Here is a 72,089-nt window from a genome sequence, read left to right on the forward strand (position 1 = left end):
CTGTTTTAATAAGTTTTGTGGAAAAGATCACACAACTTTGTTAATAATGTAATCTATTTCCTATACGATTTGTATACTCAGGAATTTTATTTGTAACTTTGGTAAACTTACTTCCTACTTCAACTTAAGCTCATTACTTAGTTTTAGTCCTCAGAGGAAAATAAAAACAGCTGGGTTGCTTATAGAATAGTTTTCTTTATTGTTAAAAACAGCCATGAGGATCTCTCTCTGCAGCTGTCATTTTTATGATATTAACACAAACTCTTTTAGCATTTCTTCACTGATTTTATTTTTCAGGTTAAAAAAATTTTTAATTCTCGAAATGATTTGTATATCACACATCCCTCCAGCTACTGAGCCCCATGTGACCACCTATTAGGAGGAACTGATTTAGAAGCAAAGGCCTAGAAAAAAGCTTTGCCTCCCTTAAAGAAATGGCATGTTTTTTCCTCACGGATAATGAAACTGTTTCCCATCAAGCACATCAGAAACTAATCTATGATGGATCAAGATGTAAAACAAATATATATACACGTATGTATGCATATACACACATATATGTACAAGTATACATGTTTATATACACGTATCTATTACATGAATATATGCATACATGTATTTATAGAATCATATATACTCATATATACATTTAATATACACGTATATATGTTTACATGCACATGTATATAACATGTTATGTATACACATACATATACATGAATATATGTATATTTATACATTCATATATATTCATACATACATTCAATCTATATGTATACATGAATACATATGTTTATATATACTCGTATATATGCATGAAAATATCTATCTCCAATGGAATATTATGCAGCCATCAAAAAGAATGAACTCTTGCCATCTGCAACAATGTGGATGGAACTAGAGGGTATTATGCTAAGCAAAATGGGTCAATCAGAGAAAGGCAATTATCATATGATATCACTGATATGTGGAATTTAAGAAAGAAAACCAGATGATCACAGGGGAAGAGAGGAAAAAATAAAACAAGATGAAATCAGAGAGGCAGACAAACCATAAGAGAATATCATAGGAAACAAACTGAGGGCTGCTGGAGGGGAGGGGGGTGGGGGAATGGGCTAACTGGGGGATGGGCAGTAAGGAGGGCATGTGATGCAATGAGCACTAGGTATTATTTAAGACTAATGAATCAGTAAACTCTACCTCTGAAACTAATAATACACTATATGTTAACTGAATTTAAATTAAAAAATGTATATATAAAAAAGAAATTAATCTATGGCTCAATCATGCCGACTCTGACCTCTTCCCCATCCTCTCCCTTTCTACTCTATCTTCCCTCAAGTCCTGATGTCTTATTTTCTTTCTTTTTATGATACAATTTTAATGAACCCCTAAAAGTACTTCAAAGCCTTATTGGAATGAAGGAAAATATATATTAGGTTGAAATCTAGGTTTGGTAAGATCACCTGAACAGATACTAACAAGGAGGGGGGGACCCACACTGGAGCACCCTATTTTACACAGGGACGAACTACTTCTGTGCATTAACCCACCCTTCTAAATGAACACATTAGTCAAAGCAGAAACTGGGCAAGAGAAACCACTGCTGGTACTGTAAAAAAAAAAAAAAAAAAAAAAAAAAATTGGTAAAACCCAGTCCCAAGAGTGAACCTTCACGTAGAAAGGCCAGTATACACTGAGCCAGTGGTTTCCAAATGTGTACATTTTAGGCAGGGAGTCTTTTCTCTAAAAGAAAATGTAAGCAGAAGCCCAATCTGTGACAAGTAAGTGTGGGGTTCCTTTGGATGAAGTGCTGCCATCACATCCAAGAGGCCGCCCCCCCCCAACAGTATGCCCAAGGAACCCCCAGGGCTCAGGGAACAGAGTTTGAGAACCACTGCTGTACTGCAGAGAAATGGAACCATAACAGCAAAAGAGGAGGTTAACTGAAAATGTCCTTACAAGTTAAAAGAGCTAAATACCTGAAAGGCACAACCATAGCAGAACTAGCTTTGGAAAAAAGAAATGAACTGTTTCCTCAAAATTACCTTAATCCTTACTTCTCTCTCAGCAGCTCTCTTCTGTCTGTCTGCCTCTTTCCTCTTACACCTCTCCTCTTCTCTCTTTTTTCTCTTTTCTTCTTCCCGTAAACGCTTCTTCTCCAGCTCCCTTCTCCTTCGTTCTTCTCGCTTCTCTTCTCGAATCCTCTAGAGATGTGGAAAAGCATGTGTATAAATTATCTCTGTGGACATGGCAGGGACAGGAAGGATACTCATCAGGTAAAGGTGGACCTACCTGCTTCTCTAATTTTCTATTTCTAATATATTCCAAAAGAGGTGTGGTTCTTCTAGCTGAAACACAAAAATTGTAATGTAGTATTGAACTTTAAAATAAGATTTCTTTTCTTCATCTTAAATACTTGTTTCCAAATTAATCTTTAGTCAGTCTGGCTATTTCGGAAGAGCATGCGACTCTTGATCTCGAGGTGGTAAATTCGAGCCCCATGTCGGGTGTAGAGACTACTTAAAAATATAATCTTATAAACCAATAAATAAAATTTAGATGAGCATACATTGTATTGGGGGGAGTTCCTATTCCATCACTATAAAGTCAAGTAATTTGGAGGCACTAACAACTCTACAAGTAGTAGGCAATGAATTCCTGATTCTCAAGGGAGTCTTCATATTACTTACAAAGATGCTATAAAAGCAAAAAAGAAGAATGAGTACAACGCATTAGACTTCCCAAACATTAGGAGCATCTTCCCATTTTTGCAGATATTTTAAAACATTACATAACATGGTTACAGATTCACTTTGATTCAACACATATTCTGGAAATTTCTTCCTTTTCTGCTTTCCAGACAATGATGTTAAACAATGTAGATTCTTATAATCTCTTGTATACACTCCACAAACCAAAATAACCAGACGTAAAAGTTTAGACAGTGACCCACAGGGTACTTCATCTAAGCAACCCTAACCACCCAGGAATGAATCTCTCTGTAAACTCAAACTCAGTCCTCCACTTTCAGGCCCCTGACGTGTCTGATCTGCCCTGGAATTTGGTGCCCAAATACCAAATATGGCAGGCCTCAAGGCAGTTTCTCGGGGAGAGTGGTTTTGAGAAATATGTATTCTCCATGGCAGTGGCTCACAGTGGAGGTGGGAAGGTGGAAGATGGTGTGGGTCTACTCCACAGCTCTTTTAAGACCTTAGATTAAATGAGGGAAGGAAGAATCCCTGGATGCGCTTGAAGACTGGCCATGACATTTCCCGAATTCTGAGGGAAACTGCCTCCACGTCTGCCGCGGCAGGTGTCTCTGGGGGGGCCGGCACCTCGTCACCCCCGCTCTCAGTCCCCTCCTCCAGCAGGGTCGGGGGAGCCGAGGGCTCCTCTTCCACGAGCTCCTGGGGAGGTGGCCCAGCTGGAGGGCTCTCCGTGTCCTGTGGACCCTCCCCCTGGGAGGGGAGCACCTCAGGGACCAGCGTGGGGGCAGCCTCGGCCCCCGGCCCCTGGCCCCTGGCTCCTCCACCTCCAGCAGCAGCCCGGGCTCCCCTTCGGGCTCAGGCTGCGCCTTCGGGGACTGGGCGGGGGGCAGTCCTGGGCAGGGATTCTTAACTTGGAATTAAGGACTCCTAAACACCTTGACATAATGTGTCAAATGGCTTCTGCCAGGAAAGCTCTGCCCCAGATTTAGGGCTGTGTAAATGTCCACATTTCATCACAAGTGCAGAGGCCAAGAAGAGCCCATTACCTCCCTGGATGTCTCCTATGCTAATCACGAACTCTGGCTCAGGATGAGCACAGCTTATGCCCTCTGGAACAGGCAGGTGCCTCAAATTAGGGAGGACTCTTGCTCTGCACCATGGGAGTTTTGGACTTGTCGACAAAGAGCAGGAACAAGACCTCCCTGGGTGACTGGAGGAGCTGACAAGACACCACCCACCTACTCCCTTTACCAACGAACTACCTGCCTTGTTAACCCAAAGGATGAATATGACAAGGGTAAACGAGACCCTGTATTAGAAAGTGCTTTACAAACCATAAAAGTGTATCATTTGTTAAACAGAAGGTGCATGGCCATGTAATACACACTAATTTAACCAACAACCTGTTACCACACTGTCACAATGACCTGGGAGGACACAAGGATGCTAAGTCTCGGGGCCGGAAGCTGAGCCCAGGTCTGTCTGCTCTACAGAACCTGCAGCTTCAGAGGGAACTAGTATTTCCATTTATTAAATTAATAAAAGGAAATTATGGAATTTCCATTATGGAAATTAGTATTTCCAACGCTCATTGCTCTGACTAGATCACAGACTCCAGTAAAGGCCAAAATCTAAGAAAAGCGCAATTTGCCTTGAATTGCTGGGTTAAGATCCAAACTTTGATGGGCAAACGGGATCACAGAAGCAAAGCTCCACAGCCTCATTCTGGGCCACTCACTGTGAATAACACTTACTTATCCCATAAAGCACTACAATGAACTTACTGTGCACCAGGCACTGGGAAAGGGGCCGGGGATGGGAGAGGATATCCTTCCAGTGTGGGGGGTGTCTGGCCACCAAGGACTATCTCGAAACTGCCCACAAGTGGAAGCCCCTGGTCCTTTGCTGTGGTTATCCTGTACAAGAGAATTTACAGCAAGGCGTGGGGGGGTGGGGGGGAGTACTATAATTTCTAAGCTGCTTTTTTTTTTTCAGTTCTTCTTAAATTTAACGTGTTCTACAGTGATATCTTGATTCACTTCCAGGAATGTTTCTTCCCTCCCCAGTCTGCCCCTGTCAGTAATGGTGCCTCCACGCACTGATCTGTTCAAGTCAAACTCCTGGAGGCCTGAATTCTTTCTGTTTCCTTTCATCCCACACCTAATCTGCCAGAGCATATGCAGACTCTGCCGGCTAGTGTAAGAAGCCCTCCCTGGACTGGAGCAAATCCTCCCCACTCCCCAAAGCCTGGTGTTTCCTCAGGGCATCCACAATCCATTCTGTATGGAGCAATGTGCACGGAGTGATGGGGGAAAACTAATCAGGCTACATCACTCCCTTAGCAGTCTCAGCTATCTCTCAAACTCCAAATCTCTTCCCCACCTGCCTCTCCAGCCACTCTGCCCCCTGCCCACCACATACCAACCACACAGGAATATATCCTGTTCCTACAGGCCCGCAGCTCAGCTTCCAGCTCTGTCTCTAGTCCCTTCTTCTTCCATGTCTCAGCAAGGCTTCTCTCAGAGGGCCTTTCCCTCCCAGGACTGTTTCATCACACTGTGGCACTGATCACACGGACATGCCCTAGCTTAAAGCCTGATTACTGCTGCAGGTGTTTACTTCAGTTTTCCCCATGAGCAGGGCAGATACCCGACAGCACAGGCCTCGTGTGTCCTGTTCATGCTCACTCTGCACACCTAGGCTGAGTCAGTATCCACTCAACATGTGCTGACCAAAAATGATCACATGCATGCTAAGCAAATCTTTATAAATATTAACTTTAGTGATTAAAACATCCTTTGCACTACACACACAGTAAACCAGCTGCTACAAAATATAAAACTCCATTCTCCACTTCTCACTTGGGAGCATCATAACTGTGAACAAAATCAATGTAACCAAAACCTCTGGAGCTCTCCCTTAGTGGACTGGACAGATGCTCAGAAATATTTTTCCAGGTTGCCATAGTTTTTTTTACAACCAGAAAACACTCCACATCCCTGCTAAGCCTGTCACAAGTGTGAATTTTTAAATAATCCTGAAAAAGAAATAAATATATATCTCAGTCAAGTAAAGAGAAGAAATGAGCAAACAGACCAATAAGTTCTCTAGTCTTTGCCTCTATGTCTCCCAGGAGAGTTTCAGGATTGGCATTGGGTTTCTCTTCCTCCACACAGTAAGTTTCCAAAAACTTCTTATATTCTGGATCTGTAAATTAAAAAAGAAAAAAAGAAAAGAAACATGTTCCTTCCCACATACGGGAGAGGAATTATATTTGATCAGTGTATTTACTCTGGTGGTTTCATAATGCAGCCTTTGTGAAGGGACTCACCGTCTTCAATGCTTCCAGTTTTGGCATCTTTTTTCTTTATTTTCTTTTTGGCTATCTTCTGGAATGGGGCAAACTCTACCACCGCAGGATATTCTAGGCCTTTAACAGAAAACAAACTGCAAAAACCATTCTAAAATTCCACTATATTCATTTTGGAAAATAATGATTTAGCTTTCTTTTTTTTTTAGGGGGAGATGGGGAGGCAGAGGGAGAGAGAATTTTAAGCAGGCTCCATACCCAGCAGAGCCCAACATGGGGCTCAATCCCATGACCCTGAGACCAGAGCCAAAATCAAGAGTTGGATGCTTAACTGACCGAGTCACCCAGGTGCCCCGTGATCTAGTTTTCTTAAAGATTGACCATAACAACATTACTGTTTAAACTATTATTTTCAAGTACCTGCAAACTTAGCATGTCAAACTCCAGATACGAACAAAGGACGAGTACTTACTTATTAAAGAAAATGATTTCTCACGTTGCAGTAGTGGTTACATAACTGAATGCATTCAGAATTCATCAAGCTGCATACCCTAAAATGTCAATAAATCCTTCTCTCCACTTCTGAAGAGTTTATCATAGAGTTTATCATAGAATTCCTTTAACTAGGTTCCTTATTTAACTAGGTTCCACATTTTTTTTTAAATTTTAAAAGGTTAATTCAAATGATCAATCTGTTATATGAGTTCAAGGGAATTACTATGCTTAGAAGAGATACTTGGCTAAAAGAGGGGCCTCAGAGGGGACGGGCAATACTCAGACAAGGTTTGCTTCAAACAGAAAAGTTCAGAACAAAAGCCAAGAGAAACTGATTTGGTTATTACGTGAGGGTGCGTGGAAGTGGGGTCCAGGAACATAACAAGAAATGTTCACTATTTACTTAACTGATGGAACACTTCCATGTTGGTACTGAATCCTTTATCCTTGTCAGGAATGGTCAGGGGACCATGATATTGCAACTCTTATTTATCAGGAAAATAATTTTGTGTTAGCCTTAACTATTCAGAATAAAGTCAAGGACCAGGAAGAGAGCAGGGCTTTGGACAGACAGGAACGATGTCTGATTCCCTGCTGCACCCACACGACTGGCACATAGATATTTACTAAGTAGGAGTTGACATACTTCCTGACTTTAAAACTTCTTACAAAGCTATGGTAATCAAAACAGTATGGTACTGGCATAAAAGAAGAAACAGATCGATGGATTAGAACAGAGAGCCCAGAAATAAACCCTCATATACGTGATCAAATGGTTTTCCATGGGGGTGCCAAGACTATGCAATAGGGAAAGGACAGTCTTCTTTAACGAATACTGCTGGAGGGCACCTGGGTGGCTCAGTCAGATAAGTGTCTGCCTTCTGCTCAGGTCATGGTCCCAGAGTCTAGGGATAGAACCCTGTGTCAGGCTCCCTGCTCACTACGGAGTCTGCTTATCCCTCTGCCCTTCATATTGCTCATGCTCTCTCTCTCTCTCTTGCTTGCACGCGCACGTGCTCTCTCTCTCTCTCTAATAAATAGAATCTTAAAAAAAAAAAAAAACTGCTCAAGAAACTGGATATCCACATGCAAAAGAATGAAGCTGGACTCTTACCAGATACCACAGACAAAAGTTGACTCAAAATGGGTCAAACACCTAAACATGAGACCTAAAACTATAAAACTCTTGGAAGAAAACATGGAGGAAAAGCTTGACATTGAATTTGGCAATGATTTCTTAGATGTGACATCAAAAGTGCAGGCAACTAAAGTAAAAACAGAAAAACTGGACCACATCACATTAAAACCATCTGAGTGTCACAGAATACAATCAACAGAATATAAAGGCTACCTATGGAATGGGGAAAAAATCATACATCTGATGAGGGGTTAAGATCTATAATACACACCAAAAAAAATCTACAACTTCACAAGAAACAAATAACTCAATTTAAACATGGGCTTTCCTCCAAAGACATACAAATGACCAAAAAGCACACAAAGACACTCAAAACCACTAAGAATTAGGGAAACATAAGTCAAAATCACAGTGACATACTATCTCATACCTATTATGAGGCCTGCTATCAAAGAAACAGAAAACGGCAACAGGTGGGAGGATGTGGAGAAACTGGAGGCCTCATGTCCAGATGGTGACGATACAAAACGAAGGAGCCTCTAAGGAAAACAGTATGGCAGTTCCTCAAAACATTAAAAACTTACTTACTATATGATCTAACCAATCCACTATGGTTATACCCAAAAAACCTGAAAGCAGAGTCTCAAAGAGATACTTGTACACCATGTTCACAGCAGCACTATTCATAAGAGCAAAGAGCTGGAAGCAACCAACGTGTCCACTGACAGATAAACAAAATGTGGCATATACCCACAGTAAAGTATTATTCAGCCTTAAAAAGGAAATTCTGAGACATGCTACAGCATGGGTGAACATAGAAGGCACCATGTGATGTGAAATAAGCCAGTCACAAGAGAAATGCTATTTGATTCCACTTATATGAGGTATGTAGACTAGTAAATTCATTAAAAAAAAAAAAAAAAAAAAGAGGGGCGCCTGGGTGGCTCAGTGGTTTAAGCCTCTGCCTTCAGCTCGGGTCATGGTCTCAGGGTCCTGGGATCGAGCACCGCATCGGGCTCTCTGCTCAGCAGGAGCCTGCTTCCCCCTCTCTCTGTCTGCCTCTCTGCCTAGCTCTGATTTCTCTCTGTCAAATAAATAAAAAAAAATCTTAAAAAAAAAAAAAAAAAAAAAAGAGGGGCGCCTGGGTGGCTCAGTAGGTTAAGCCTCTGCCTTCGGCTCGGGTCATGGTCTCGGGGTCCTGGGATCGAGCCCCGCATGGGTCTCTCTGCTTGGCGGGGAGCCTGCTTTCCCCTCTCTCTCTCTGCCTGCCTCTCTGCCTACTTGTGAACTCTGCCTGTCAAATAAATAAATAAATAAATAATAAAATCTTTAAAAAAAAAAAAAAAAGAAGAAGGAAAGAAAGGAGAATGCCAAGGGCTAGGGGTCGGGGGCGAGGTGGGGAATTATTTAAAGAGTCCAGAGTTTTAGTTTTGTAAGATGAAGAGAGTTCTGGAGATGGGCTGCACAACAGTGTGAATGTACTTAACACTACTGAACTGTGAGGAACGCCTGGGTGGCTCAGTCAGTTGAGCACATAGAGCATCTGACTCTTGGTTTGGGCTCAGGTCATGATCTCAGGGTCGTGGGATTGAGGCACTGGCCTCTGCGCTCGGGCTCAGAGTCTGTTTGTCTCTTTCCCTCCGCTTCTGCTTCTCCCTTCACACGTGTGTGCTCTCTCTCAAATAAATGAAATCTTAAAAAAAAAAAAACTAAGATGATAAATTTATGTTATATTTACCATAACTTTTTGAAAAGTAAAGGAAAAAGGCACTTGAATAAAGAAGGATTCAACACAAACATTGAATAGTTCAAGATTACATCTGCTTCTCCTCACAGGAAAGACTCTCTTGGCCTCAGCCTAGTCACTCTTCAAGGATATTTTGTTAGCTCTCAGTGAAGAAGAAAACACTTATCACCAGTGGAGAAGGATGGAGTGGGAGGAGTTTGGTTGGTGAGGCAAATACAGAGAATATGCTCTTACAGGTGTAGAGGCTTGGTCACAGTGGACACAACAGGTGACAGTCTGACGGGAAGGAAGACAAAGGCAAGATCCAAGAAGCAGAGAACCAGAACCATTTAGAGTAGAGGTAAATATCCCTGTCTCAGCAGGCAATGCTGTTCAACAGTCAGGAACTTATGTTCATTATTATAATCCCCTCCCCCATGACATTCTCCAGAAATGGTATAATTATGAAAAGTACTCTGTTTAACATTCTTATTTTTAAAATTTTTTTCAAGATGTAAGTTTACTTATTTTACAGGTGCTAGACTGCTCAGTCGGTTAAGCCTCTGCCTTCACCCCAGGTCGGTCCTGGGATCGAGCCCTGTGTGGGGCTCTCTGCTCAGTGGGGAGCCTGCTTCTCGCTCTCCCTCTGCCTGCTAATTCCCTTGCTCGTGCTCTTTCTCTATCAAATAAAATCTTAAATAAAAAAGATTTACTTATTTTAGTGCGGGAGGAGGGGCAGAGAGAGAGACACAGAATCTTAAGAAGCCTCCTCATTGAATGCAGAAGCTGATGCTGAGAGCATGACCTGAGCCAAAATTAAGAATCACATGCTTAACTGACTGAGCCGCCCAGGTGCCCCAAGGGTACTCTGTTTAAAAAGACAGAGATGTAAGTGAATAATATATTTTAGAAAATTTCTGTTGCACAAGAATAAAGTGATTTGGTTTTGGAATAAGAAAGTGAACTTCACTTACCCAGAAAACTCACTTATATGAAAAACGTAATATATATATAAAATATATATATATAGGTTGTCTCTGATACAAGGAATTGATGGGAGTTCTTCGGTTCATGTATCTTAATGTTCAACGTAAGCACATAACCGCAGCAATACAGTTGAAATTTATGAGCTTATTTTACACTGGTATCTGAGAACTTATTTATAACTCACAAACATTCCAGCAAAACTTAATTAACGTACTTGGAGATTATAGTAAAGAGTTTAGAAAGCCAAAGATCCAACCTTTACTGTCGATGAAGATATAGCCATCGAAACGATCTCTAAAAAGAAGGATGTCATCAGGATTTCTAAAATTAATGTATGCTCTTGAGTAAAGATGAGGATAAAGACTGAAATAAGAGATAACAGTGAAAAGAGTTAGTTAAAAAATGTAAGACTTCTTTAACTTTTCTTTTTTTTCTTTTCTAGATACAACAAACTGAAACCTATATGTCACAGAATACCTCTCAGCTAATTATAATCTGGGTATTCTTTAGCAAAAAAAAGAAACAAAACAAAGCAAAACACAAAAAAAAAAACCCCACACGAAAATAAGGAAAACATTACCCAAGATCTTTTTAATGACTTGGGAAAGACGCTTAAAGTCAGTATCTTTACTACAAAGAACCAGGCTTAAAATACTGGTTTTCCACGGTTGAAAACCAAAGGCAAGGTCACTCAAAGGTCATTCCTTATCACACATCCGGACCGGAGACAACCGAGCAGTGGTCATTCGCAGATGCACACGTGGTATCGCACAAGGGAGTCTCCGCTGACCCCACGAACACCTGTAGGTACTCTAAAGGGATCTTCAGTGTAGCGCACGATACGGCGACGGCGCGAGAACTCAGCTTTCTCCTCCACCGCGCAACCCACGTCCTTCGTCGGCAGGAACTTCCAACCCATTCCACAGAGGGGAACGCTGAGGCTCAGACAAGTCCAGCACGTGCAAAGGGGGCAGCCAGTTCAAAGCCGGGACGGGGCTGCAACCTGCGTCACTCCGGGGCCACCGCCTGTTCTTCAACCGCACCAGTTCCCTTCCACTTCAGTCGCTTGAAACTCCCCCATTACTGCTTTAACCCAAACCTGCCCTTCCCCGTTAGTGGTGCGTCTCTTCGACGCGACCGAGAGCCGTCACTCGCGCGGTCAGAAAGGGCGCACTCGCGGCTCCGAGGAGAACAAGGTACCGCGACGGCCCAGGGCGCGGGGACACCGCGGACAGCCCCGTGTGCCGCCGACTGCCCCCTGCGGAACGGCTACCCCGAGGTCTGCGTCCTCTGCTCGGAAGAGAAGCCGCGGGCGTCGCGTGTCCCCGGCGTGACGGGGAGCCCGAGAGGCCGGAGGTGTGGGGCGGGCGTGGCGGCGGCGGCGGGCGTGGCGGCGGCGGGCGCCAGCGCACGGGTCTGAGCCGGGACACGGGCTCCCGCCCCGGAGCCGCACGCGCCGCCGCGGGAACCGAGCGAGCGGGCCCAGGTCGGGCTGGCGCGGACACGGCTCCCGCCGCACCGCAGCCGCACCGGCGTCTCCCCGCAAGCCGCGTCCCCCCCAAGTCCGTCTCACCTCAAGTCGGCCGTAAAGAACTCGAAGTAGTCGTGCGCGGGCAGCGGGTGCAGCTGCTCCTCCAGCTGCTCCTTGGTGAGGCCGGGAGGCAGCCGCCGGATCACCACCTGAGGAGACGACGGACGCGGGGCTCGGCGTCCGTCCCCGCGCGTCCGTCCCGGAACGCCGCCCGCGCTCGAGCTCCGCGGGGGCGCCACGGCGGGCGTCCGGCGGAGACGGCCCCCGTCGGGAAGGCCCGGAGGTCCGCGCGCGGACACGGCACGGCCGGCAGAAAGGGCTGCGCCTCACACAGCCCCTTCCTCCGGAACCTCGAGGACGGTGCGCAGGACCGGACCGGACCGCCCCGCGGACCGCGCCTGCCCCGGGCGCGGCGGCTCAGCCCCGACCGGAACCACCACCGGCCTCTGGCGCGGCTCTTCCTCCCCACGCCCGAAAAGGCCCCGTCGGGCCGCTGTCCGCGGTGCTGAAGCTGCCGGCCCCAGCCTCGCCCCGTCGGCTCCGCCCCAAACCCCGAGTCCGCCACGCCTTCGCGCAGGACCGTCCCTCTTCTCGCAAGGTTTGCCCGCCCACCCGGCCTCCGGAACACACCCCCCTTAGCCCCGCCCCCAGCGGCATCCCGCCCACCCTTGGCCCCGCCCCACCTCGCTCAAGATCGCCCCTCTTCTCGCGAGGTTTGCACGCACCTCCCCGTTCTTGCTTCGACCCACCCTGTTGAAGACCCTCCTCCTATCGCGAGGTTTGCCTGGCCCGCCCTCCCCCCCCCCCACCTTGCTCAGAACTGTCTTCTTCTCCTCGCGAGGTTTGCTTGTACCGCCCCCACAGCCGAAGGACGAGGCTGGTGGCACCTCTGGTTCTCGCCGCGGCGACTCCCGGCGGAATTGGACTTCCACAGCAGACACCTTTTCCCTCCCGCTCGGGCCCCGCGCGGCAACGGCCGCCGCGGAGCCTCCCGCCCCCTCCTTCTCCGAGCGCATCTTGCACCCGCTGCGGAGTCAACGCTGCCTCCCACCCGGGGCCGAAACGTCGCGAGAACTGGGCCACCGCCCCTCCCCCCCGGCCCATGATGCTCCACGTCCAGCACCCCACCCCACCCCACCCCACCCCACCCCCGCCCCACCAACGCCCCCAGGGCCTCGGGCGTGCAGCGGACCCGAACTTCCAGACCCGGAGTGGGAAAACCGCGACGGGCGCGGGCGCCCGGGTCTCGGGACGGTCTGGGGGCGCCTAGGCGTGGGAAGGCCTCGCCCAGTAGCCGGTCAGCGGGAAATTAGTGACCAACAAGGGGACTCGATCCCAGGACCCCAAGATCAAGAGCCCCTCCGAAGGCTGACGTCCGACTGACTGGGCCACCCAGGTGCCCCTCATTAACAAGGTTCTAAGAAATGGTTTCACAAAAATCACAGAATTTTAGAATTCAGGATTGACGAAATTATTCTGAAAATTTAAAAATCTAATAATACAAATTTCAAGATCTAGTGAATGAAATATACTTGTAAAATAGCTTAAGATTTTATATAAGAAATAAGTACATCACAAAATCTAGCTTCCTAGACGTCATCACCAAGCCTGTAAAAATGTTTTACATACACATAGAACTACAGACAAAATAAAGCCAAATAATCTCCAAATGTCAAGAGAATAAAGTGAATGGGTAAAGTAGGTTAACTCTGCCACACATGAATGTGGTCCTGGAGTAAATGCTGGTCACGTTTTACTTGGGAGCACATCTAACTGGTAATGGCAGTGGGTACCATATTCCTCTGAAAGTAACAGTACAGTCACTTTGAAGTCGGCAAGAAGGATGCCTGTTTAGGAAGCTACCATTATAAGAGTACAAAGCTGGACAGTAATAAAAAAAATACTTGACAGTACAACTACAACATTACCTTTCTCTGACACTCTCTGAAGCCTAAACATTGGCATTAACTGCCGATCTGAAAAACAGCTTGGCTCCTGCCTTTTATTTCTTAAAGCACTGACAATATGGTAATGGCTCCTTTATCAGGACTGTGGTTTTTCAGACACCTAAAAAAAATCATACCACATGATCAGTGAAGAAATTACACAAAGAAATGTTTTGGTCTGGAAGGCAAAATAAATGTGAAAACAGTATTAATATTAATACCTTAATTTTTATCTATTTTAAAAATTACTATTTTAAATTCATTTGGTTTTCTAGCCCTAGCTAAAGAGGAGAGGCCTAACAATAAGCGCACGTGATCGCTGACAGAGAAGAAACCAAAAAGTCATTAAATAAAGATGACAACTCTGTATTTGAGTCTGAAGTGCAAGTGCATTGTCACGGCATTAAACCGACATTCACTGTGGTAAGCTGAAACAGAACAGCCTGGATGCTGGGCTCTGGATTCATGAACAGCTGCGTTCAGACTCCTCAAAGACCTCCTGGAGTCGCAGTTGGGAACGTCAAGGAGCACGAGCCATTATCTTTCTGCCTTGGCTTAAGGTAGATGTACATGGAATACATTTTAGGTGAAGATAAAAGTTGTGGTGTTTAAGGGAACATTTCAGATGCCAGGGAAAAAAAAATTAAGTGGGCTCCACTCCCAGCGTGGAGCCCAATATGGGGTTTGAACTCATGACCCTGAGGTCAAGACCTGAGCTGAGATCAAGAGTTGGTTGCTTAACCAACTAACTAAGCCACCCAAGCGCCCCCAGAAAATTCATTTCTGTACAATACTTTGTTAATCATGCTCTGAATAAATGTCTCAGAATCTATTAAAAAATAGATACTGTAGCTGCTGAACTCAGAATGAGGGCTTGCAAGACTTCGACAAATGAACCATACAATCCTATCTCCACTGGATGACATTAGATGAATAAGAAACACTGTCAACCAAAAACTTCCTATCTGGCAAAACTGTTCAAGAAGGAAGGAGAAATTAAGACATCCCCAATAAATAGAAGTTAAGGGAGTTTATCACTGGTAGACAAGTAAAACTGCCCTTCAGAAAAAGCCAAAGGGAGCCCTTCAGGCTGAAATGAAAGAATGTTAAACAATAATTTGAAATCCTATCAAGAAATTAAGAACAAGGGTAATGAAAACCACACAGTAAATACAAAAGCCAGTATTAATGTACTCTTGGTTGGTAATTCTTTCTTTCCTGTATGATTTAAAAGGCAAATGAATAAAGCAAAAATTATAAATCAATGTTAATTGGAACAATGAATAAAGATGTAATCTGTGACAAGAGCAATATTAAGAAAGGGGGAAAGCAGGGCGCACAGCAGCAGTGTGTGGATGCTATTAACACTAAATTGGGATTACTCAAACTAGGCAGTTATAAATTTAAGATGGAAAATGTAATCCCCAAGGTAGCCATGAAGAACAAAAATACAGAAATACACAAAATACACAAAAAAACAACTATAAAATAAGGCAATGAAAGAGGAACCGAGGAACCAGAAATACACATCACACATCAAAAACAGAGAGCTGCCTGGCGGCTCAAGCCAAGTTCCTTATCAGCAACTTCAAATGTAAATGATCAAACTCTCCAATTAAACCTCAAAATAGATTTTAAAAATATGATCCATTTGTATGCTGTCTGTAGGAGACTTGCTTAGATACAAAGACACAAAAGGGTGAAGATAAAAGGATGAAAAAAATTTCCCATGTAAATATTTTTTTTTAAAGATTTTATCTATTTATTTGACAGAGAGAGAGAGAGATCACAAGTAGGCAGGGAGGCAGGCAGGGATAGAGGAGGAAGCAGGCTCCCTGCTGAGCAGAGAGCCCAATGTGGGGCTTGATCCCAGGACCCTGGGATCATGACCTGAGCCGAAGGCAGAGGCTTTAACCCACTGAGCCATGCAGGCGCCCCTCCCATGTAAATATTAACGGAGAGAGCTGGGCTGGCAAAACTGTTTTAAGAGATGAAAAGGACATTATATACTGAAAAAAAGGTCAATCCATCAAGAAGCTGAAAGTACAACAAAAATGCATCCAGTAAGAGAGCCCCAAAATACATGAAGCCAAAATTGGCACAATGGAAGGGAGAAAGACACAGTTCTACACTCAACAGTTTCAGACTTCAACACTCCATTTCAGTAACAGAGTAAGGAGGCAGAAGATCAACAAGGAAATAGAAGACTTGAAAAGTACTATAAACCAAACCACTCCACCCAATAAAAGCAGAATACGCAATCTTCTCCAGTGAACACTGTATGTTCTCCAGGAAGGACAATAAATTAGGCCACAAGAAATGTCTTAATACACTTAGAAAGACTGAACTTACACAAAGTATCCTTTCCCATTACAATGGAATAAAACTGGAAATTCATAACAGAGGGGTCACCGGAAAACTCAAATATGTGGGAAATTAAACAGCCAACGGGTCAAAAAAGAAATCACAAGGAAAACTGGAAAATACCTAAACACAAATGAAAACAAAAATACAACATAACACGGAAGGCAGCAAAAACAGTGTTCAGAGAGAAATTTATAGCTCTAAATGCTTATCTTAAAAAAAAAATCTTAATTCAATAATAAAACTCTACACCTTAAGGAACCAGAAAAAGAATACCAAACTAAACTCAAAGCTAGCACAAGGAAGGAAATAAATATTCAAGTGGAAATGAAATACAAACTAGGAAAACAACAGAGAAAGTTAGTAAGTACAAAAGCTGACTCCTTGAAACAATCTACAAAATTGCTGAAACTTTAGCCAGATGGACTGAGGAGAAAAAAAAAACCTCCTGTTACTAAAATCATAAAATGGAGGAAAAGAAATTATTACAGATAACAGGATACCATGAACCAACAAACTGAATAACCGAGATGAAACAAATTCTTAAAAACATACAAACTACCTAAATTGACTCAAAAAGAAATAGCTGTAACAAATAAGGAGACTGAATCAGTAATCAAAAATCTCCCAACACAGAAAGGCCTAGGACCAGATAGCTTTACCCGTGAATTCCACCAAATTTAAAGAATTAACACCAAATATTTTTTTAAAACTTCCCAAAAAAACTGAAGAGGAGAGAATACTACCTAGCTCATTTTATGAGGTCAGCATTACCCCAATACAAGATCCAAAAGCACTACAGACCAATAAATACCTCTACGAATGTATATGTAAGTTTAACAAAAATTAATTAAACTGAATTTAGCATTATACTAAAAGGATCATACAACATGACCAACTAGGATTTATCTCAGGATCTCAAGACTGGTTCAACATAAACATATCTAGTATATCACAATAACAGAATGAAGGAAAAAAAACTACATGATGTTATATAAATGAACCAGATATCCCCCCGTATATCGACCTCCATGTTGTTTACTTCTTCATGGCAGGTAGAGATGGTTAGCTGAAGCCCAACGAAACCAAATCCAATCTTTACACATTCGATTGTTTTAAACGTAGCTTAAACAAGCATATCTTTAGCCATCTAGAGCCTGCTTGGTTTGCATACCAGGCAAATCTACACCCAGCATCTGCTACCTACAAATAAGACAAACCCCAGGGCTGTGAGAGACCACACTGCCACTGCACTTCAGACTTCTCTAATCCGAGACTTCCTGTCTGGCTGCTACCACACTGCCCGCAAAGAGCTGCTCAAACACAGCTGCCCAAATGAAATGGGCTACTGCCACTTTATGGTCATGTTTTTCCCTCAAGAGCCCCCAAATCCTAGAACTCATTACCCCTCACCATCACAACTGATGCACACACACACACACGAGCATCTGACAAAATCTGCAGCCGTTCCTGATAAAAAGCAGTAACAAAGCATTCAACAGGCTACGAACAGAAGGGAACTTCTCCAGCACTGTGAAGTGCATCAGTGAGAACCTGCAATTAGCACATCTCTCAATGGTGAAAGACTAAAGCCTTCCCCCTAAGATCAGGAGCAGGACAAGGATGCCTGCTTCTGTTACTTCTGTTCAACATAACCCTGGAATTCTAGCCAGAGCAGTTAGTTATGCAAGGATAAGAAATAAAGGGAATCCAAATTTGGAAAAAGAAGCAGACCTATCTCTACGTGCAAATGACATGATCCTATTATGTAGAAAACTCTAAATAAATACATGTATGCACACGCACACACAAACTGTTAAAACTAATAAACACATTCAGGATATAAAGTCAACACCCAAGAACTGGTTGTATTTCTATACACTAGGCATGAACAATCCAAAAAGGAAACTAAGAGCACAATTCCATTTACAATAGCATCCAAAAGAATAAATACTTGGGAATTAATTTAACCAAAGATGTGAAAGGCTTGCACAATGAAAAGTACAAAACATTGCTGGAAGAAATTAAAGACGGCATAAATAAATGGAAAGACAGCCTGTGTTCATGGATTAGATGACATGATACTAAGAAGATCTACAAATCCAATGAAATCTCCATGACAATTCCAATGCTTTTTTTTTTCTTTTACAGAAATGGAAAAAAAAAAAAAGTAAATGCATATGGAAACTGAAGGAAGCCACAAAACGCCAAAACAATTCTGAAAAAGAACAAAGTTGGAAGGGTGCCTGGATGCCTCAGACAGTTAAGACGTCTGCCTTTGGCTCAGGTCATGCTCTCAGGGTGCTGGGATCGAGCCCCACATCGAGCTCCCTGTTCAGTGGGGAGCCTGCTTCCCCCTCAATCTGCCTGCTGCTCTGCCGACCTGTGATCTCTCTCCCTCTGTCAAATAAATAAATAAATAAAATCTTTTTAAAAAAAAAGAACAACTAAAATTATAGAAATCTTAGAGGAAAGCCTAAGTGAAAATCTGCATAACCTTGGATTTGGCAATAGTTTTGTTACTATAATACCAAAGCACAGTAAACAAAATAAGAGAAATTAAACTTCATTAAATTAAAAATGTGTGTATCAAAGGACACATCAAGAGAGTGAAAAGGCAGTGGAAAGAATGGGAAAAGATAAGTGCAAATCACATACCTGAGAGTATCCAGAACTGGTAAAGGACTCCAACAGCTCAACAACAAAAAGATAAACAGCCCAATTTAAAAGTGGGCACAAGATCTGAACAGACATTTCTCCAAAGACATACAAATGGCCCATATGTACAGGATAAGATGCCAACATCACCAGTTATTACGGAAACAGAAATCAACTAAAAGAGCCACTACTTCCCACCCACTAGAATGATTACAGTAACAAAGAAAGAATAAGAAGCCCTGGTAAGGATGAAGGGAAACTGGAACCTCAGGCACTGGTCGTGGGAATATAAAATGGGCAGTTGCTATAGAAAGTTGGCCAGTTCCTCAAAAAGTGAGGCACCAAATTAGCACATGAGCCAACAATTCCACTCCTAGGTACGCACTCAGAGGAACCAAAAACAGGGCTCAGATATTTATACACTCCTGTTCACAGCAACATTATTCACAACAGCCAAAAGGTGGGAACAACCTAAGTGTCCATCCACTGATGAACATGATATAGGTGGTATATGTTGTGAAATATTACTCAGCCATAAAAAAGAACAAAGTTCTCATAAAAGAACCTTAAAAATATGCTAGGTAAAGTCTGAAACAAAAGGACAAATACTGTAAGATTCCACTTATATGGACTGGTCTAGATAGGCAAATTCAGACACAGAGTAGATTAAAGGTTATCAGGGGGCACCTGGGTGGTTCCGTGGTTAAGCCTCTGCCTTCAGCTCAGGTTATGATCCCAGAGCCCTGGGATTGAGTCCCACATCAGGCTCCCTGCTCAGTGGGGAGTCTGCTTCTCCCTCTGGCCCTCACCCCACTTGTGCTCATTCTCTCTTGCTCTCAAATAAATAAATAAAATCTTTTAAAAAAAAGAAAAAGATTTGAGGTTATCAGGAGCAGGCAGGAAGGATGAATATGGAGTTAATGCTTAACAGGTACAAAATTTGTTTGGGATGATGAAAAAATTGGAAATAAATGCCACTGAATTGTACAGTTAGAAATGGTTAAGATGGCTATCTATCTCCATAAGCACACATTCACACACTTAATTTCTTAGAGCAGTTTAGACTTACAGGAAAATGGAACAGAAAGCACAAGTTCCCACGGACCCCCTGCCCATACCCGCATCTATACCTCGCACTGGTATATTTGTGTCAATAATGACGCATTATTATTAAGTCCTTAGTTCATGTTATGCTTATTTTACCAGAATAAAGACAAAAAACAAAACAACAAAAAAACAAACGGATGGGCCTATATCACAGGGACACAGGAGCCAAGCTGAAGGAGCTCCCAATGGCCAATGTTGAAAAAACTGAAGCCCTGAAATAATACCGTGTAGGATCAGAACCTAAAGTGAAAGTCCACACTAATGGTTGAATATATAGGAGGAGAAACAAATTTTCATTACAGAAGAATTCCAAATAATATATGCAGATATTCTCCCTTCCAGAGGTGGAGCTTAAATCCCTTGGTTCTAAAAGCAAACTAACTCCCGAAAAACAAAACCTTGGTCCTATGGAGGACAGGCTGAGCTTCATGACTTGCTTCTAAAGCATGCATGACGGACAGGGAAAAACAGTGACCTCACAATGGAAAACCCCGGTAGACCCCACCAAGATTAACACCACCTGTTGTAGGTCGTGTTGATATTGTGTACCCCTGATGAGACTAGTACGTCATCCACATCGGTGGTATTTTCTTCCCAAAACCAAGAACTCTAGTCCAATATGAGAAATACATCAAACGGACTCAATTCGCAGGACAATCTACAAAACAGCTGACCAGTCCTCCTCAAACCCATCTAGGTCATGAAAGACCAGAGAAGCCTGAGACATGGTCCCAGCAGAGAGGAGCCCAAGTGCAGCGCGGCTCCTAAACAGGGTGCTGGGGCAGCATGAGGACGTTAATGGAAAAACGGGGAAATCCCAGTAAAGCCTGGAGGTAGGTTACTTGTAGCGTACCGGCGTGCACTTCTTTATGACAAGGTTCCTTGGTCACTTGAGATGTGAATGGGGAGAAACCCAGTGAGGGGTCTGTGGGCTCTCTCTGCTACCTCTGCAGCTTTTTTTCATAAACCTAAAATTAGTCCAAAAGAAAAGCTGATTGAAAAAGGGAAAAAAAGACATCATATGCAATTTACCTCTTTATTTCTCTACACAGAACTGTTTTGTAGGATCAGAAAACATGTATTGCAAAGGTGTCTGGTGTGGTCTCTTCCGGCAGGTCTCCATTCCTAAATGGAGAGGGGAGTCTGCATTCGTGCCAAGAAATGGGGAATTCTGAAGATGGTACAAGGATGTGAGGAAACCCTGACCTCCCCCAGGAGGATGGGAGCTGAGCACTGTCTGCAATCATGTGCTGTGGTCTGACATAGAGGTCTCCAGCATCATGTCACTTTCATTCATTTCAATTTCGAAGGTTTCTTCCAATGAAGGTCTGGGATCTGGAGTTTTCCTTGAGGTTTCTAGTGGTGCAAGCCCTGTTTCTTCTGTAGTCTGTTTCTCTACTTCAAATTCCCTGAAATCCCACGGAGGTGAAATAATGTTTTTTAGTGTCTTCATTGTATGCACATCAAAGTCATAACATTTTAACTTGTCTTTAATGTCTGCTCCTAGAAGGAAACAACACAAGGAGAATAAAATAAACTCTGTCATTTCCATGGTTACATAGCACTGTCTCCATCATTTAGTCGACCGGTACTTTTAAGAGGATGAGTATAGCTCAGAAGAAAAAAATGCCAATCACTCTCCTCTCCTTTTCCCCTCTATTATCAAGGGGGGTTGCTGGGGAGACTTAGAAGCACATGTGGCTTCAGCTCCCAGTGGCTCAGCAATGCCTGTCCCTAAAGCCCTCACATAGGAGCGGAGCCAGCCAGCAGGCACCTGCCCTCGCCTGCTACGAACCAAGAACCGCTGGCCAGCATTCTGGCACAACTACAGTCGCAAGCCTTATGCAGACAGGAACCACAGTGAAAGGAAATACACTCTCCATACATCAAAATCTTACGACTAATGGACAAGAGCCTTCCAACAGAGAAGGTCAATGAGGGTCAATCATTTCTGACATAAACAATATAATCTTACACAGTTCAAACTAACAGCTTTCAGTAATAGGTGTTTCGACAGATGACGACATGCGAGTCTTCTAAAAATAAAAATAGTGCAGCATGGTGATTAGAGTTAATCATACTGTATTGTGTATTTGAAAGTTGTTAAGATAGATTTTAGAAGTTCTCAACAAAAGAAAAAATTTTCTAACTATGCATGGTGAAGCACGTTAACCAGATTTTAGGTGATCATTTCACAGTATATACAAATACTGAACCATTATGTCGTACACCTGAAACTAATATGCAATATGACAATTTCACCTGAATAAAAAAATAAAAATGGTACATGATGACTGATACACTCGGGAATGTCCTAAGACCATTAGCTTCAAGAGAACAGGCAAAATGTCTGTCTCACTCAGTACTCTACCTCCAGACTCTCCCTAGCTTTATGGGAATTTTGCATTTAGCCTCACAATCCTCCTTGAAAAAAAGAACCTGATCAGACTTGCCCAAAGCCACATGGCTGAATGGCAGAGCTGTGATTTTTTTTTTTTTTTTAAGATTTTACTTATTTATTTGACAGACAGAGATCACAAGTAGGCAGAGAGAGAGGGGGAAAGCAGGCTCCCCGCTCAGCAGAGAGCCCGATGCAGGGCTCAATCCCAGGACCCTGGGATCATGACCTGAGCCGAAGGCAGAGGCTTTAACCTACTGAGCCACCCAGGCACCCCTGCAGAGCTGTGATTTTAACCCAGGGTCTTTAGGATGCTTTAAGCTTAGGGTGTTCAAGCTTTATGCTTTAGCTTTAAGGAAGTGAGTTATAACATACACACTAAAAAGTGTGCATTGCTGGGCAAATCTTTATATATGCATATACCCACATAACCACCACCAGCCCGAATGAGAACACACTTCCAGCTCCCAGAAAACCACCCCGTGCCCTTTCCAGTGAATACCTTCCCTTCCCAAGTCAGAAGTAATCACTGCTCAAATTTTTCTATCACCACTGATTAGTTTTGCTTATTACTAATCTTCACATAAATGGAATTAATCAGTGTATGGTCTTTTTGTCAAAATGAGATTCATCTATGTTACAGGATGACTTAATAGTCCTTTTAAGTGTGTAGTACTCTACTGCATGAGCTCGCCACAATTTCTTTCTCCATTCTCCTATGCATGGACATTCAGTTATTTCCAGTTGGTGTAATTCCAAACGTAGCTGCTGGAAAGAATCCTTTGTGAGAGCACTGGCCTCCTGAGGCCCTTGAACACTGGGAACACACCTGGGAGCAGTATTCCTACACCCTAAGAGCAACATGGTAGGTCACCACCCTAATACCCCAAAGAATCACACCTCTTTAGCCCCCACTCAGGATGACACTGCACTGAGTCCTGGAACTTGTGCTGAACAGAATGTGATCGAAGTGATTTGTGACACTTCCAGCTTTCAAGGTCTTGAGGCTTTAATTCTCTTCCTTAGAACCTGAGACCTCCATGCTATGAAGAAGCTAGATAAAAGACCCATCAGCGACCTAGCTGTGTCAGCTAAGGTCCCCATCTATGCACGAGGCCACCTTAGACTTGTCAGCCTGTCAAGTGTCTGCTGACCACGGCTGCATTAGTGAATGAGACCAGCAAATGCGCCACGGATCAACCTAGAGAACTCTGAGAAATAATGCGGCCTGGTGGATTGGAGTGGTCTGTCAGGCAGCAACAGATAACGGACTGAACAGGCCCGTTTAACTGTAGCAGACACGCTCAACAGTGTTCCAAAGTGTAGTACACCAACAGGCAGCAACACACCAGAGTACCGGCTACTCCGTATCACTACCGACGCTAGGCACTACTGGTGTTCTCCATCTGCAGCCAGTTTGGCAGGTGCGCAGTGACATCTCGGTGTGGTTTTAGTCTCACTTCCATGATGCGTAATGATACTGAGCACACCCATTTGCAACATCAGTGGATATCCTCTTTGCTGAAGCTCCTGTTCAAGTATTTTGCCCGCTATAGGCTTACCTTTTTTTTTTCCTTTTCAAATTATTTAAATTCTAGTAAACATATAGCGCAATATGGACCCACTTTTAATTGAACTTTTTCTTAATGATTTATAGATTTTTTGTATTCCGGACAAGTTCTTTGACCAGTTTACAAGTTGTAACTTCTCCTGGTCTATGACTTGCCTTTTCTTACTCTGTTAACAGTGTTTTTGATGAACAGAAGTTCTTCATTTTATTGAAGCCTAATTTAATTAACTTAACCCTTTCCTCCTCTCACGGTTTTATGTCTCGGTCTCAAGGTTTAACCTCACTATACCCTCGTTACCTTAAAAAGTCTGTAACTAAGTTAAAGCGCCCAAATACAGCATTTCCATCCAGATTTATCTTAAGACTTGCTTATTATTACAAAAAAATTATTTAAAGAATTATATGGCACTGTAATGTGAATGTAAGCCAACTTAATATCCCACTGAAATATAAAAGTTAATATGCTATTAATAGGCTATAAACCCCATTTTACAAAGAATTAAGGCCAGAGCCTTTTCATTTATTAGGAATTAGAAATTATTAGAAACTAAAAGTCTTTAAGATTTTTTTCCATCAATTAAATTGATTCTCCTATATCACACATACTCTATAATAGTATTTTGCATATACCAAGTGCTCAATTTTAAAATGCATGAATACTTAATAAGTCCTTAATTCCCACAGCACTGTTTCAACAAAATAAATGGAGTTTCTTGATATAGTTAAATGGTTAGAAAGATAACTTAGAACCTTACGGGAGATTTACAGAGATACACAACAATCTAAAGAACAGAATACAATGTCAGTCAAAGTAATTATAATCTTACCAATGTAAGCTTCAGAATCACCAATATACATCTCAATGCAATGACCAAGCATTGTGACAGAAAATGTATCATCTCGCCGAAGACCAAGGGCCTGTCAGAAAAGATTCAGCATGGTTATTAGAAGAAAATGTATTTCCTTCTCTTTCTTTTAAAAATATTCCTACAGGACTCAATTCAGAACACTCCAGGGAACCAGGAGGAGTGGGGATTGGGGGGCTACAAGAACAGCCATGAATTGATGTCTGCTGAAGTTGGGTGATGGCCACGCGGAAGGTCATTACACCATTCTGTTTTATGTTTGAAATCCCACTTGTCCAAAAAGATTTTCAAAACCGTATCTCCGCATAGAGACTTCAAAGCCTTCTGTATTAATTATATAGAGAGGCAAATTATCCCATCCTCACACACATTTGAAAGATCACACAAACCAGAAAAGTCGCTAGTCCACACTTCTGAGTAGCTCAGTATTCTGGCTATCATAGTGGCACTTACAGGACTTGACCTCACATGAAAATTTTAACCAATCCTATGTGTTTTCTCCTATTTTATCTTTCTCTCCAGATACCATGATTTCATTGATTCTAAGACCCATATATTTTTTTCAAATTGTAACATTTCTGAACTTGGGATGTCTTAAACAACCAACAACTAGTGGTTTCTTACTACTGCTGTCAGCTGTCCACAGCCATGATGAGTGTCCTGCGACGTGGCAGTGAGCAGCTGGACTTGGCAGCCATGGAGACGGAGACTAGACCACAAACCATGTGAACGCTCTCCAATACAGGAACTGCCGTTGTTGCTGACACTTCCTGGCAGCCTAAGATCTGCAGAGCCAATGTCTTTGATCGGGAGGAACCTAGTCAAGAGCGGAGTCTACGTACCGGCACCGAGAGCAGACACACTGACTACCTGGTACACAAGTGATTTAGAAGAACCAAACTCCGCTAGAGTACCTTAAGTATCTATTTCACTTACATTTTCTTTTTTAGGTAGATAACTAGAGTGATCCCCGATGAAAATCTCTATGTCCCAGTATGGCCAAAAAGAGCACTTTTTCCAAGTACCAAAAAACAGAGAGATAAGAAAGAATCATGTACGGGCACCTGGGTGGCTCAGTGGGTTAAGCCTCTGCCTTCGGCTCTGGTCATGATCCCAGGGTCCTGGGATCGAGCCCCACATCAGGCTCTCTGCTCAGGGGGGAGCAGCTTCCCCTCTGCCTACCTCTCTGCCTGCTTGTGATCTCTGTCTGTCAAATAAATAAATAAAAATCTTTAAAAAAAAAAAAAAGAATCATGTAAAGTTTCAAGGTTTATTTGTGTGTGTCTGTGTTGTGTGTGTGTGTGCATGTGTGTGGTCCACTTGCTTATTAATGGTGTCTTAGATTTGGCAAAATACGGCATGTAGATTTAGGAGAAATTCTTTCATTGTGGTGAACACAGATTGTCTTGTTCACTGACCAAAGTGATCTAAGGGCATTAATTACAAGTCCTAAATAGGGAGACTGGAACTTCTTTTTTCCTGTGTAAACGAGGCCAAAAAATACCACAGACACATGTATGTCTCACTGTACATTTAGGACAAGTCTCACATTTATCTCTAATTTGATGAGACTGCACAATGCACACATGCTTTCTCTGCAAAGGAAAGAAGAAAGCACAAGGTCACCTGAAGAATTTTAAAATGGCAAAATAAACATGACCCAGAAAAACAAACACCCCAATACTGCCTAGAAAAGATCTTTTTTAAAAAAAGAAGATCTTTTAAAAAAAAAAAGTGGGAAATGTTAACTAGACATACCGTGTGGAAATAGTCAACAGCACTTTCGAAGTTGCCCGTCAGACTGTGGATGTACCCTATGGCAGAGTAGGTGGACGCGTTCTGGGGAATCAACACCAGTGCCTGACGGTGGTAATCCAAGGCCTCGGCATATTTTCTGTGAGCAGATGAGAGAGGGAGTTGGGAGTGGGAAGAATGGGAAGAAGGAGAGAAACAATTAGTGGAGAGAGTGAAAGCACTCACTTGCTGGGTCTAAGAGGAGCACGCATCCATATGAAACCATCAGAAACACTCTGGGAAATCACAGTAACAGTTCTGGCTGGCCACAGCTCTTCAATCCACCACCGGCTACCTGGACACCTCCCGGAAACAGACCTTCCTGCTCCGCCAGCCAGCTGAGGGCACTTCTGCAGGGACCCAAGGCTGGAGCTGGAGCCCCACGCACTGCAAGGCCTCCTCTATGGCAAGACAAACCCCCCACATCACGACTGGTTAAAATTCCACAGAAGTTACTTGGGACAGCATGTCCCAAAGCTCCCTGGAATACCTGCCCTGTACATCTTTTGTGAAAAAAAGGTTCACTAAAGTTTGGGAAACGTTGCAGCTCAAAATGAATAGTAAAGACTCCAAGATATCCTGAAACAGAAAAACCTGTTATATTTTGAGTAGCCTAGAGTTTCCCAAACTTACTTAACCAAAAAATCTATTTTTCAAAGGCTGCTGTTTAGCACACCATAAAACTGGTACCTACAGAAAAAGAGTGAGTTAGAATATGGACATGGTTTTAACTAAACCCTATTATCCTAATTCTTCCAAATTAATTTTGAATACCAACTTCTTTAATCTAAGAAAATAAGTGTAATTCTTTAAACTTCTAGAATTATACCACCAGAATATAAAAATAAAGAAGTAATAAAAACCACTAGAGATAATTATTTTGATGCTTGCTATATCTGAACAGCAAAGGACCAAGTTGGAAGATCTCAAAATGAAAGTACGGAAAAAAGCACTTGGCTGGCCCAGTCCGTGAAGTGTGCAACTCCCGATCTTGGGATCATAGTTTGAGCCCCACACTGGGTGTAGAGATTACTTAAAAATAAAAAAATCTTTAAAAAAGGATGGAGAAGGCTACACAAAATTAAGTAAACTTTCAGTCACAAAGAATATTTTTTAAAATGTCCTACTTTACTTACTTAAGCTTCCTGCAGACGTGCCCCAAGTTGTTCAACAAAGGCTCCCATTTGTCAACCGTTACCTGAAACACAGCAGCATCAAACACATGACTCAGGAAAGCCACCTTTCAGATGGGCCCATTCAGCCACACCATCACACGCGCCCACGAAGGCTGCCCTCTCTCCCGGTTGCCTACGCAGCATGAAGGAGGTATTTGTTGGATTTTCCATCTTTCTTTCCTATTAGGAGAGACTTCCTGAGGACACTATTGTTATTAACACAACTTTATCAATGAGCCACACCATGAAGAAGTTCAACTTCTTTACCTCCAGCCCAGAGCTTTCCATCTGCCCACTCAATATTCCTACCTAGAAGCCCACAAGCACTGCAAATCCAATATGCCGCCCACTAAACTCTTATCCTGCCATCCCAGCTCCCCAGCCTCAGGCCCTTCTGAGCGCCTGCCTCTCATGCCTGGTGCCCTCATCATCCCTAACCCCTAGGAACCACCGAAGACTCGCTCATCAGCTGCCTCGTCGTAACACCAACCCCCGTGTAACAAGTCTTGTCTGGGCCCCACCACCTCAGGATAAGGCACAAGGCCCTTAATGATCAACACTTAACCCTCTTGACACATTTCTTGATGTAAATCCTGTGAACTTAAATTCTATGAACTTAAAATCCAAGCTGTACTGGATTCGCTCCAAGACGGCACATACTGTCTGTAACCTTCTATAACTTTTTCCGCACTTGTGTCTGGCTGACCTCTGAGCCTTCATTAGGGTGGAGGAGTGGGATGCCGTACCCAAGAGGCGTTCTTGGCCCACCCTCAAGTCTGGGTTAACTGCCCCTGGTGCGTTCCTTTATTTGCTCAACCACAGCTACTTTTGTGCACTGTTTAATTACTGCCAATTTAATCTACAATCCCCAACAGGTCTAAGGGTAGGAACTATCACGCCAGTTTCCTATTGGCTCCAACACCTTGCTCAGAGCTTAGGACACAGCGGACACATGATCAGTCTGAGCTCACCAGACAACAGACCTGAGCCGCACTCTCCAGCCCCCGAGCCTGGCTCCAGAAGCCAGAGCCCATGGGAACAAAATCACACCCTTCATGATTCTTAGGCACCACTGCTTCTCTGTGGCTAGTTTGACATTCGCTACAGTTAACAACTAAAGTCAAACAGTATTTCCCCCATCTTCATTTCACTTTTTAATGGGCATTTTATCAATTTAATAGTATTGTGCATTTGTACTTAAACCCATTACTATAAATTTCTGTTAAGACTCCACAGTGCCCTCAGATCATCAAAAAATATAGTTTCAACTCTCAGTGTGGTCTGTGATAGTGTGTTTTAAAAAGCGTTCTGTGCCTGAGGATCCTCTTGGGATCTTGCTAAAACCGCAGACTGTGATTCAGTGCGTCTAGGGTTGTGGACTTCCAGTCACCTTGCAGGTGATGCTAAGGCAGGTGGTCTAGTGAGAGCAGCAAAGCTCTAAGCTATTCAACTCTGACAACTGGCAAGGTGACATGGGGCAACCCCATATGAACAAAAACACATTCACTATATGCACACTTGTATCAACATACAGAAATATAGTGTTTTTAAGTTCCTAGGACAAATAAAAGACCAAAACAGATCAAGCTATGTGTATGGGGACAAGTGGACTGCCCCTTGGCAGGGATCCAGAGGGAGCTGTGTCTGTCAGTGAAGAGGAAGCAACAGCCAAGGAAGATGTGGGCTATAAACAAGGCTGCCCAAAAGGAACAAGGTAAAAATGGGAAGTGGCGATCAGAAAGGAATAAAACAAAATAGAGGTAAATGAAAAGCATCAAGAACCAGGAGAGTAGCAATATGCAAATCCCTCACCTACAGAACCTGACAGTATCTAAAACTGTTAACTTTAAAATAATACCCAGGTTTAAACATCCAAGCTAGCTGGAAAGTTAATTCATGAGCACACACCTCTCACATGGTAAAACCTAGTTAAATATTTCAAACACTGAGGGATCTAAATATATTTTAAGTACAAGGGAAGAAAGAGCCATGATAGGTCTGACTAAAGTGATGCCCGGCCTTACTCCTACAGCAGTGGGCACTGTCCATCTACACATTAATCAACGAGGGGGCATTTCAGTGCCAGAGAAGGGTATCGTATGTTAGAGGATACAGTGCCCACCAGTGTCCACAGTCACACACTCCCCATATCAAATAATCAACAAATATATTCTAATTACTCCCACATATCAAAACTACAGACTCTTAGGAAGCAAACAATTGACATCTACCCTCTCAATTAGAAACAGACCCGATTTATACCATGGGGCAAAATAAATGCCTGAAATCCAAACATTAACAAGCCACTGGGCAGGATAAGTATTAGCCCATTGTCTCAGGCAAGACAGAGTGTCCATATTATTGTTCTCATTCAAGAGCAAACACACTTAAGAGTTACAGATATTACATAGAATACCTCATTTCCAATTGCTTTAATTTTTTCCAAAGCATCAAGAAACCATTTTTCTGCTGTTTTCCATCTAAAATAGAGGGGAAAAGTTTGCAGATTATTCAAAATTAGCAAGTATAAACATAGTAAGAAAAATGAGGTAAACTTCTGTAAATACTTTATTAAAATTCAAATTCAAATCAGATACAAGATTAATTTTATGGCATTAACATCACAGGTCATCAGATTTTAGAAGATACAGTTAATTCTCATTATTCGTGGTAGTTATATTCCATTAAGTCACAGTGAACACTTTTAGGAAATACTAAACTATGGCTCCTGGCAGAATATAGGATCAGATTCCTACAAACCTGTGGTCAACTACTGAACATATAATCCGTTTCCCATATGCTTCTATTGACTGATACCTTATTTAACATACATGCTGATCCACTGACACTGAACACAGCCAGCAACAAAACTCATCTGTAGCCCTGTTGTGTGTAGGGTCACAAACAGCACATCAGTACCAGGCTTGGGGATCATTTTAAACAGTTACACCATCAAGAGAAAGCACAAAAATGTGAAAAATGTGACACAAAATAGACTGAAAAAAAAAAACAAAAAACAACAAAAAAAGCAAAACGCTCGGGCGCCTGGGTGGCTCAGTGGGTTAAAGCCTCTGCCTTCAGCTCAGGTCATGATCCAAGAGTCCTGGGATTGAGCCCCACATCGGGCTCCCTGCTCAGCAGGGAGCCTGCTTCCTCCTCTCTCCCTGCCTGCTTCTCTGCCTACTTGTGATCTTGTCTGTCAAATAAATAAATAAAATCTTAAAAAAAAACCCAAAAACGCTCATTTACAGTATGAGAGCACTAACAGGAAAGCAGAATGTCACCTCTGCGTCGTCTGGGAATGTGCATCTGTCTGCAAACAGGAAAGTGCTGACTTGTCTTACAAACCAATGGATTGTATATTAAATCATCACTGTATATTATTTTAAAACAGCTCCAAACTTGCTTTCATATATACTAGATCATCCAATTTTTAGAAGACACACACACACACCATAAGAAACACTACAGTAGTACTGATTCGCTGTTTTTAAATTAATGTATAATTTAGTGCAAAGGACTACAAATATTTTTCTCTTTACAGTATGACACTGAATTATTCTACAAATATCCAAGAATACAGTAATGTCTCAAGTGACCAGGAAACTCAGACTGAGCCATTCTAATTAGTTTACTTCTTGGTTTAACTGGCAACTAAATGAACAGCAGTTTTGTTTCACAATCGTGGGAAATCTTCCTCAAATGCATGACTCCAGCTCCTAATTAAAAAGGAGAAGGGCTCCGTGGTGCCTCCCTATGGGGTGCGGTCACTTCACCATGGGCAACAACCATCCGGTTTTGGAACTACGAGCCCGTGGCAGCCCGTGTCCAAAGGGACCAAACCGTTCAGCAAATTAAAAAAATCCAAGATAACACTTTGTATTTTCTTCTTTTTTTACAAACTGTCTGCCTCCATCTCCTAAAATGGTACGTATTTAAAAACAAAAATCTAATAGTGACTGAGGTTTTACTTCATTTACAGAAAAAAAAAATGGAAGGATTTTGGGCCTTTCAGTACTTACTCTCCATTCTGAAATGCAACCACGCCAACCTCATGCATAACAAATGGGTCTTCTGGTGCAATGCTTAGCGCCTGGCCAAAGAATCTTTCAGCCAATTTTGAGTTATTGGTCAATCCATATTCTAATCCGATGTACAGCATTGGCAAATGACACCTAAAAATAATGGAAAATTTCACATATTCAACACCTAAAACTTTATAATTCGGCAGAAATTAATTTATCAAGTTTAAATCCTGTCTGCAAAATAACTTAATCACAGCCGAAAAACAAGGTGTTTACTTTTTTTCTAACACTTCATTTATTGATATTTAATCAAGGTCTAACAGGTTTTTACTGCTTAGCTATCACTTCTACAATCTGTCAGCAACCTATTCATCTTTTTCATCATTCTACAGTAAAAACAAAAAAATCAAAAACCCTCTGAGGCAGAAGGGCATGTGTGCGCTTCCTGTTTTCTTCCACGATGCTAAGGTCAGACCCTTAGCCCAGGCTGTCTTCCCTCCTCTCCTCTTCTGATTCAGTACCGTGTGTCCTTCGTGATGTGTTCAAGTTCCATTCCTCTTTGTCAAATGCTTCTAACTTTCTAACCTAAATGGCTCTCCCTTGTGTGGATTCCTATTATCTCAATTCCTATCAGTTCTATGCCAGGGAGTTCAGAAGTATGTCATGTATACCCCATTTTCACATCCTCTGAAACAGTTCTAGGCCCAGACTAAGTACTAATCACTTAACTGAATCTTCATCTTCTGTCAGACCAGTAATTACATTAAAAGAAACAGAATAACGTTTCCTTGAAAATGGATCTAAGAAAGTCTATAAATAGTAACCAACTGGTTGGTATGTTCTTTGGTTTTAATCAAGAATCATGACTCAGATAAAGACTCTATCACCTACAGAAGAGTCATGAAGAACTCTTTATTTTTTTTTTAAAGATTTTATTTATTTATTTGACAGAGAGCTCACAAGGAGGCAGAGAGACAGTCAGAGAGAGTCGAAGGGAAGCAGGCTAACCCTGATATCATGACCTGAGCTGAAGGCAGAGGCTTATGAGCCACTCAGGCACCCCGTGAACTCTTTAAAAGGATTTACCTGGAGAAAGTACTTCCAAAATGGCCAAGTAAGGACCTCTAAAACTCTCCTCCATTAAAGAAACAAGAACACTGCCTAATTATGAAAATAAACTTTTTCAAAACTTTGGACGTTAAACAAGGGGTTACAACAATCTGAGGGATGTTTGTTCTAGAAAAATAGCTGACGTGTACAAAAGACACACGGAACAACGAGCAATCTGGGGGTCAGAGGTGAGGGGGGAATCAGTCAATAGAAACTGACTGAGACAAAGACCAGATGTTGGACATACTAGACAAACATTTTAAATAACCTATTTTAAATATGAAAATAGAAATAAACAGAAAATCCTGAGTTGAAAAATAAAATAAAAAATTCACTAGAAGGGCTTGACAGCAGTTTGAAAAGGCTGAAAAACCAGTGACCATGAAAATAGATCAACTGAAGATTACCCAACCTAAGGAACAGAAAGATAAGACAATGAAGAAAAACGAACAGAGCTTCAGAGACCTGGGGGATGCCGCCAAGCACACCAAAATATGCATGATAAGAGCCCCAGAAAGCAAAAGGAGACAGTACGGAGCAGAAAGAACATTTGAAACTAAAGAATATTTGGGCAAAAACACCTCAAAGCCAAAAAAAAAAACACCCTCCAAGTAGGCTACTCAGAGGTCCACCCTAGACAAATCACAGACCACTGAAAGGGCGACCCTCGCATCTTTAAAGCAGTGAGAACCCTCAACTAATAGCATACAAGGGAGGCCCAGTAAGATTAACATCTGACTTCTAGTCAAATACGTGGAGGCCAAGAAGGCAGATGGACGGCATTTAAAGTGATGAAAGAAACAGAGCGCTAACCAAGATTTCATACCCAATAAAACGATCCTTGAAAATGAAGGCAAAATCAAGAATTTATCAGGGCAGGGGCGCCTGCGTGGCTCCGTGGGTTAAAAGCCTCTGCCTTCGGCTCAGGTCATGGTCCCAGGGTCCTGGGATCGAGCCCCGCATCGGGCTCTCTGCTCAGTGGGGAGCCTGCTTCCTCCTCTCTCTCTGCCTGCCTCTCTGCCTACTTGTGATCTCTGTCTGTCAAATAAATAAATAAAATCTTAAAAAAAAAAAAAAGGATTTATCAGGGCAGCAGAAAGCTGAGAAATCTTGGTGCAGATTCATCTTACAAGAAATACCAAAGGGAGTCCCCAGTCCCCAGAATGAAATGAAAAGGACACTACACAGTAACTCAAATCCCACATTAAAAAAAAAAAGCTTAGTAAAAGTAACCACACAAACATAATAGAAAACATATTTTTGTTTGCAACTCCTTTCTTCTATGTTTTTTTCTTCTATACTTTATATTTTTATATAAATATTTTATATTTATTATATATTATATATATTATTTTATATTTTTTCTTCTATACTTTCTTTATAATTGTTATATTCAATTATAAATTTGTCTTGAGGGACTTACAATGTTTAAGATGTAATGTGTATGGTCATAGCACAAAGGAAAAAGGAGGTAAGAGGGAACAGAGCTGCACAGGGGTAAAGATTTTATATACTACTAGAAGGAAGTTGCTATGGTAGAATAAGAAATACATTCGTCTTCTCCCTTGTTCTTGATACAGAGCACCTAAAACCCTCACAATTTCCTGAGTGATGGGAATCTCTTTTGTTATTCATGACTCCTTTCGATCATACCTGTTTATGCTAATGAAGGTGACTCAGGGTAGGGCTCTGCCTTGTGATGGGACCAGTCACAAAAGGACCAAGTGATGAGAGGGTTGCAACTTTTGTTCCTCACCACTGACCTCCCAGGAAGGGAAGGGCTGGCGATTGAGCCCCCTAAAAACTTTAGAACAATGAGCCTCAGACCTACTGGGTTGGCAAGAACAAAGCAGTGCTGGAAGGGTGGCATGCCTGGAAAGGGAGAGACGGCTGTAGGCTCCCCTGCCCACACACTGCCCTGTGCATCTCTTCCACCTGGCTATTCCTTAGTGTATCCTTTATAATAAGCCAGAAAATGTAAGTAAGAGGTCTTCCCGAATTTGGTGGGTCATTCTAGTAAATCATCAAATCTCAGGAGAGGGTCATGGGACGCTCTGATTCATAGCCAGCAGAAGTAAAAGGGGCCTAGGACTTACCACTGGCATCTGAAGTAGGGAGGGGCAGTCTTGTGGCACTGAGAGCTCACCCTGTGAAAGGTCTCCACTAAGTCTGGGTAATACCAGAACTGAATTGACTTTTAGGAACCCAGCTGGTGTCCAGAGAATCAGAGAACTGGTTGTTGGTGTTGTAAAGCCCCTTTGTTGGTATTAATCCAAACTAGACTGTTTTAAGATGTTAACTGTAATCTCCAAGCTAACCACTAAAAACAAAACAAAACAACAACAAGAACAAAAAAAACCACAACTCAAAGAACATAGTTAAGGAAAAACCAAGGAATTAAAATGTTTGTTATAAAATACCTAATACAAAAGGCAGTAACAAGGAAGAACAAAAAAGATATAAAACAGAGCAAAATGGCCAATTTAAATTCTAGCTTCTTAGTAATTATCTAACACATAACTGGATAAAATTCCATCAAAAGGCAAGACATTGGCAGAATGGATAATAAAACCACAAACCAACTACATGTTGTCTAAAAAAGACATACTTGAGATTCAAAGACACGAAGCTGAAAGTAAAAGAATGGAAAAAGACCACGCAAACAGTAACAACTAGTGAGATTATACTAATATCAGACTAATCAGCCTTATGACAAAATCTGTTACAGAGACAATGAAGGACCTTCTATACCAATAAAATGTTCAATCCATCAAGAACCAAAAAATGGAGACCCAAAATACATGTAGCAAAAACAGCCAGAATTGGGGGGGAAACGAGACAATTCATAAAGTAATAGTTGGGAGGCTTCAATACCCCACCTGCCTTAATGGACAGAATAATGGGCAGAAGACAAACAAGAAAACAGAAGACAAGGACCACACTATCACCCAACCAGACCCGAGGGATTACGACAACACTGTACCCAAAAAGAGAAGAATTCTTAAGTGTACCCGGAACATTCTCTACAATACATCATGTTAGGTCATAAAACAAGCCTGGATAAATATGAAAGGACTATGTTCTCCAACCACAATGGAATCAAACTAGAAAGCCTAACAGAAGGAAATTTGGGAAATTCACATATATGTGGAAATTAAACAACATACTCTTACATAACCAGTGGCTCAAAGAAGAAATCATAAAGGAAACTTTAAACTATTTACACAATTTCAAACACGTATCCAAATACAGGGCAAGTTAAAAGAATGCAAAGTTGTTCTGAGGAGGAAGAACGGAAAAGAATAATGCTTATTTTGATGAGCTGATTTGAAATTTTAATTGGATAAAGTCTGTTAGATTGGGAAACACTGTCATTGGTTTTGATTCTTAGGCAGAAATTAACCTACAACTAATAGTAACTGAGTTTGTGAACATGGGGTAGGGGGCGGGGAGGGAAACTACCCTAGCCTGTGCTCATAAGAAACCACCCATGGTAAATTACGGAGACTTTTTCCCTGCCAATTTACCAGATTGATAGATTAGGGGTTAGTAGACATGGGAACCAAGCTTCAGCAAAGCACTGGACGAGGTCTCACACATCCCGGTGGATAAACTGGAGAACCCTGGACTGGGTACCAAGGACCATTTAGGTAAATCGATAACGGGACGAACAATTTTAACCTGGAGAGGTTTTTTTGTTTTTTTGTTTTTAAGATTTTGTTTATTTGAGGTGGGGGGAGAGGGGCAGAGGAAAAGGGAGGAGTCTCAACGTGGAGCTCAATCCCATAACCCTGAGATCATGACCTGAGCCAAAGGCAGACACTTAACCGACTGAGCCACCCACGTGCCTCTGGAGGACCGTTTCTAACATGTTGGCATTAGGATTGAATTTATATGTCCCCTGCCTTGACCAAATTCATGTTAAACCCTACCAAAATGTGACTACATTTGGAGAAGGCCTGTGAGGAAATAATAAAGGTTAAATGAGGTCATAAGGGTGGGAACATGACACATAGGGCCGGTGCCCCTGTGAAAGGAAGAGACCAGAGCTCTCTTCCCACCACATGAGGACACAGTGAGAAGGTGGCCATGTGCAAGTCCGGAAGGACGCCCTCATCCAGGGACCGAACGGGCCAGCACTTTGACCAGTGACTTCCCAGCCTCTACAGCTATGGGAAAATACATTTTCATTCTTCAAATCACCCAGTCTATGGCACTTTGGTAAGGCAGTCTGAAGAGACTGATGCAGTGAGGGAGCTATTTCCTTTACAATATGCACGTGGATGACAAGTTAGATATAAAAGTCATCTATACCAAATATAACAGAACTGAAAAAAATCTGGGAATCATTAATAAGTTAGATGTAAAACTGGGCACCAAAAATAAGTCTGAGAGTCTGAAAAGGGTCAGACCTAACAAGGAAACATTCAGTGCAAATGAATGTATGATCCCACTCCTGAATACCACAAGCAAACCAATCAAGGGAGCTAACTTGTACTGAGGGCTTTCCGCACATCAGGTATTGCTGAAAGTCTGTGACTGATACTGTCTCAGTTACCCCCAGCAGCAAGTACTGCGATCTATTTTTCAAGAGGGGGCATTATTGGCCAATCATCAAGCAGTCTGAGCTACTGCACTCCTACCACCTTCCCAGAGACAGAGGGAGCCCACATGAAAGAACACCGCACGGCAGGCCCAGGGCTGGGGCCGCATGAGTCCAAAGAGAGTAGAACAATAGCAACACTTCACGTCCCAAAGTAAGATACTCTGAGGGCGTATTTACATCACTGAGTATCGATATCCTTAATATTGATATAAATCTAGAACACTGGCAAATACAGTCCTCTAAGCCCACAGCAAATCCCTTTTGGACTTAAATAGGATATAAATAACAACTGGCATATGAATACTTTCATTCTTGCATAAGCATGAGAAGGGTCGCATCTCTTCCCTCAGCTTAATTTCCTAGTTCCCTTCTGCACTGGTCAAGGTGAACTGCTAGACAAAATCACTATACCAGCCTCTCTTTCCCTCAATTTCCAGTTACTTTACAATCATAAGCTACTAACAAGACACAAGTAAGGTACTTTTGTTTAGTTCAGCAACCCAGTGGCAGTGGCAGTAATAATGGAATTGTCATTCTGTGAGCAAAGGCAACCCTTCGTGGATTTTACCACGTGCTCTGCAGTACCCTTTCATCAGCTGTGCGGCCGTGAAGTAGGCAGCCATGGCCTGGTCGTGCTCACTCTCCACCGCAAACGAGTGCCCGTACGCTACCCACGCAGGCCCGTAAGTCTTCTCAAGTGTTGTTGCTTTGCTGAAACAAGAGATGTCATCCTAGTCATACAGTCATTCTTAAAATTTTTTCTCTTATATTAAGCCGAAGGCTTCGAGGATATTAGAATAAATGAGCTCTCAACATATTAAATACTTGCATAACAACTGTGTTCATGCATTTAAAATAACACAATGCTTAACAGTAAACAAGCAAAATTTTAAGAAATTTTAAGAGAGGTCCACGACTTTTTAGGTACAATAACCCACTGCCATCCTGTACAGAACTTACGAATATTACTTAATCCAGGAGCTTTGTTTCACTAATGGTGGTGACAACACCCATTTAATGAAGCACCATCTTACAGGCCTTATATGCACCACCTAACCCTAATGACTCGCAGGATGAATTACTCTATTTTAAAGATAAGGACACTGGTGGTAAGAGGGTCACTCTGGCTCTGCAGACTGGACTGCACGGTCTGTCTTAAGGAATCCCCAGTCAGCAGACACACTGGTAACCCGTATCACAAAACATGGAAAACATAAAGGATGAGATTCTCATTTCCCAGCAGTTTATTTTCTATCACTCAAATATTCCTTGCTTCATGTGGAGTCCATCACTTAATCAGAGAAGCACACCTTCCTACTCCACGGGAAAGCACAAGTTCTTCTAAAATGCGTAACGCTCAACTAACCAGGGAACTCCTATTTTTTTCTTAGTGAAAGATCCTCACATGTCATCCTCCTAGTTTTCCTAACAAGCCTGGGATACAAGTATTGGACCATTCCCATTTTTAAAGAAGAGAGGGTCAGAGAAATTAACTTTCCCAAGGAATTACAGCTAGTAAGTGGCAGGACTTGCATTAGAGTTCAAATCTGGGTCCAAAGTTTATACACTTTCCCTTAGAACCATTTTCTATTTTGTTCACATGGAAGAAGTCAGTTATAAAACCTTAAATCTGTAGTTATTCTTCCCACACGGACATTCTTCTGTACTTCAGTAATTGAATAATACTGGTTAAGGAGCTTGACTGGGCGGCATGGAGTTCCTAAAGCTAAGACTGCAGCAGATCCTTATATAAACTAGCTCACTATGCCAAGACTTCTGTTCTATAGTCACATCTAGTGATCCTAATCTCATGTGGTTTCACGTAATTTCACAACTGTTAACAGTATCTCTGTAAATGAAAAACAGGCTTCAAATTACATTATTCTTTCATATTTCTTCTCATTTATAAATAATTTAAATATATCATAAGTTATTGAGAACAAGGTCCACACCGCTGACTAATCTCCCCTCATGACATCTTATAAAAACGTACATAATTGATACAACTGAAGTGAATATGCTAAAGAAATCATTCTTTCATACTGCTTTTAAATTAGTTAACTAGTTATTGTATTAAAAAGGATGAACAAAAAATCATTATTATTATATTATATTATATATTATATTATTATTATTATTATTATTACAAAGGAAAACAACAGATTCATACCTGAGATACCTTCTGGCATGTTCATTTTTATGACCAACCATAAGATAATAGCATCCCACTGCAAACCAAGACACCTACAAAATTCAAAATTTACTGTGACCAAAGACGCTTGACTTGGAACTGGAAATCTCTAACATATTAGGCCAGAGATGGGACTAGATGTCCCATCACATGTTCTAGCTCAAGTTATTCTAGTTCAAGTTGGAAACTTCTCTAAGACAGGCTGTCTATCAAGTCCTAGATGAAAAAGAATAGATTCTTCCTCAAAGTGCCTTCAACGATGTTCCTGCAGCATTCAGTAGATGAGGCTCCTAAACACTTAGTTCAAACACCAGTCCGCATCATGTCTGCCCTGGCTTGACCCTGGCTCTAGCAGGCACTCACCAGGATCGACCTCATTAGCTGACTTCTCTTGCACTGGTTTTGCCTCTTTCTTAATTATTTTCATGCTGGCCTAAGGTACAGATTGTGTACCTTGTGTGGGTCTTAGGCCTTGATCCCTGACTTCTGTCTCTAAAGACATAGTTCCTGATTCCAGTTTCAATTTCTGGGTCCTGGCTGTGACCCATAGCAATGTGGGAGACACAAAGATTCAATCACTACACAGTTCAGTTAGGTATCCTACACGTGTAACATGAAAGAGCATTACTCGCGAGAGGTGATATGACTTTCACTTTCAACATCTTATTTTTCTTACATCAAGTATTCTAAAATAAGTACATAAAACTTCCATAACCAGGGGGGAAAAAAGGATTTTTGTCTTATTTGTGTCTTTTGTTACTGTCTGAAGATATCTAAAAAAAGAAAAAAAAAACCTTCATGGGCTGAAAAATTTAATGCTGCTTCTAATTATCACAGCACTAGGAGGTTCTTCTCCAACACCTTGAAATAAAACATTATTCGCTTGAACTTAAATGTAAGTTACTACTTAAACACCAGCTAAATATTTTTTTAAGGTTCAGGTAACAAAACAAACAAACAAACAAACAAAAAAAACACCAAAAAAAGGTATACATCATCCATTTACTTACAGGATTACTAGGATATAGGTCCACCAACTTATGAGAAAGATAGAAAAGTTCTACATTAGAGAAAAAGGAAAAAAATTACATCCAATGAATTTTAAAATATGACTTTCCTCTAGTTACAACTCTCCACAATCACACAGATTTTGTTCTCACGGCAATAACGTCATACTTCTCTCTCTTTCTACCTAATGAGATACATGAACCGCACAGGGCAGCTGCTACAGCTGCTTCGTTCACCTCCACCATCCCCACTCCTGACCCCGTAAGTGAGCGGTGCTGAGTGCTTCTGAGTGGCTAGAAAACCGGATGAACGGCACATGACGCAGGCCGTCATGTTGCTTAAAAAGTAAGGTCTCAGCTCTTCACCCGTCTCAAAAACTGGGAGCGCCTGGGGGGCTCAGTTGCTTAAGTGATGGCCTTCAGCTCAGGTCATGATCCCAGGGTCCCAGGATCGAGTTCCATATAAGGCTCCCAGCTCCACAGGGAGTCTGCTTCTCCCTCTGACCTTCTCCCTTCTCAGACTCTCTCTCAAATAAATAAATAAAAATCTTAAAAACAAAAACTGATGTCTCTGACTCCATAGTCTTATTATGGGCCATCTTAATCACCCACAACCAATCTGCATAACCAAACTTTCTTCAGTTTACCAACTCAGCAAGATGACTTCTTGATAAATAAGTCCAAGCCCTAAAACACCCTGGTGACATTTCCCATGTGCAGACTTGGACTCATTAAACCAGGAGAGCGAGAGAGACGGCATCCACAGAGAGCTCCGGGAGACGGGACGCTGCCAGTCCACGGGCTGTGAGCAGCAGGGGTTTGGAGCTGGAGTGTCTGGCTCCTTAAACTCCTGGCAGAGTTCACTACTCAGTTTAAAAGATTTAAGGGCAAATAGCATCTAAATGTAACTGAATGTTTTTGAAATGTTAAAATATGCAAAGCACAATCAAAAAAAATCAATCCCCCTCCAGCTTCTAAACAGTTACTGCCGGCTGTCTTATCAATTTTCTTACGGATTTTACAAAAAAAGGAAAAACAGAAAAACTGCCCTCCGGTACTCTAAAGCTTATGTAACCTAGACCAGAAACTACACTAGAGAAAACGAGGCAAGGATAAAGGAAGAGTGTCCTGGTTGACTCTCAGTCATTTCGATATAAGCCTTTCTTACCCTTATTCCTCACCCTCACTGGAAAACTCCACTATGTTGTCACCTGCAATCTCAATTATCCAGAATTTATGAGAGAAAATTTCCAGTTACAGAATTTTTTTGTATTAACAATTATTAATTTTTTAAGGATTTTATTTATTTGCCAGAGAGAGTGTGTGTGCGCTCGTCAACAGGGGAGCAGCAGGAAGAGGGAGAAGCAGGCTCCCCAACGCACAGCTTGATCCCAGGACCCTGGGATCAAGACCCGCGCCAAAGGTAGATGCCTAACCACTGAGCCACCCAGGCACCCCCCACCCAACCATCCCTTAACAATTATCATTTTATTTATCGTTTGGTTTTAGGTAGGCTCCACACCCAGCATAGAGCCCAACACAGGGCCTGAACTCAGGACCCTGAGATCAAGAGCTGAGTCAAGAGTTGCACGCTCAACCACACTCAACCAAAGGAGCCACCCAGGCACCCCAACAATTATTATTCGAATTAAAAAAAACGCTTACCATTTGCTTTATTCAGTTCCACAAGTGTTCCTATATGTACGGGCAAACAGTTTGCATGGAAAGGATCTTTCTCCATTACTCTGAAAGTCAAAGCAACACATTTACTACACCAGAAACAGTACGTAACAGATCATAACTCATTAAAATTAGCTATGTCTAAATACTCATTACAACATTATGTAAAATACTGTGGGTTACAATACTTTACTTTTTTTCTTTAAGATTTTATTCATTTATTTGACAGAGAGATCATAAGTAGGCAGAGAGGCAGGCAGAGAGAGAGGGGGAAGCAGGCTTCCTGCCGAGCAGAGAGCCTGACGTGGGGCCCAATCCCAGGACCCTGAGACTATGACCCAAGCCAAAGGCAGAGGCTTAACCCACTGAGCCACCCAGGTGCCCCTCTTTTTTACTTTCTTATTCATCTTCAGGTTGGCACAGTTAAGGTAATGATTATCTTATAAATGAAAGGGAAAATTCTGGTTTATTTTTTAAATAACAGAAATAAATACTATCACATATATTTAGTCCAAGTCAATAGAACTATAATACAGAAAACAAGCAATCCAATTATTTAAAAGGATCAAAAACAATATGAACAGATATAAACAGATCATAAGCATTTGTCAATTAAAAATTTTGTGATATCAAGGATTTTAAGCAACCCCAAAGATCTGTTAAAAATAGCATATGTGTGTTCACTTCAACAACACACACATTAAAAACAGCAGATGTAATTTAGCTAAAAGACAAGCTTGAATCGTGTGCACTTGAAGACTGGCATGGGGGGGAGATAGACTGGCTAGTTAGTTAGTGAGCCAGAGTCAGCACCCAGTACCTAGAGGAATTTACCAGTCCCTACTTTAACAAAGGATGGATTTATGCCAGAATCATAGTTCCAAACTTGCAAATTGTAAAAGACAGATGAGGGGCATGTCTACTTCCAAGGTAATGGAATAAAGCAACAGTGTGCATAAACCTGTGTCTATAAATTGCTCCTTTAAGACAATAAGAACCCTCTAGTACTCAGCAAAAGGTAAAGACAACTTAAATTATCACCAATTAGTTCAAGAGTACTCGGAAAGCAGTCCTGCACCCTTCTTAGGTACAAATGGGACTGGGCTCTATGCTCCCACACAGAAATGAGTAGATATACTTACACAGAAGTAAGCTTGTAGCACATTTTAAAATCACAGTTATAATAATGTCTTTCAGCTAAAGACACTACCACATCCAGATTCTCTTGCAAACCATCTACAGACTCGGGGAGGACAGTTTCACTAGGTTTATTATACTGCAACAGAGAAGGTAAACATGAACTCAGTGAGCAGTACAAAGCAAATGGCAGACTCCATCTGGCCCAAGGGCTTGGCTTTGCACAGGGCAGGTGTGAGCCTCTGGAAGCCCTAACTTCCCGTCCCATCCATCCTCCTCTCAATTAGCTCAACTCTCTTCTCCATTTTGTCACGGAATTCCAGGGTAGGAAGTAATTTACAAATTACAAGTTCAGGAAGCATAAGAAAAAGTCCTCATTTGCATACATCATCATCTCATTTATGTGATAGTTTAATTAGTATAACAAGTCCCTAGGAGAAAGACATGTTTTTGGAAGCTTTTTTATTAATCACATCATATATTTTAAGTAATCTAAATTTATTCTTGCAAATATGCTAAATTAATAAAAACTAATTTTTAAAAAGTTAACCAGTAAAAGAACAGAGGTCAAATTCAGTGAAATACTTACATAAAGCAAAAACTACGTGTTTTTACTTACCTTTTTTAATTTGTTCTCGAAGAGAAAGCGCAGCAATTCCTGTTCTTCAGTACAGAGCTTGCTAAGAGGTAGTGACTCAAGAAGTTCTTTTTCTTAAAAATGTTAAGAACAAAGAATGTCCTCACAATATTTATGGGCGGAAAAACATCAGCAATGAAAAATATTCTTCTATAATTCTTGGTCTAAGTAAATCAGACTCAGAGGAGGAAATGACAAGATCAAAATGTACTAGAAAAACTAAGACAATGGTTCCAGACCCAATGACGAGAAGTATCTGGAGGGCTGAGCCATGAAGCCTTTTAGGCGATGTTGCTCATCACGAGGTGTAAGGACCTACAAGCTGGTTTCCCAACCTCACTCTGTGTGGACAGAGCTGGCCGTCCTAGCACCACAAGACGGTTAGCAGGATCTCTGATCTCTACCCACTAGATGTCAGTAGAAACCTCACACTCCCAAGCCCAATTTGTAAAAATCAAAAATGTCCGTAGGGGGAAAAATCCACCTGGCTGAGAACCAAGGCACTAGCCTAAACTATGCTTGAACCTCATTCATACAACACCTCCAATTTCTCTCTGCTTCTTGCATGTCTCCTCCCATTACCGCTCACATACTAAGTCTATGGTTCTCAGCCCTAGTTGTACCTTCAGGTCATCTGAGAGCTTTAAAACATCTGATGCCAAAGCCCCACCATCAGAGATTCTGTTCCACTTGCCTGGAGCTGGGAACTGCACACTGATGTTTTCAAAGCCCCTCGGGGCTTTGAGATATACACAGGTCGGGCACCTCTGAATCAGATACCAAGAACTCAGTTTACACTACCTTAAGTCACTTCTCCAAAAGATGGTCTCATCACATCAAAACCGCTAAAGATTCTGAAAACCAAGTGCTCCACATTTGAAGATGCTAAGGAAGTTAATACCTCTATTTAAACCTGCACATAGTCTGCTCTTGATTCTACAGATTTCAGAGGAAAAAAATTCAACCAATATTAATCATGCTAAACATGAAAACACCTGAGTTTCCAAACCTTCTTGGGCTGTCAACATGTGATGTGATGTTAAAAGATCAAACGCTTCAAAACAGTAGGCATCGAGCTTCAAAGCTTCTTTGTAACTACAGGTAGCCAGGGCTCGGTTGTCCAGGGCATCATAGATCTTCCCTCGTAGGAGACAAATAGAACTCTTTATCTGTTGGAAAAATGAGGCACACACTAAATCAATACTTCTAAGCTTAACTTTTGATCAAGAATTATATATTATCTGGGGCACCTGGGTGGCTCAGTAGATTAAGCATCTGCCTTTGGCTCAGGTCATGATCCTGGAGTCCCAGGATCAAGTCCCACATCGGGGTCCCCACTCAGTGGAGAGTCTGTTTCTCCCTCTGACCCTCCCCACCCTTGTGCTTTCACCCATGCGCAAATAAATAAATTAAATTAAATTAAATGAGTTATATATTATCTGAAAACTGAGACTCTCCTTACCCTCTAAAAGGATTTATTCCATCCCAACCGTGAAATGGCATAAATTAACAGAAACAGGAAAGCAAAGTAAAACTTTTCTAAGCTGTTTCTCCCAGGATCTTCTCATTTTAACAATTTTTATAGAGCACATGCCACAGCTACTTTGTTCCTTATCTGTTCTGTCTCAAAAAGGGTAATGATTTAGATAGCAAACAGCATACAAATATTAAACTCAGGCAGTATGACAGGCAGCTCTCAATGAAAGGTTCTTAGTTAATATTGGAAAATGCAGCAACATAGCACAATGGTCATGGATATGTAGGACTGGATAGATCTAAGTTCAAATCCCAGCTCTGATGCTTACTAGTGACCCCAGACAAGTTTCCTTTCCCCATCTAACTTACAAGGCCTGAGAACTAGAGGGAATCATTCTCTGCACAGCTAGCACATGCTACGGTGTTCACACAGTAACCATCACACTACTACCGTTAACATGAGGATACAGTAATTCAACTTATATTCCAGACTCTGACCCTCAAGAAACACGTAACTAAACTTATAGATGATCCAGAGACAGACAGCTGAAAGGGGTGAAAGGCACAGAAAAGTCATCAGGAATTCCAAACCTAAAAATATTAGAAGATATAACAAGCTAAACTTAGACCCAATCAGTACCACGTGACTTGTAAAAAAAAAAAAAAAGGTAATTTCATAAAATAATAACATATTACAAATAAACCATGCATTCCTTAGCAAGAAAATTAATGGATAAGCAGTCCAAAATAATAATGGTAATACCAAGCTCCCTCATAAATATCTTTCTTAGTGGAAAAATCAATGCACTTCTTAGCACATAGATATCTCAAGAAGGCTGTTAAAAAAAAGAAAAAGAAAAAGAAAACAGTTCAGATTAAAAAACCGTGAATATTATTTATTATGTTACATTATATAATCTCTGCCAACAAGAAATTTACAACTTCAGGCAGATATGAAGTATACAAACTGAAATATACACTAAATAACATAGTAACACCAGACCACTCCCTGCAAAGAAGCAAACTAAGGTAACCAAGGCTTTTTTTGGCGGGTGGGGGGCGGGGGTTTGCAACACAGTAAGATGGGGAAAGGTTTAAGGTATCAAAAATGAGAAGAAAGATCTCAGGTGAGCCTCTTTCAGATTCAAACATATGAGGACATAACTACAGCTTCCAACTAAGAACACAGAAACGTTCGGGATCTTTTTGTGTTTCAGTTGCAAATAAGTTGGGAACCAAACTGTCTTAACGTGGTTATACTCAAATAAAAGAAAGTGACTTAGGTGTACCACATCATGTGAGTAATTCTTACTGATGTTACGGCAGCATGCTAACTGCAGCGTGACTTACCGAAGACTGTGACATTTCCCAGTCACTGGAGGGGTCTTTCAAGCCACTTTCGTCCTTCAAGTATTTTTCAAATAACCTTTTGTTGATCGGCTCCTCCATGTCGAGAATGTCAAGTGCCTGCTGATGCTCTCTCGCAGCATACTGTGTAAAACCAGAAATCCTGTCCATCACCCATGACTGCTAACGGTACGCACACAAGTACTGTAAACTTTAAAAGGGCAATATGATATCATACCCATTACCTGAATTTAAAATGTAGAGTTTAAAATTTAAAATTCTAAAGCAGAATCTTCTTCATGCATGTCAGATTCCAGTAAATGGAGAATCAATATGTTATAGCAAACAATACTAAAGAAAACATTTCCTCACGAACTACTTTACTGCCAAGCTTGATCACCAAAATCCTTACACATACGTAAGGGATGTGTAACATTCACATAATTAAATTTTTACCAAAGAAAACTGAAACTGAGAGCATACTTACATGGCATCTAGCTGCAAGGTAGCGACAAGCTTCATATAGCTAAGAAAGAAATCAATCTATTAAAAAAGAGATCAAGATAATATACACCCTCATTCTAAGAAAAAACTATAAACATAAAATGAAGAAAGTTACTTTCACAATGTCCTTTTACTCTTGCAGAAAATCCAAATCCAGTCTTTTTAACTCATATTCATCTGTTTACCAGGTACTAATGACTCAAAAAGGAGTAAGGAGAGACACCCAAGTGGCTCAGTTGATTAAGTATCGGCCTTCACCTCAGGTCATGATCCCAGGGTCCTGGGACAGAGTCCTGCATCGGGATCCCTGCTCAGCTGGGAGCCAGCTTCTCCCTTTGCCCCGCCCTCCCCCCATGCTTGTGTGCGCGCTCTCTCTCTCTGAAGTAAATAAAATCTTTTTTAAAAAGGCAAAATAAAACAGTAAGATGGTTAAGAAGAAAAAGGAGTTAGGGTTTGCCCCCAAGGACGTTTTGGCGGGAAGACATAAACACAGCACTGTGTAAGACACAAACAACATAAAGTCTGAAAGAAGAGCATGAGAAATACCAGCCAGTTAAAACATGTGCAAGGGAGAGAAAAGTGAGAGGTTGGCGAGCATTCCAGGCACTGAGCATGAACAGCTGTCACATGTCCAGGGGGCTGCAAGTAGTCAGCAAGACTGGGCTGCATGTTACATGTAGTGGTCATGGTGCTGGGTTCCACACAGACTGCAGAGAAATCATCAAGGACCTCTGGTGCCTACTGACGCATCCGATTTTACCCTGTAGGTGATGGGAGATCACTGAGTGATAGTGTGAGTGCTATAACCAGGCCTGTGTTTCGGTATTTTGGGAAGATTACCTTGTGATAGTTTAAAAGACAGTTAAAAAGAGAGAGAAAGTAGAGTGGGATAGATGTTACTAGAGAATGCAGACAAAAGATTAAAACAAAACAGACAAATTAAAGCCCTGACATGTATAAGCAGTAATAAGAGATAAAGGAATATCCGTAATTCCAGGATTATTCAGAAAACAGAATTTTCAAAACTTAGTGACTAGATGTGGGGGGCGGGGAGCAAAAGTGACTGAGATTAGGAATTAGAAAATATCTCTTTACATTCAGTAAGAAAAACTGAATCCTTTTAAATAATTTTGACATTTAATCTAATGACAATTTTGAAAAGCTTTGGGAAGCTTTAACGTTCACACCAACACTTACTTTATCCAGTTTTCGTGACCGAAGTGCATGAGCCGCTCTATGATATTGCGCTGTTAGGTAAAGACACTGAGCCAACCAATAAATGTCCTGGGGTTCCTCTGAAAGGAAAAAAATCACATAAAGTGGTAAGAGGTACAAGGAAATATAGAAAGGTTTTTAAAATACAGAAATCAGAAAAAAAAAAATTAGAAGTTGTCACTTACCATGAGAGAGTGAAGCTACTTTATCTGCCCAAAAGAGAGCACTTTGATACTGTTGCTGTATAAAAAAAAAAAATTACTGTTATTTCAATAGTTTTAAACAAATATCTAATATTATTAGAATGCTATATAGTAAGTCAACATCTTCATACAGTAACTGTTTCCATGTTGCAGGGGTCCACATCTCAGCTGAGTTTGGTTCAGTGGTACAATTAAAACATTGTTGTAAGATCTTTGACAATATACAGCTCAAGAAGGTAGGATTTCTTTTTAAACTTATACATTGGAAAAATGTTATCAGCAGGTCCCTAAAACACTAGACAATTTAAACAATTCTTTTACAGTATCTCCTCATTACCAAGGCTCTCAGTTCCCGAACGCAAACTGCAACTCTGTTGCCAGTCAGTCCGCCAAGAGGAATGCTTAGAGCATGGTTACAAATTTGCAAACTTTAAGCGCCCCCAGGGCGGACACCAGCCCCGGCTCATTCCTCACCCGTCCCCCGGGCCAGAGAGAAAGTGCTCGGGGCCGTCCGTGCCGTTCTAGGGGCCGACCGGGGGGCCGACCGGGGTAGCGCGCTCCGACGCACCGCAGGCGCTCGGCATCTCCCTCGCCGCCGTTCGGAACATCTCACACGCGCGTGGTTCCCTCCCCGCCTACGTGACCCCGCGGGTTCCGGAGTCGCTCTCGGACACCGCGGTTCTCGCACACAGTGCGCGCGACCAAAGTACGGACGCGACAAGACGCGGTCGTCCGTGTCTTCGTTCCCTCGGATTCTGCCGAGCGGGAACCACCGCGTCCCACCCACCGGCCCAACTCAGAGGCCGCCCTGCCACTGTCCTCCCACGGCACCCGCCCGCCTCCAGCGGGCACCCACTCCGCGCGCGGCGGTCGGGCGGCGGCACAGCGGGGCTCCGAGCACGCGCGAGGCCGGCGGGCCGCTCGGCGGTGTCCACTCCGGTGTCCCTCGTCCTCCCGGCTGCACAGCGGGCGGGGGCGGGGGGGGCTGGACCCGTCCCTTCGGGGCTTTAGCCCAGGGCGAAGGCCCAGGCCCGGCCGGACCCAGCGCCACCAAGGCCGCGACGACAGTCTCCCCGGCGGACCGGGGCCCGCGCTCCCCGGGTGGCGCCGCCCACCTGGTCCAGGTACTGCCGGACTCGCTTCCGCAGCCGCTCCAGGTTCATGGCCGCGGGGCCGGGGAGTCCGACCGAGCGCCGTCCCCCGCCGCGGCGCGCGCCCGCCTTCCCGCCGCCCGCCGGGCCCGCCCGGAGCCCGCCCAGCAGCGGCCCGCGCCCGCTCCGACCCCGCCCGGCCCCGCGCCCGAGCTTCCGCTCCCGCCCAGACCCCGCCCCGGAAGCCGTCCGCGAACGCGTCCCCTCTGGCGCCAGAGCCCGGGGCCGCGCCTTCGGTTCCGAGGCGCTTCTTTGACCCTCGGGTGGCCGGCGGTTCGGGGGCCAGGGACGCCTTTCCTTTGCACTCAGGGTCCTGGTCGCGCGGCGCGTCGTGCTGTCCGTGCGCCGTTCAGTCATGGGCTCGCTCTGCGGCCGGCGCGGGGCGACCGCGGACGGGCTTGGGGTGTAGGCGGCGACGCCGGCCCGGAGGCCCCACGTGTCCCCGCCCCGCCGCGGCGGCAGAAGCCCCGGCCGAGGAGGCGACCGGAGCCCGGGGAGGAGCCCGGAAGCTGCCCGCGGACACCGATTCCGGGCCGGGGGGTGCTACGGGGTCGCCGTGGGCGCCCCGAGCCCCGCGATCCGGCCCAGCCGACCTTGGGGCGCCCGCGGTCCGTCCCGGAGGCCCCGCTTGAGCGACCCTCCCGCACCCGACGCCTGAGCTCGGTCCGGCCCTGCGAGCGGGGTTCGGGCCCCCGCCCCGCCGTGACACCCCCCGCCCCGCCGTGACCCCCCCGCCCCGCCGTCACACACACCCCCGCCCCGCCGTGACCCCCCCGCCCCGCCGTGACACCCCCCCCGCCCCGTCGTCACCCCCCCCCGCTCCCGCCGTGACCCACCCCGGCCCCGCCGTCACCCCCCCGCCCCGTCGTCACACACCCCCCGCCCCGCCGTGACACCCCCGTCCCCGCCGTGACCCCCCCCGCCCCGCCGTCACACACCCCCCGCCCCGCCGTCACACACCCCCGCTCCCGCCGTGACCCCCCCCCGCCCCGTCGTCACACCCCCCCCGCTCCCGCCGTGACCCACCCCGGCCCCGTCGTGACCCTCCCCGGCCCCGCCGTCACCCCCCCCGCCCCGTCGTCACACACCCCCCGCCCCGCCGTGACCCCCCGCCCCGCCGTGACCCCCCCCCGCCCCGCCGTCACACACACCCCCGCCCCGTCGTCACACCCCCCCGCTCCCGCCGTCACACCCCCCCGCCCCGCCGTGACCCCCCCCGCCCCGCCGTCACACCCCCCCGCCCCGCCGTCACACACACCCCCGCCCCGCCGTGACCCCCCCGCCCCGCCGTGACACCCCCCCCGCCCCGTCGTCACACCCCCCCGCCCCGCCGTCACACCCCCCCCCGCTCCCGCCGTGACCCACCCCGCCCCGTCGTCACACCCCCCCCCGCTCCCGCCGTGACCCACCCCGGCCCCGCCGTCACCCCCCCCGCCCCGTCGTCACACACCCCCCGCCCCGCCGTGACACCCCCCCCGCCCCGTCGTCACACCCCCCCGCCCCGTCGTCACACCCCCCCGCTCCCGCCGTGACCCCCCCCGCCCCGTCGTCACACCCCCCCCCGCTCCCGCCGTGACCCACCCCGGCCCCGCCGTCACCCCCCCCCGCCCCGTCGTCACACACCCCCCGCCCCGCCGTGACCCCCCGCCCCGCCGTGACCCCCCCCGCCCCGCCGTGACACCCCCCCGCCCCGCCGTCACACACACCCCCGCCCCGCCGTGACACCCCCGTCCCCGCCGTGACACCCCCCGCCCCGCCGTGACACCCCCGCCCCGCCGTGACACTCCCCCCGCCCCGTCGTCACACCCCCCCGCTCCCGCCGTGACCCCCCCCGCCCCGTCGTCACACCCCCCCCCCGCTCCCGCCGTGACCCACCCCGGCCCCGTCGTGACCCTCCCCGGCCCCGCCGTCACCCCCCCCGCCCCGCCGTCACCCCCCCCGCCCCGTCGTCACACACCCCCCGCCCCGCCGTGACCCCCCGCCCCGCCGTGACCCCCCCCGCCCCGCCGTGACACCCCCGTCCCCGCCGTGACCCCCCCCGCCCCGCCGTGACACCCCCGCCCCGCCGTGACACCCCCCCCGCCCCGTCGTCACACCCCCCCCGCTCCCGCCGTGACCCACCTCGGCCCCGTCGTGACCCTCCCCGGCCCCGCCGTCACCCCCCCCGCCCCGCCGTCACCCCCCCCGCCCCGTCGTCACACACCCCCCGCCCCGCCGTGACCCCCCGCCCCGCCGTCACCCCCCGCGCCCCGTCGTCACACCCCCCCGCCCCCGCCGTCACGCCCCCCTCTCCGGCCCCGCCGTGCCCTGCCCCTCGTCCGCCCGCGAACTCGCCGCGCGGTGGCTCGTCACCTGCGGGACCGGCCTCCCGCCGCGCGGACGGTCCCCCCCGCCCCGCCCGCACGAACGTCCCCCGGTGCCTTCTGTCTCCGACCCCGCGCGTGAGACGCGCAGACCAGGCCGGCCCGCGAGCCGGGGTAGAAGTGGTCGTGCGGCTGCCGGGAGCGGGGCGTGGGCGGGGCGGTCCCCGGGGAGGGGACGGGAGGCCACGATGACCTAAAACGGGCCGCGGCGGTCCCCGGACCCGCGGTTTCACGGTGAGTGCGGCGCGGCCGGCGGAACCCGCGGAACACGGGGTGGACGGTGAGTGCGAGTCGGAGCGGCCTGTGGAGTGTCCCGGGCGGAGCGCAGGGACCTCGAGGGACCGGGCGGTGCTGCCCCAGCGAGACTCGGGCGACGCGTAAGTGATGGAACTGAGCCTTTCCTCCTCATAATGAAGTTACGTTCTTGAAACAAAGCCAATGCACTCTCATTACCAGAAAAAGGAAAAAGAAGTATGTAGGTGGATGAACCGCGAATGAAGTCAAAAGACAAGAAATAAAATGGAAACTTACCATAACATGCCAGTGTCCTAAAGAGGTAAGGCCAGGCTCGAAAGACCCGTGATTCCGGGCCGGGCGGCTCAGCTGAGTACCTGCATTTGGCTCACAGGTCTGGAGTCTGCGGGTGGAGCCCCGCGTGGGGCCCTGCTCCGCCGGTGCCGCTCTCCCTCTTTCTGCTCCTCCCCCAACCCCTCCACCCCATGGTCTCTCTCTCTCACTCTCTCAAAAAAATAAACAAAATCTTAAAAAAAAAAAAAAAAAAAGACCAGTGGCTCAAAAATTAAAATGAGCAAATTACTGAAAGTACACTTCATCAGGAAAGAAATACAAACAGTCTAGACATATGAAAGAAAACTCAACTTCATTCATAATAAAAATTAAAATGATAGTAGGGTGCCACTTTTCATACATCAGCAAAGACCAAAAAGATTGGTGATGCTTTTTTGACAAGAGTGTGGGGAGGGGTGCCTGGGGGCTCAGTCGATAAGTGCCTGCCTTTGGCTCAGGTCATGATCCCAGGGTCCTAGGATCAAGCCCTGCCCAGCAGGAAGCCTGCTTCTCCCTCTCCCACTCCCCCTGCTTGTGTTCCCTCTCTCACTGTGTCTTTCTCTGTCAAATAAATAAATAAAATCTTTTTTTTTTTTTTTAAAGTGTGGGGGAAACAGGCTCATATGTTATTTTTGTGGGTGATGTTGGTATACTGTCTATGGTGAACAAGTTGGAAAGTCTTCCAGAACTAAATATGACATACTCTGCCTTAATTTTTCCCCTTCTAGAGATACATGTTGCACATGTGCTGAATGACCTGCTTCATAAGGATGGTCATTATAGCACTGTCTGTCAGAGCAGAAGGTTAGGGACACTTTAATAACCTGACAGATAGGAAACCGATTCAAGAATTCCCAGTGCACTCACATAGTGGGATACCACGCAGCTGTTTAAAAGAAGAAGGCAGGGGTGCCTGACTGGCTCAGTCAGAAGAGCATGCAACTCTTGATCTCAGGGTCATGAGTTCGAGTCCCAAGTTGGGTGTAGAGATTACTTAAAAATAAATAAATACATAAACTTCAAAATGTATAAATGAAATTAAGAAATAGAAGAACAAGGCAGTTCTGTGTATGGATATAAAACAATCTCCAACATATATTAAGACGGGGGAAGCAAGTTATAGGAAAGTGTTTCTCATATGCATCCATTCGGGTTAAACAGGAAACTAACTAACGAATAGGTAAGAAGATCCTTAAACTCTCTCCTGGAGGACAAATCAGAAAACTGGCCACAGTGCAATGCCTTCTGGGAGGAGTACTGGAAGCTATGAGAGGAGCTGTGAGAGAGGACTTTCCCTGGGTATCTTCTTGCACCCCTTGAATTTCAGACCATGTACATGTAGTACCTTTTAAAGGTAGATATAACCTTTATAAATACAAAAGCCCAAGAAAGAAAGAAAATGCAGAGAAATGGAAAGGACATAAAACTTCCCATAAAGAATCCTATCCACTCAGAAATTCTTTTCTTAGCACTTTTGTGAGTAATCTGCCATTTCCTCTATGCGCACACACACACACACACGCGCACACGCACACGCACACACGCACGCACACACACATGCGCACGGTAACATTGAAATTTCTTCTCCTATACCTTTCTCTTCACCTCTTCTCAGAAACGATCACGGTCAACTATCGCTGTACTCTTCATACTCTCCTTTCTGTACTTTGAATATACATATACACATTTATAAATATCTTTTTCTTTTCTACAAAAAAAGGATGGTGTGATATGTAATTATTTTGAGATTTGCCTGGTTCACTGGTATACATTAGCGATCTTTCCCTGTCAGAGCCTGCTTTGTTCTTTCCAACAACTGAAAAATGTTTCATGTTATATTCATCAAACCAGCCTCTGGGATGTGATGCTATACAAACTAACACTTCACAGCTGAGTGTCCGTGATGGTTAATTTTATATGTCAATTAGACTGGAGCATAGGATACCCATATCTTTGGTGGAACATGATTCTGGGTTTGTTCGTGAGCTGTTTTGGATAGAATTAATATTTGAATCAGTAGACTGAGTAAAGCACATTGCCCTCCCCCAGTGTGGGCCTCATCTAATCCATTAAAGGCATGAATAGAACAAAAAGGTCGAGTAAGAGAGAATTTGCTCTCTGCCTAACTGCTTAAGCTTTGACATTCATTGATCTTCTGCCTTGGGACTCAGACTCAGCCTGGAATTCACACCATTGGCCCTCCCAGGTCTCCATCTTACCAACTACAAATCTCGGGACTTCTCAGCCTCCGTAACTGTATGAATCAGTTCCTTATAATAAATCATGTATGCACACACACACACACACACACCCCTCTTCTATTGGTTCAGTTTCTCTGGGAAACAGATGAATACAATGGCCATTTCATTTAGGAGATCTTTGAGCTCCCCAAGTTGAGCTTATGCGTCCCTCATACACTTTTTAGTAACACTGTATTTTCCTCATTGAAACATGATTGTAATTGCCTGTTCATTTTTTCATATCATCTGCCCCGTAGTCTGTGTGTTCCTTGAAGGCCAATACTGTGGGAGAATGTGAGGAGAAGGAAATAAATAGCATTTCCTCTATTAAACAAACCATACTTGGGCATTCAAATGTTTGGCAGAGTTCTAATTTTGTTCCTAACCTTCGATTAGTACCTGAAATGAGTCTCCCCAGACCAGTGTCACAGTTTGACAGGGCTGCTTTCCATCTAGAGGCTCCAGGGAAGAATTCAATTCCTTGGCTTTTCCCGATTCTAGAGGCTGCCTGCATAGCACATTCACTAGGTCAGGAACTCGGTATTTTTTCGCTGTTATTCCATCAACTGAACCACCCAGGCGCCCCAACAATTGTCTTTCAAATTAACCTCCATGTAGCTAAGTAATGTCTGACTAATGTTTGTTAACTTAAGTTGAGGTTTTATATTGATTCATAACTGTACAGCCTAGGGGTGCCTAGGAAGCTCAGTCAGTTAAGCATTTGCCTTTGGCTCAGGTCAGGATCCTGGGGTCCTGGGATCAACCCTCCCCTATGCAGGCCTACTCCAACCAGGCTCTTTGCTCAGCTGTGGGTTGGCTTCCTCTGCCCTTCCCCTCCACCATGCTTGTGCTGTCTCTCTGAAATAAATAAATAAAAACTTTAAAGAAGTCAATGTACAGCCTTGTGACACCTGCTCTCATGGAAAATGAGACCCTGCAAGGATAACTTTGCTGCTCAAGGTCACAGAGCCAATCAGCACAAAGCCACAGCTAAAAGCTGGATGTCAGGGCAGCAATGACTTCTGTTGTCTTATCTGTTAGTGACTGAAGTGTGGCTTTTAAGGCAACTGCAAGTTCTGGAGGAAATAGCTCAGGGTGAGTGACCATCTCGGAATCTTTAGGGCATTGCTGATTGCTCGCTGCTGTGACCCTGTGTTCACTTGAGCACAGAGGAATTGATTTGTTCTTTGTTGTGCAGGGCCTCTAACAGTTGAGCGTGTGTGGTATGGTAATTTGAGCATATTTCCGTCATGGAATACTATTGCTTTATTGATTGTTTTATTCAATTGGTTCAAAGTCAGGGCACGTGACCCAGGGGACATGTCGCATATCTGTGTCAGTGGGAGTCAAAGTAACTCATGCCCACAGAAACTTGACTGGAGATTACCGTCTCTGCTTGGGAGCCATCTGCTGGGGAGCTGAGTTTGAGGGTTGGGAAAATGGCCATCAGCAGCATCCCCCTTGCAGAGAGAGAGAAGATCTTAACTGGAGGGTCCTTGGACAATTTGGAAGTGCCCAGTGGTTTGATGCCTCTGGGCATCTGGGTTCAGGAGCTGGAGCTGCAGTACCAGGGAGCACCACTAGTGACCGCCACTTCTCCATGAATCCTTGGCTTTGCTCTATGGGTTGTAGGGGACCATGGCTGGCCCAGGACTGGAGATTGGTCAGTCCAGGGATGTCAGAAGGTTGTCGTGTCAGGAGCCTGAGAATCATGGAAGGCCCCAGGCTAATAGCTCCTAGGGTTCTTTCTGTTTCAGCCACTGTTTTGAGGGTCAGTACTGTGTGTAGTTCACCCTTAATATACTTGTGGGTTATATAAAATTTACTCTGGTCCCAAAATAGATCTGGGAGTTTTTGGCAGTCCCATGTCTCACTATCTTTGAGAAACCAGCCGGTGGTCATTTGCATTATGGAGCTGCTGCTAGAGGCTGGGTGACATAGAGGAGGGACCTAGAGGTCAGGAAGGAAGGAGGCCCCCAAGCGCAGGCAGCATGCCACACAGATGAACCCAGCCTCTCCTCCAGCCACACCTCTACCCCCACCAACCCATCCTCTACCACCCATCACTGTCCCCATTCATTATACTTATGGTGATTTTAAAGCATTTCAAAGTCCTATACATTGAAACTAATTTGATGCACAGTATAGTGTGGGATTAAAAACACACCTGGTACCTTACTTTTTCAAGTTATCTTTAAAATCAAAGCTCCTGGGCGCCTGGGTAGCTCATTGGGTTAATGCCTCTGCCTTTAGCTCAGGTCATGATCCCAGAGTCCTGAGATCAAGTCCCGCATCGGGCTCTCTGCTCAGCAGGGAGCCTGCTTCCCTTCCTCTCTCTCTGCCTGCCTCTCTGCCTGCTTGTGATCTCTGTCTGTCAAATAAATAAATAAAATCTTTAAAAAATAAAATAAAATAAAAGCTCCCTAAGAGGCATGTGTGAAATAAGACCCGTTTGCCGACTAAAGACTCTCTGAGCAAAGTTCAGAGAGGAAAGAGCCAAAATCACCCCGTTGTGGGAAGACCTGTGCTGTTTCCCAAAAGAGAGCTGTCTTGACAATGCAGAGTAATCTGACAGCCTTTTTTTTTTTTTAAGATTTTATTAATTTATTTGAGAGAGAAAGAGAGCACAAACAGGGGAGCAGGAGGCAGAGGGAGAGGGAGAAGCAGGCTCCACGCTGAGCAGGGAGCCCTATGCAGGGCTCGATCCCAGGACCCTGGAATCATGACCTGAGCCAAAGGCACATGCTTAACCAATGGAGCCACCCAGGTGCCCCTCATATCATCTTTTTAAAAAATTGCAGCTTCATCGAGACGTAATTTTATACAATAAAAATCACCCTTTTAAAGTGTATATTTGAGTGGTTTTGGTATTTTCAGAGTTGTGCAATCATTACCAAACTCAATTTTAGATTTAGTTTATTGAGTAAATGAAGGTGTATATGAGTCTTTTGGTCATTTTTTGTGTGTGTGAGGCATTAACTATGGGATAGATGTTCATTGTTGCAGAGCAGTATGAGGGGTCTTTTCTGGGTGTGCCAGAGAGAGTGAACATTTTCTGGGACACTCTTGGCAATACTCAGTCTGTCCATCCAAGGCCCACAGATTCCTTTTAGGTCTTAGGGTTACGTGTTCTGGAGTCTGGTGTAGTTTCTTCACATGGAGGAGTTTTAATCTGATTTATTTAGATATTTGTTAAAGTTACAATCACAGGTTTTTAAGGTAAATTATGCAAATCCACCTGCGGATTTTGAACAAATGCCCAACAGCACAACAATGATGATAAAGTGTCGTGGCTAGAGAAAAACCTCCGTGGCTCCCAATACCACTCCTCCGTGTAACTGGTTTCCAGTTAGCAGCTGAAGAAGTACAGAAACTAGTTTTGCTGCATCATCTGGTCAGGGGTAGTCTTGGAGCGCTGTGTCACGCGTACACACAGCTGTCCTCTGTGTGATAGCGGTGGGGAGGACCTAGCTGGCACCCAAGAGAACCAGGGCTTGGGGGAGTCCATGGCCACTTGTCATTTTCCCCACCATACTTCTTACATTTGTCTTCTTTTCCCAGTTTGTGTTTTTTTTTTTTTTTATTTTAAAGATGTTATTTATTTATTTGACAGACAGAGATCACGAGTAGGCAGAGAGGCAGGCAGAGAGAGAGGGGGAAGCAGGCTCCCCACTGAGCAGAGAGCCCGATGTGGGGCTCGATCCCAGGGCCCTGGGATCATGACCTGAGCCGAAAGCAGAGGCCTTAACCCACTGAGCCACCCAGGTGCCCCCCCAGTTTGTGTTTTGAGTCCTTCCCTCGCCCTTCACTTTTTGGGTTCAGGCTTGGACGTGGCCTTGCTAAACATCAGTTCCAGTTCCCATTGGATTAAAAGTACATATTGGAAATAACACTTTCCTTAGGCAAGGACAGTAAAGTATCAATTTACTAGAATGCAAAGGAAATACAATATTTCAATTTACTGACAATTTTATTTCATTTAGAATCAATCATATAATCTTTTTCTTTTCATGGTTGCATAATATTCCTTTGGATGGTTATATCACATCTTGCTTACCTGATCATCAGTCGATGAACATTTGGGCTGTTTCTACTTTTTGGCTATTATAAATAATGTTGCTGTGAACATTCTTGTACAAGTTTTGTGTGGTCATGTGTTTTCAGTTCTCTTGAAAACAGTGGGATTTTCGGTTATATGCTTGACGGTTTGAGGAACAGCTAGACTGGCTGCACCATTTACTATTTACATTCCTACCAGCAAAGGATGAGTTACAGTTTCTCCGTGTCCCTCACCAGCGCTTGTTATTTTCTGTCTTTTGATTTGGGTCAACTAGTGGGTGTGAAGTGAGGTCCTATTGTGGTTTGACTTGCACTTCCCTAATAATGCTGAGCTTCTTTTCATGGGCTTACTGGCCATTTGCCCATCTTCTTTAAAGATACATCTACTTAAATAATCAGATAATCACGTATTCTTTTAATTTTGTTGTTGAATATCTTCCTAAAATGCATTAAAGTACTCTTTCACCAAGCCAGTGCCTTCACAATTGCACTTTGAGTCCCACACACACATCCATACACAGACACATGCATCCGCACACAAATCCACACACATATCCACACACAGACACATGCATCCGCACACAAATCCACACACATATCCACACACAGACACATGCATCTGCACACACATACACACATACGTCCATACACATCCAAACACCCACACAGACCCATACATATTCTCTCTCTCTCTCTCTCTCTCTCTCTCTCTCACACACACACACAGACACACACACATTGGCTCATTGGTATTGGGTGGCACTGGGTCTCAGGACATCGCTCGCCAGGGTTTTTGTTTTTGTTTTTGTTTTCATTTGTTTCCTTTATCCTCTGTGAAGGCTGGGCTGGAAACCATCTAGATGGTGGAACCTAGTTGTACGGGTCCTTTAGGGAAAGAGGAATAGGGTTTCTTGCTCTGTTACAGTACCATCTGGACTTGGACAGGGGAGAATTAAGGCCACCTCCTCCACTGGAGATAATCCCATTACCCTGACCTTCTGCAGCAGAAGTGGGGTTTCAGTGCACAAGTCATCTAAAATGCTAGAAGTGGAATTCTTATAGCTCTTTCTAATTTCATAATATAGTTAAGATATAATCAGGCAAAGAACCCATCAAGGGACAGCCAAGATGATCACAAAATATTATCCGAACTTAATAGTCAGACAGGGTAAGTTGAAAGCCACCTCAATAAACACAGTAACAGATCACTATGGCTTGAAATAAGTCAAATTAAAGTATTTTCCAATATCTTAAATGGTTAAAATCTTTTAAAAAGAACCTATTGAATTATCTTCTGACCCTAACTGCAAACCAAAACTGAGAAGTCACTACAGCTGGGAGCTCTGCCGAGTGTGTGATATGGCAGGGTCTGGAGGAGTAATTGTTGAATGACGATGCAGAAATATTTCAGTAATTAAATTCTGATTCCAACTACTAATGTAAAAATGTTCCCTTATCCCTGGGTTGATTCTGTCATACAAAAATAACCTTGGGGTGCCTGGATGGCTCAGCTGGCTAAGCATCTGCCTTGAGCTCAGGTCATGATCTCAGGGTCTTAGAATCAAGTCCAGCATTGGGCTCCCTGCTCAGCGGGGAGTCTGCTTCTCCCTCTCCCTCTACCCCTCCCCTACTCATGATCACTCTCCATCCCTCTCTCTCGAATAAATAAATAAATACATACATATATACATACATACAATTTTTTAAAAAATTGAATAACCTTAATAGAACACCTACTTTTCATCATCCCATTTCTTTCCAAATCCACTTCTCTAACACACATACATACACAGACATGCACATCCACACATTAACACACATACACATAGTTACACACACCCATACATGGACACACACATATATACACAAAGACACACACACACTCACACATTCACTCTTTCACATACACACATAGTCACACACACATCCATACTTAGACATACATGTCTATACGCACATATACACACACACTGAAATTATAAAATCCTTGAGACGAGTCAATGTCTTAACGTACCATTTGTCTATAAAATGTTCCTTTGAATGATTTTCTATGAACAGAATTTAGGTTTGCAGGAATATTAAATGCCCTGTCTCTACTATTTTTTTTTCACCTTTGACTCTCTTTGTCTATCCACCCCCCATCACCATGGCAACTGCCTGGCTGTTCTCTGTATTATCTAGCTTATTTTTTTGGTTTTGTTTTATTTTTAGATTTGACATATAAGGAAGATTGTATTGTGTTTGTTTTTCTGTCTCACTTAATCTCATTTTGCACAATGCCCTTGAGGTCCATCCATGTTGTCATAAATGGTAAGATTTCATTCTTTTTTATGGCTGAGTAATATTCTATCATTGTGTGTGTGTGTGTGTGTGTGTGTGTGTGTGTGTGTGTTTATGTATATGTGTACATGTGTGTATGGATGTGTGTGCATGTATATATGGATGTGTGTGAGTATGTATGGATGTGTGTGAGGGTGTGTGTGTGTACCACATTTTTTTATCTGTTCCCCTATTGGTGGACGCTGGTTGTTTCCATGTATTGGCTACTGTGAATAATGTTGCAGTGACCGTGGGAGTGTAATAATTTTCAAATTAGTGGGGTTTTTTTATCAATTAATGTTTTTATTCTGTGTGAAGATGCATATGGCAAGGAAGGAAAGAAAGAAATGATATTTCACTACTTGCCAAGTAAATGTCAGGCACGTTTATCATCATTTTTTTGCAAACGTTACTCGTTTATCCCTAACCTGAGTTCTGGGAGGTGGTTCCTATCCTCTCCTTGCAGGTGAGAAATGCAGGCTCACTGGCAGAGCAAATTGGACACCCACCTCTTGCCCACTGCCCCCAGCACGCCCCTCTGTGCAGTTGGTATCAGCTTCCGACTGATGCTGCCTACGACCCTGGCGTGGGTTTCATTTGTGTTTCCTTCTCGTGTGTGTGATTATTTGGGGCTGTGGCACTGGATTAGAGGAATACATACTTCCAGTTAGCTGAGGGTTCCTGTAAATTTTAGGCTGGCTGATGAGTTTTATTGTTTTTTAAGGTTTTATTTTAATTCCAGTTAGTTAGCACGCAGTGTAATGCTAGTTTCAGGAGCACAATGCAGTGACTCAGCAGTTCTGTCCATCAGTCAGTGCTCATCAGGACAAGTGCCCTCTTCATACCTCTATTCCCCCTACCCCCTGGCCTCCCCCATCTCCCCTCTGGTACCCACCAGTGTGTTCTCTGTAGTTAAGAATCTGTTTCTTGGCTAATGAGCTTTATGGGATGAACTTATAGAAATCTTATCCTCTCTGGGTAAAAACAGGTACCAAGTTAGCTAAGTAATTTCTCTTTGGAGTTGGGGATAAATGAGGAGGGAAGTTGAAATCCTTCCTTCAAAATATTTTAGATATTTTGCAAGCTAATATTTAAACTAGAAAAAAAAAATGCTGAGGCTCCCAGGGGAGCTGGCAGTGCCCCATTCAGCAAATTAGGACAGCAAGTGTTACTGGAAGAGGTGTGGCTGCAGGAGAAGGGACCAGCCTCTCCAGGAGAGCAGTTTTCTCTGCCAAGTCAATGAGAGGCCCATTTCTGGAGTTGTAAACTGTGGTATACCCTGTCTATAGCAGATGAGCACAAGTCCCAGGCCCCGCTGACGGACATTAGGGAGGGGTGTCCTCAGACAGCTGGTCAAGGAGGGCTACTGGGGGTTTGGGGACCATTTTCTAACCTTCTGGTCCTGTGGAACAGCTCTTTTCTCCCTAACCCTGCAGTTTTCAAATACCTTGATTTTGGTTTTCCTTCTGAAGGAAAGAGTCCTCCCATAAAAAGTGTCCTGCTACCTCCATCCCCACCTCTGTGCTAATTCCCTAATATTTCCAAGGCTGGGAGGCAGGGCTTGTCAGGGAAAAGCATAAGCAAACCCTCAGAGAAAGTTCTTCTACTTCAAACCCTCACACCCAAGAGCAGGGGAGGGATTTTTGGGCTGAGGAGTCCCCATAGCGGGCGTCCTTCCCTCTGCCCCTGTGCCTGTCACCCTCTTCCTCCTGAACATAGACATGTGGAGGCTGAAGATTCTGGGAACTTAAAACAGGGGCTGCAAGCTGCTTGTGACAGAGCTGTCCTTTGGTTTGGGACACTCAGACCACAGTTCTTTCTGACTTGGGATCCAGAAGCAATGAGTTGTCTCCTTACGCTATCCGTGTTTGTCTTTCCACGGAGAGCAGGCATCACCTCACCAGGAGGCCTGGATCCCAGACCAGAAGCCCAAGAGCTTCGGCGCCAAGGCCGGTTTCCCGACAGCATCAAGCCAGCGCATCAAGCCGACACTTCAAACACAGTGCGGTCTCTGGGCCGGCGCTGCAGGAAACCCTATTTCTAGGAGCTTCTGTTTTCCCTCCCTTTGTTTGGCTTTATCTTAACATCTCCCTTTGCCCTTGGGCTTTACCTGTTTCCTGTTATGTAAAAGAGGAATTTCAAGAGAGTCAATACAAATAAATGCAGGATGGATTTGAAACAGGGGTTCCAAGCATTTTCTTGACGTTCGCTAAAGAAAACAACATAATGGAGGAGAAAGAACGGAAACGAAACAAGGAAAAAGGCGGAAAGGCGCCGACAGGACACTTACATCCATAAACGCAAATGGGTGAAACTGAGGGAAAAGCCTCTGCGACCGGAGTAAACAGCGAAATCGCCGCGTCCTGCCTGAGGACACAGACCTGAAATAAAACGGCACAGATGGTGGGCACAGCGTGATGGCAACGGGCGAGCGAGCCTGCGGAGACCAACCACAGGAGGCGGTGGCGGCGGCAGAAACGGTAGGAAGGCCCAGGACTGAATAGAATATGATCCCATTTTTGTTTAAATAAACAAATATAATGAATAAAAGTCGCTGCTCACTAGCGAGCCCACAGCGATTGCTTCTAAGGAGTTCAGTCCAAGAGAATCCCCACCTTTTACTCACACACTTTACCGTTTGATGTTCCATTTTTCACAGTAAACAGACATTAGTCTCGTAGTTACAAATAAAGATTTGAGGGGCTCCTGGGTGGCTCAGTCCGTTAAGCGTCTGCCTTTGGCTCAGGTCATGATCCCAGAGATCACACCCCACATCGGGCTCCCTGCTCAGCAAGGAGCCTGCTTCACCCTTTACACCGCCCCCCACTCGTGATCTCTCTGTCTCACTCTGTCTTTATCTCAAATAAATAAAATTCTTTTCTTTAAATATTTTATTTATTTATTTGAGAGAGAGAGAGAATTAGAAAGAGAGAGCATGAGAGAGGTCAGTGGGAGAAGCAGACTCCCTGCCGGGCAGGGAGCCAGATGTGGGACTTGATCCCTGGACTCCAGGATCATGACCTGAGCCAAAGGCAGTCACTTAACCAATTGAGCCACCCAGATGCCCTCAAATAAATAAAATTCTTAAAAATATACAAAGATTTGAGATGAAATATTTGAGGTTTCAATAGAAATTGAAAAATAGACTTTCTGAATGCCTCAGTAATTAGTAATTATTAGCTATGCATCTTTGGAAAAGGCATTTGTTCCCTCTGTGCCTCAAGATTGTGTAGGACATGTCCAAGGCAAGTATGCAGGAAGCTGGGACTTCTCAACATCCCTAGCGTTGCCCACACAGATGCCTGTGGGGCCAGCAGCTGCCTAAAGGACAAGGGCCCCTTGAAGGAGGGAATTGGGCTGGGGGCCCGTGGGACCTGGGGATGCTCGGGACAGGGGTTTGGGGCTAAGGGTGTTTATTTAAACTTTGGTATCTATGCAAGGTCTTACAATCGACTAGACTTCAAGGGAAAGCGATCTGCTGAGACGTACCACAACACGGCGGCTCACAGGTGTGGGGAGTAAGTGAAGATTTTTCAAGTCTTTAATACGATTCATTGGGACATTAATAAACAGGATAATTAACGACAAAATGAAATTCTTATTTATCTTTGTTCAGAATTATGGTTTTGCCAGCAGCAAGAATAAGATGAAGAGAGAGAGTTTAGATTTTAAATTATCTGGCAAACTTTTCAAATTATTAATTTTCTCTGCTTCTCTGGACAAAGTGTGCTTACAGCTAATTCAGGACTGTCACATGATTTCCTAGTGATATTTTTTTTTAAAGATTTTATTTATTTATTTGACAGACAGAGATCACAAGTAGGCAGAGAGGCAGGCAGAGAGAGAGAGGAGGAAGCAGGCTTCCTGCTAAGCAGAGAGCCCGATGCGGGGCTCGATCCCAGGACTCTGGGATCAGGACCCGAGCCCAAGGCAGAGGCTTTAACCCACTGAGCCACCCGGGCACCCCTCCTAGTGATATTTTATGATGCTATCCTGCCAAGTTATTATTTTTCACCAAATATCTCTCCCTCAACCTATAATCAATCAGCTGAGCTTGTTTTCATCTCCTTGTAATTTTTGTGTGTGAGGAAATGGCTGTGTTCTTCAGTTGAGTCATTGTTCCATGCCATCTATTTTTAGGATATGACCATTTGGCAAATGCTTGCAGACAACAGAATAAAACGCCCTAAAACTGCAAAGAATCAGTGAGCCCAAATGAACGATAAATCTGATGCAGCAAACACAAATTTCAAGTAGCTACGGATGTAAACGGAACAAGAAACTGCAGGCACCTAGTCACTGTGCATGTCTGCAGTCTCCCAGGACGCCCTTCGCCAGCGTCCGGTCTCCTGCCACCTCTGGGCTCTGTGTGACGATGGCTCGGGTTTCTGGTCCTTTCCAGAGTGGTTTGTTTTCTCTCTGCACTCTGCGGAGTTCCTGTTCTTTTCTCCACCTGTTCAGACTCCAAAACACAGTGCAGATGGTTCTTGAAATCCTGACAGAACCCCCCTCCTGCACTGGCGAGACTGAGTCTGAGTGCCCACAGGGCCGGCAGGGGTCCCAGAAAAGGAGCGTTTGCTCAGCTCACTTGCTGGACAAGCAGTTGGTAGCCCGTCCTGCTCCAGGTGCAGGGTCTGGGAGGGGCCGGGCTTCAGAGATGAGCCGCGACCTCACGACGCTGGCAGGGAAGACGGCCGGCGGACACAATGAAGGTATAGAGGAGAAAATGCAGCCCCTGCAGTCAGTGCGCTGGGGGCAGCGGGGTGGGGAGGCTCCGGGCTTCCTGAGGGCACTGGGAAGAGATGGCAACCCGAAGTGCTGCTGGGACAGGACTCTGAAATGACGGATGTGCGAGGGGGCGGGCAAGCAGAGGAAGGAGGTCCCTGGTGGCAGGTGCATTTAGGAGGTCTGCAGGGGCTGGACTCTGCAGGGCCAAGTGCAGCTCGAGGAGCTCTGACTTACCCGGAGGGCAAGGGGAAGCCACAGAGTGCCTGTGAGGCACGTCTCTGCCGCGGTAGAGAAGGGGGAACAGATGAGAGAGAATGGAGTGGAGGGGAAATCGTGGGAACCCACTGCAGGGATCCAGGTGGGAGATGTGAAGGCTGGAGGCAGGGCTGCGGGGAGACGTCCAGAGGAAGAAGCAGGAGCAGGGGCTCCCACGGGCTGTAGGAGAGGACAGGCTGGAGGGTGCAGCACAGGCTCGTGTAAGCGGCTGGGCGGGTGTGGGAAGACGTGTCAGAATAGCGTGAGCAGACGAGTGTCATCCTTGCCATCCTCAGAACATTTATACACACTGTGTTTCACTGACAACAGCTTGCCATTGTTGTCATATATGCCACCGAGAAAGAGAAATTGCCTTCTCCAAAACCGTGCCCCGCCAGGCGCCGTGAGATGTGTTCCCACTTCAGAACCGTTAAGGGGTGTGTGTGGGGGTGGTGTATCTTAGAGTCTGTGAATTATGGTTATCTCACTTAACCCTTAGAGCTGGGTACTAGTGTTAGTCTTACTGAAGTTAAAACTTGCCCAGAGTCACAGAGAATGGGTAGTAGCCTGGATCCTGAGCACAAGGTCTAAGTAGGTGGGACACAGAGGTAGAATCAATCCCCTATTAGATACAAATGGCCAACAGACACGTGAAAAAGTGCTCCACATCACTCCGCATCAGGGAAATACAAATCAAAACCACTATGGGATACCAGCTCACACCAGTCAGAATGGCTCAAATTAACAAGTCATGAAATGACAGATGCCGGCGAGGATGCGGAGAGAGGGGAACCTCCTACACTGTTGGTGGGAATGCAAGCTGGTTCCTCAAAAAGTGGAAAATAGAGCTACCCCAGGACCCGGCAATCGCACTACTGGGTATTTACCCCAAAGATACAAATGTAGTGATCCGAAGGGGCATGTGCACCCCAATGTTCATAGCAGCAAAGTCCACAACAGCCAAACTATGGAAAGAGCCCAGATGTCCATCCACAGATGAATGGATAGAGAAGATGTGATTCATTTATACAACGGAATATTACTCAGCCGTCAAAAGGGAAATCTTGCCATTGCAACGACATGGGTGGAACTAGAGGGCATGATGCTGAGCGAAATAAATCTGTTAGAGAAAGACAATTATCATATGATCTTGCTCAAATGTGGAGTTTAAGAAACAAGACAGAGGATCATAGGGGAAGAGAGGAAAGAAACTAGATGAAAGAAACTAGATGAAATCAGAGAGGGAGACAGACCATAAGAGACTCTTAACTCTAGGGAACAACAGGGTTGCTGGAAGGGGTGGGGGGAGGGGGTAACTGGGGGACGGGCGTTGAGGAGGGCATGTGACCTATTGAGCACTGGGTGTGGTATGCAACTGATGAATCACTGAATTCTACCTCTGAAACTGACAATACATTATCTGTTAATTAATTGATTAAATTAAAAAAAAAAAAGAATCTCCTAGTAGGCTTATGGCGGGTGGAGCCAACAAGGATAAAGACGTGGTATGGGGAGGAACGTGCAGCAGCAGAGTGGTATGGAGAGAGGGCAGGGGTGGAGGGGCCAGCACTTCTGGGCAGTCAGGAGACCTGAGGGCAAGACAGGCCAGAAGAGAAGTGTGAGGGACAGTGGAAAGAGCTGCGCCTAGAGAGGAGTGAGCTACCCCCACAGCACAGGAAGCCGCACACAAGGGCCTCGCACTAGGGTCGATCGAACAAAACGGACACTTGTGCAGGTCGGAAACAGTGAAAAATCCCAACGATTGCATCCAACACAAAAAGAGCAGCAGGGGAAAGAGGCTTCGTGAGCACTTGTGCGTCAAGGGCATTTCAGCTCTGTTTACAGCAGCGAAGACACCATGTCACCTACAGCCCAGCTGCTGAGGGACCGAGCACATCCACAGTGGGGTCACACCACGGAAACAGGCCACGAACACATTCAGTGGTATGCAAGAAGACATTTTAATGAGGTGTAAACATTCTTTTCATTTAATGTTAGATGAAAAAATTTAGGATATAAGATTATATATGAGGAACAATTCTAACTATACTCAATACATTTCTATATGCACAAAAGTAAAGCTATGAGAAAATGCAGACCAATAACACAAAAATTATCTCTTGGCTATGGAATTACACATAATTTTATTTTTTCCTTTATAGTCTCTGATATAAATGTATATTACTTTCTAATTAGGAACACCTGGAAATCATGCCCAAAACTTCAAAAGGAAGCAAATGAATTTGGCAACTGGGAAGTCACTAGTGAGTTCTTTCGACTGGTTGGTCAACAAACATTTACTCCACACACGCTGTGTGCGAGGCCCTGTGCTGGGCAGGTGGTCTGCACCTATGAACAGCACAGACAGTGCCCTGTGATCATGAGGCTTGTGGTTTTCAGGAAGATGGGAGTCAACAGGTAAACTCCCAAATCACAGAGTGTGCCCCATCTGATAAGGGAAAAGAGCATCGTCAGAGTGAGTGTCAACAGGGGCGTCTTTTAGAGAGAGTGTCAAGCCTTCCTCAGGACACACCGTGTGCACTAAGACAGAAGGCTGAAGAGAACTTTTTAGATATCTACCCGCGTACCCAGAAAGGGCCCTGAGATACTCTGGGAGGGAGAGTGTTGGGAGACAGTGTGTTCCCTGGCAATGCAGACACACTCACTTCGCACCGGTCTTGTTTTAGGAGACCGCGGCTCAGACGGCTGCGCCAGCTGGACGACATCCAGCCGAGGCTCTGCTTTTCTTCTCATGTTGAAAGGTACATGTACAGATGACCTGTGGCTACTCGAGGTTTGACAGGATCACATGCGTTTCACACATGTTAGGAGCTCTGTACATATTCTGCATATTAATGCCTTGTCAGATCATATCATCTGTGACCAAGATCATTTGACTTCTTCCTTTCCAATTTGGATGTGTCTTCTTTCCCTTGACTAATTGTTCTGGAGAGAACTCCCAATACTATGTTGAATAGAAGTGTTGAAAGCAAGATTGTCCTGTTCTTAGAGGAAAAGCTCTCAGTCTTTCAACCTCGTGACGTCCATGGCAGGTTTTCATACGTTACTTCTATCATGTGGAGGTATATTCCCTTCTAGTCCTTGCCTGCTGAGTATTTTTATCATGGAAAAATGTTGAATCATGTCAAACACTCTTTCTGCATCAATTGAGATAATCATCTTTTTCCCCCTTCATTCTGGTAATGTGGTGTATTATATCAATTCATTTTCTTATGTTGAACCAACCTTGTATTCTAGGAATAAACCTCACTCGGTCATGGTGTATGATCCTTTTAATATGCTGCTAGTTGGTTTACTGGCATTTTGTTGAGGATTTTTGCATCAGTGTTCATAAGGGATATTGGTACCCAGTCTTTTCTTGTGGCGTCTTTGTCCGGCTTAGGTATCAGGAATGTTGCCCTCAGAATGAGTCAGGAAGTAGTTCCTCTTCTTCAATTTTTTGGAAGTTTGACAAGCATTGGTATTAATTTTTCTTTAAATATTGGGTAGAATTCCACAATGAAGCCATTGGGTCCAGGGCTTTTTTGTTGGGGGATTTTTTGAGTACTGATTCAGTCTCCTTACTAATTATACATCTATTCAGATCTGTTTTCATGACTTAGTGTTGGTAGGTTTTATGGTTCTATAAATCTGTCCATTTCATCCACGCATGCAATTTGCTTGGCATATGATTTTTCGTAGTATTTTCCTGTAATTCTTTTTTTTTTTTTTAATTTTTTATTTATTTTCAGCATAACAGTATTCATTGTTTTTTCACCACACCCAGTGCTCCATGCAATCTGTGCCCTCCCTAATACCCACCACCTGGTTCCCCCACCCTCCCACCCTGCCCCCTTCAAAACCCTCAGGTTGTTTTTCAGAGTCCATAGTCTCTCATGGTTCACCTCCCCTTCCAATTTCCCTCAACTCCCTTCTCCTCTCCATCTACCCTTGTCCTCTATATTATTTGTTATGCTCCACCAATAAGTGAAACCATATGATATTTGACTTTCTCTGTTTGACTTATTTCACTCAGCATAATCTCTTCCAGTCCTGTCCATGTTGCTACAAAAGTTGGGTATTCGTCCTTTCTGATGGAGGCATAATACTCCATAGTGTATATGGACCACATCTTCCTTATCCATTCATCCGTTGAAGGGCATCTTGGTTCTTTCCACAGTTTGGCGACCGTGGCCATGGCTGCTATAAACATTGGGGTACAGATGGCCCTTCTTTTCACTACATCTGTATCTTTGGGGTAAATACCCAGCAGTGCAATTGCAGGGTCATAGGGAAGATCTATTTTTAATTTCCTGAGGAATCTCCACACTGTTCTCCCTGTAATTCTTTTTTTCAAGATTTTACTTATTTATTTGAAAGAGAGAGAGAACACATGCCTGTGCACGTACACACGAGTGGGGGAGGGGCAGAAGGACAAGCAGACTCCAAGCTGAGTGCAGATCCTGGGACCCTGAGACCATGACCTGAGCTGAACTACCCAGGTTCCCCCATTTCTTATTTTAGTAATTTGAGTCTTTTCTCTTTTTTCCTTATTACATCTACCTCAGGGTTTATTAATTTTTTTAATCTTTTTGAAAAACCAGTTTTTAGTTTCATTGATCGTCTCTATTTTTTTTCTACACTTTATTTCATTTATCTCTGATCTGTGCTTTATTATTTCCTTCCTTCTGCTGGCTTTGAATTCAATTTGTTCTTTCCCTGGTTCCTCAGGTAGTAAAATTATGTTGTTGATTTGAGAACTTTCTTTTTTTTTTTAATGTGTTTATAGCTACAAATTTCCTGCTTAACACCAATTTCCTGCATATCCCATGAGTTTTGGTATGTTGTACATTCATTTTTATTTGTCTCTAAGGATATACTAATTTCCCTTGTGTTTTCTTCTTTTAACCATTGGTTGCTTAAGAGTATGTTGTTTAATTTCCAGAATTTTGTGAATTTTCCAGTTTCCCATTCTGTTACTGATTTATAATTTCATCCTGTTGTGGTCTGAGAAGATACTTTGTGTGATATCTGTCTCTTTAAATCTATTGATACTTACTTTGTGGCCTAAAATATGATCTATTCTGGAAAATGTCACACGTACACTTGAGAAGAATGTGTATACTGTTGTTGCTGGGTAAAGTGTCTGTGTATGTCTATAAGATCTAGTTGGTTTGTTGTGTTAAGTCCTCTGTTTCCTTATTTATCTTCTGCTTGTTCTGTCCATTGTTTTAAGCGAATACTGAAGTCTCCAATTATTACTATAGAATTGTCTATTTCTCCCGTCAATTTGATCAGAGTTTGCTTCATATATTTCAGTGGTCTGTCCTTAGTGCACAAATGTTTATAATTTTTTATTTTCTTGATGTATTAAAACTTTTTGAATACACAATATCCTTCTTGTGACTTTTTTTTTTGTATGAGAGTATATTTTGTTGGATATTAGAATAGCCACTTCTGCTCTCTTTTGGTTGTGATTTGCATGAGATATTT

The 72,089-nt window shown here is 44.2% G+C and overlaps 2 protein-coding genes across 2 annotated transcripts in view; both read right to left on the reverse strand.

Moving 5' to 3' along the window:
* UPF3A (UPF3A regulator of nonsense mediated mRNA decay) overlaps window positions 1-12,957 on the reverse strand; it is a 20,830-nt gene extending 7,873 nt beyond the window's left edge. Inside the window, exons 1-7 of the mRNA XM_080799029.1 lie at window positions 12,708-12,957; window positions 11,941-12,047; window positions 10,624-10,730; window positions 6,043-6,141; window positions 5,808-5,918; window positions 2,296-2,351; window positions 2,049-2,207 (exon numbers count right to left, since the gene is read on the reverse strand). Coding sequence (XP_080655155.1) covers window positions 2,049-2,207; window positions 2,296-2,351; window positions 5,808-5,918; window positions 6,043-6,141; window positions 10,624-10,730; window positions 11,941-12,047; window positions 12,708-12,914 — 846 coding nt within the window. The 5' untranslated portion in view covers window positions 12,915-12,957. The remainder of the gene's footprint in view (window positions 1-2,048; window positions 2,208-2,295; window positions 2,352-5,807; window positions 5,919-6,042; window positions 6,142-10,623; window positions 10,731-11,940; window positions 12,048-12,707) is intronic.
* An 8,038-nt stretch (window positions 12,958-20,995) lies between these two features.
* CDC16 (cell division cycle 16) lies at window positions 20,996-50,198 on the reverse strand. Its single transcript, XM_080799027.1, has 18 exons — window positions 50,030-50,198; window positions 48,897-48,951; window positions 48,694-48,791; window positions 47,480-47,518; window positions 46,996-47,136; window positions 45,179-45,338; window positions 44,152-44,243; window positions 43,538-43,671; window positions 42,381-42,460; window positions 40,719-40,768; window positions 39,688-39,761; window positions 38,103-38,228; window positions 31,799-31,951; window positions 30,193-30,256; window positions 27,738-27,799; window positions 26,566-26,701; window positions 24,769-24,859; window positions 20,996-21,476 (listed from the first exon to the last, which is right to left on the reverse strand). The coding sequence occupies exons 1-18, from the start codon at window positions 50,075-50,077 to the stop codon at window positions 21,217-21,219; spliced, it is 1,863 nt and encodes a 620-aa protein (XP_080655153.1). The 5' UTR covers window positions 50,078-50,198; the 3' UTR covers window positions 20,996-21,216.
* Window positions 50,199-72,089: the final 21,891 nt, after the last annotated feature.

The sequence above is a fragment of the Martes martes genome, assembly GCF_963455335.1.
Source record: "Martes martes genome assembly, chromosome: 3".
In the NCBI taxonomy this organism is placed as follows: Eukaryota; Metazoa; Chordata; class Mammalia; order Carnivora; family Mustelidae; genus Martes; species Martes martes.

What these genes read in the sequence shown, in the direction of transcription:
- CDC16 (XM_080799027.1), bottom strand. Translation starts at nt 50,077, where the DNA reads ATGAACCTGGAGCGGCTGCGGAAGCGAGTCCGGCAGTACCTGGACCAG. An exon ending in AGTAGCTTCACTCTCTCATG is followed by an intron (nt 48,792 to 48,896) that starts GTAAGTGACAAC and finishes TTTTCCTTTCAG; the next exon opens with AGGAACCCCAGGACATTTAT. An exon ending in TGATTCTGAAGCTTACATTG is followed by an intron (nt 21,477 to 24,768) that starts GTAAGATTATAA and finishes GTTTCCTTCTAG; the next exon opens with GAGCAGACATTAAAGACAAG.